The sequence below is a fragment of the Camellia sinensis genome, chromosome 3 (assembly GCF_055761805.1).
Source record: "Camellia sinensis isolate YWXY chromosome 3, ASM5576180v1, whole genome shotgun sequence".
Taxonomy (NCBI): Eukaryota; Viridiplantae; Streptophyta; class Magnoliopsida; order Ericales; family Theaceae; genus Camellia; species Camellia sinensis.
The window spans coordinates 200,941,026-201,013,114 of NC_138963.1; the positions used below are offsets into that span (position 1 = coordinate 200,941,026).

The window sequence follows — 72,089 nt, forward strand, 5'->3', positions numbered from 1 at the left end:
TCTGCGTCTGCCTAGAACCAGACGCTTCCAAAGTGGCACTCAACTGCGGGCAAAACCTCTTCAGGTGCCCGGGCTGACCACACTGATAACAAGACAAGGACTGGCCCCTGCCCTGACTATGGGCTTGAGGTCTAGCTGATGAAGAAACAGCTCGCTGACCCCCTCCCTTCTGTGGGCAAACCGAAACCTTGTGACCCAGCTGGCCACACTTGTAACAGGTGAAATCCCCCTGACTACCTCTCCCGGAGCCTGCAATCGGCACTGGAAAGGTCGACCTAGCCAAACCACCCTGAGACTACTGATGGTTAGGACCCCTCTGTCTCTTGCCGTCACCCTGACCATCTTGGCTCCTCTTGGAGCCTCTCTGCCCCTCATCCTCCTCCTGTATCATGAGCTCCATATGAGCTGCAGCATCCACCAACCGTCTATACTCTCGGATGAAAGATCCACCAACCCTCATCTTGAGGCCTCGCCTCAACTTCCGCTCAAATTCGAAGCAACGGCGTTCCTCGGACGCCACCAGTTCAGGTGCAAACCTGGACAGACTAGTAAAAGTAGCCTCAAACTCGGCCACTGACAAGCCCTGTTGTTTAAGCTGGCAAAACTGTTCCCTCAACTTCTCCCTTGCAGCTGAAGATAAAAATTTCTCCTGGAAAGCATTCACAAACGCCTCCCATGCACCACCAACGTTGCCCTTCTCGTACTTCCACCATTGACCCGCATCTCCCTTCAGTTGGAAGGATGCCAAGGTCACCTTTAAAGTCCCGTCCTCGATGCCAAGCATCTCGAACGTCTTCTCCATTTGTTCCAACCACTCGTCAGCCTTAAGTGGCTCTTTCGAATCCCCAAAAAACTCGTCCGGGTTAGACCGGAAGAATTCCCTCTTCAAGAAAGAAGGCCCTGCCTCAACAACTTGTTTCTCGGCTTTGAGAATACCCAAGGCCCCCGCTATCTCTCGGGCCAAGGCGTCCATAGCCTGCTGACCTGCTGGCTCGGCCACGTTGGCCTGACCAACTCCCTCTTGCACTGTCGGAATGTCATCCGGTAAAGGTACCTCCTGCCTACCATGCCTGCCACGCCTACTACGCCCTCGTCCTGACATCCTAATAAAGGTAACCAAGACTATTAGCACATTCACAAATGTGCCGAAGTTATAACACTCGCATCCTAATGCATGGACAACTGTAATTCATTCCACGTAAGCACATAAACACATAAGCACTTACGAATTTCATTTCCAGATAATGATAGTCCCGAGGCGTTACTAGAGTTTCGGTTAGAAACAGCATTGATCAAGTGCCTTTCCAACAACACTCACAGAAACCCAAGGATCCAATCAACATCCTAGAAACTAAATCCCATACCCACATAGTCACATAAGCATGTTATCAATTAAGCACATAGCATATGACACTACATCTAAGTCTCTATCAAGCGAGACAAACCCATTGTGATCCTAATCACTTCCCATGTACCCAAGGTATTCGAACCCGGTATGCTCTGATACCAAGTTGTAACGCCCTCAAAGTAATGACATTGAACCCATCAATGTAAACATACATTTATATACAAACGATCCAAATTCTTCGATTCATCAGAGTACTTCATTACAAAAGTATTACATGTTAACAACAAAAGCAAATGCCCTACGGGCTTACAGCTTTCCAAGTTAACACTTGGTTACAAAAGAAAGTACTAACTCGATTATACATTAAGCCCTTGGCTTGAATTTACATGTAATACATCAAAAGGAAATAAGACAACAAAAGTCTGTCCGTCTCTAGCCTCCCAAGCTATGTCCTTGGAGGTGGCATGCTACCTGTACCTGAAAATGATGTTCCCATATAGGGTGAGCCACAGCCCAGCAGAGATATACTAAACCAACTATGAACAATGACTAAAAGATTAGCAATTGATAGATGGCCAACACTGATACATCCACATATATCACATCACAATTTCATAACATACGAGTCTGTGTCACTTTTCATTCTCCATCTTTATTTAATAGATAAGCATATTAGCCATACCAACATATCAACAGATAAGCATATTACACATCAACAGATAAGCATATTAGCTGTATCCACACTTCACTAGACAAGCATATGAGCTGTATCTACACTTCTCAAAGATAAGCCTATGAGCTGTATCTTCACTTCTCTAGACAAGCATATGTGCTGTATCTACGGAGTTCATCCCCCATCTCCTCCCAACCCTATCCGGTTTAGAGGTACATTCCCCATCTTTCCCTAAACCGCGGAGTACATCCCCCATCTCCTCCTCTACACACAATGCATATAAATACAAAGGTTCTATACACAATCAATCAATACATAAAATTAATGTATTCTATCCGCCGTCATACTCTATGACACATTCAATCGATTAGTTTTAATTTGCCTAATCATTATGCATTGTCTACAACAATTAAGACTATCCTCCACCGATAGCCCAAAGCAGTTATTTCTAAACAAAAAATAAATGCACAAAATGGATATTAAATCAACATTTCAATTGGGTGAGCGATAAATGATCCAATTGCACCCTCTAATTCCTTCCCTTTCCAATTTCCACATTCTCAATTCAATCCCTCATTTCCAACAATTAATTGTACAAATTAATCAATCAATGTAATTAGGGCATTTTCCATAATTAACATTTCAACCCTTCATGGTTTCATTTTCATCAATGTTTCAACATTTACTTCATTCCTTCGTGCCAAACATGCATTTAGGTTTTATATGACTAAAACCCTAACTTTTGTAAAATTACACAAAGGCTCAAACTCTCTCAAAATTACCCAACAACCCCCAATGTATCGAAATGCCAAAATTTAAAGACAAAACTCATAAAGAGGAGTAGGATATCCCTACCTCGAAGTTAGAGCTCGGATGGAGAAGAGACCAAAACCAAAGTGCTCCAAAAGCTAAGATTTTCGGATCAAAATGACGCCCTCGACGATCAACACAACTTTTGTGAAGACCAAAGGTGAGGAAAATACCCTAGCTAGATCAAACCCTAGAGAGAAGGGAGTTTCTAGAGAGAGGGGCTCTCAAAAATGGGTTTTAGAAAAAGTAGGAGAGAGAAAGGAAAGTAAAAAGTGATTTAAAATCACCCAGCGGATGACTCATATACGCATGACCCGCTCGAGTGTAGAACACATCGCTCGAGCGCCAAGAACAAAATCTGGACACGCTCGAGTGCAATAAGTCCCGCTCGAGCTCCAAGACACAAGAATAAAGCACTTTCGCTCGAGCGCGAAAACCAGTCCGTTCGAGCGTAGATTTCCCCCTCCCAGAACTTATACCCAGAAAGTACTATCCGCTCGAGCGCCAACAAACCCGCTCGAGCGCTACCGCTCGAGCGTAAACAAACCCGCTTGAGCGTAAAAATCACATCTGTAGAAGTTTTGCAGGAACACGAAATACTGGAGGTGTGCAATCCCCGCTCGAGCGCAAGAAGACCCGCTCGAGTGAACCGCCTAAAAACTGGGCAACAAGGAATTGAAACCAAGACCTAACCAACCTGTAACAACCCCGCCCAAAACATCCTAAAACTCAATCAAGTGGAATTAAAGGACGACAACAAGATAGATACAACTACCAACTTCACGGAACCGAGTCCGGAATACAACAGGACAGTAAAGGGGCAACCGGGATCGCTATAGGAACCGTGCTTTTATTCAAACTCAAAGGATAAGGAACATGATGACTCTAAGATAAAATACAAATACTGCACTTAAACTCAGAGTCCTTGACATCTTGAAATGATGAAGGGAGTAACTTGCGTAAATAACCAAAAGACACATGACCAAGATGACGATGCCACAACTAAATTTTTTTCGTCTTCTTAGTCTTTGTCCTACGCACTTGATGAACCCGACCTGTTGCAATATCATCAACGTAATATAATCCCCCTCTCTTAGGACCATCCTCAATGGATATCTTGGAGCAAGCAAAAACGAGGAAACATTAATACTATACAATCCAATTGTTCTGTAACGTGATTAACAGAGAGTAAATTATTAGATAAAGTAGAAACAAGCAAGGTATGATGTATGGACAATGAAGGAGTAAGAGTAATAGAACCATCCCCTGTGACAAGGTTAGTTTCACCATTGGCTGTAACTACTTGATCTCGGCGAGGAGAAGTTTCATATTGAAATAGAGATTTATCGTAAGGCATGTGATTTGTAGCACCCGAGTCGATTATCCAACCTGTGTCACGACCCTTGGATGAGATTAGAGCTTTTCCAGCAGCATCTTTTGGGGAGTTTGAGAAATAAGGGACAAACCCAATGCTGGATAACCAGAATGTTGCACAGTAGTGATGGTTGGTCTTGTGGTCGCAACTGCCGCAGCCCGACCACAGTGTCGGTAACTTTAGCATGACTTGGATATCTAGTCGTGTGCTCAGCTTTGAGTTGCTTTCAACGCTCCAAATACCATTCGGGAAACCCCTTAAAGCAAGTATTGGCAGTATGTCAAGTACCATTGAAAAAAACGCAATGCACATCATCTTTACTTTCAACATCAGAAAAACAAGGAGTACGGGGTGTTGGGATGCCAGGGCCTTTGGATACCATGGCAATAGACGGAGTACCAATGGGACCTCCAGAGCCGAGCATGATAGTTTGTCGTTGAGCCTCATGACGGATATGTGCAAAGGATTCCTCTAAGCCAAGAAGCAGCTTGATCCGCAAAAAATCACTACGAATTTATCAAATCCATCATCTAATCCTACAAGAAAATGATAGATACGATCTTTCACAATTTCATTTCAACGAACTTTTATATCCATAGCACAAGTCATTTTAATAGGACGACTCTTGTCAAGCTCTTGCCATATGGTCTTGAGCTCGGCAAAATACAAGGGAATCAGACGTCCACTCTATTTTATATGAGTGGCTTTGCAGTGTAGTTCGTAAATCTGTGATTCATCTGATCCATCAAAGTACATTTGAGAAACACCTTCCCAAACTTCTGCCGCAGTCGGTAGGCCAAGAAAGAGACCAAGTAAATCAGGCTCCGTGGTTTTCACCAACTATCCTTTGATAATGGTGTCCTCCTTACTTCATTTTGCATAACCATGATCAGATTTTTCCACCCGAGGAGTCTCATCTGTCAAATAGCCGAACTTGCCTTGCCCAGAAGCATGCAATTCCATCATCTGAAACCAAATAGTGTAGTTGGAACCATTCAATTTGATTCCAAATGGAATGGTAGAGGAATCGCTCTGGATAGTTACCACGGGATTGGGGTTTCCACCAGTTGTCACAATAACTTGCTGAGAACTATCGTCTGTCATGTTGATCGGGGTATGTATGAGGGAGAGTTTGTTTGGAGATTAGGGTTAGGGCAAGTGAACCAAGACCTAAACTTGGTTAGGAATCGCTCTGATACCAAGACAAAATAAATGAAGTGATAAATTGGGGATTTTAATGTATATGAATTAATTACCAAGAGTGAAGATACAGGAAGCCTTATATAGGTATAAGAGGACTTGGGGTAGACTCAAAGTCAATACAAATATGGACATGATTTAGACAATAAAGCTACGTGAGGAAAAACCTATACATAGAAATAATACAACTCACGCCAACAATTGATAATTGTAATGCGCATGAATTATTTAATAAAAATTCTTTTCAAGTACTATCACAAATTACATGCAATGACCTATAAATCTAGAGCAATTGCATGAAAAAGTTTATAGACCCAAGTAGATTTTATGTAAAACTATATCGACTGTATGTAAATTTATATGAATTTGAACATATTGCTTAAAAAGATCTATCATTGAAATATTCAATAGAGAAAAAAAAATTGCATGGCATTTTATGGTTTCAAATAAATTTCAATTAAAAAAATGATTGATCTTGAGGGATTGCTTGTAAAGCTTTATGTATATTACAGTCTTTTCTAGAGCGGAAAAATAAATAAACTATTGGAGTTAGGAGATATAAAATATCAATATTTTAAAGAAATATTTACGATCATGACTGCATTAAGTGGGAGAAAAAAAAAAGGATGTTGTTGGGGGTTTGTTTCAAATGGAATTTGTTAGTGGATGTTCAAATTTATATGAAAACTTAATTTAAAGATAACGCATTTTAGGTTTAATGTTTAAATTCAAATTTAATTTTTGGATAGGGATAATGAGCTAAAGATATTCTAGAAAATTTAAATTTAAAATTTTAACATCACGTTTTTAAATAGAAATGAATTATTATTATTTTTTTAAAAGCAAACATTTATTTGATAAATGTTAACACTTATCTGGTTGTTTATTTATTATTTTTGACCTTTTTATCCTCCTTTAAAAAAAAATGAAATATGATCCAATAGAAATTGAGTATGGCATTTTCTACTTTTTTTTTAAATGTAAAAATTCAAAAACTTTGGATTAAGATTTTAGATAGACACCTACAAAGATATTATCTCATTTTTTATTTTTTATAAATAACCGGTTGTAATATCTTATTACTAATAAGAGTTGTGGGATTTGTGGGGGTTTTTTTTTTTTGTTTTTTTTTTAAATTTAAATTTACGTGATATTAGACATGTGAGTTTCTATATACATATCTATAACTAAAATTCTAATGAAAGATATTATTTATTTTTTATTTTTTATTTTTTATATAACAATTGGGAAAGGAAGTAAGAAGACTTGAATAGTAAGAACGGAGGTGAAGGGAGGTGCCACATATTTACTTATTTATTCCAAAATTATGAAAATTTAAGAATAAATATTTGGAGACTTTTGACATAATAATTACATTTGCTTATATATATATAGTAAGTATAGATATAGATAGATGATTAAAATATAATTTTTCCATTAGTTTTATTTAACAAAAATAAACACATGATTAAGATTAAAAATAAATCAAAGCATTAGGCATTTAAATTGACAAAATTAAAAATTAAAAATCTATTTTATTATAAGGGATATTTTTTTTTTGTATTTTTTTTTAAATTTATTACTTTTGGTCTTTTTGAGAGAAAAACAGCACTAGTGCAGTGTCTGGTATAAAACAAACAATAGTCGAACACCGCTAAATAACTTTCTCCATTTAATGACCTTTGCGTGTGCAAAACATTACATGGAGTTGATCTCTATATATACAACTACTTACAACTCCAAGAAGAATAGAATACTAAGCACTAGATGATGGGTATAACAATTTTGATCCTCTTCATTTTGTTGATCCTGTCACTCCCATCCTTACGTTATGTGGAGCTGATCTCTATATATACAACTACTTACAACCAAGAAGAATAGAATACTAAGCACTAGATGATGGGTATGCCAATTTTGATCCTCTTCATTTTGTTGATCCTGTCATTCCCATCCTTTTCATTTTCAACACCAAATACATATGGCTTAAGTAAAGGCTCATCGCTCTCCGTGGAGAAGCCAAGCCATGTTTTGATTTCACCCAGTGGTGTCTTCTCAGCTGGCTTTAACTCTGTTGACGACAATGCTTTTTGCTTTGCGATATGGTTTAGTGAACCAATGTGTGATAGGAGTCACACCATAGTTTGGATGGCCAACCGAGACCAACTTATTATTGGAACAATCTTCTATGTAAAATAAATAACTTGAAACAAATCAAACAAATAAAAATAAATTACTTACAGAATTTACTTTACCGAATCAAATAAATATTTAAAAGATCAAGTCGAGTGTGTGATACTCTGTTCTTAAGACAGATTCGCCTCGCTACGGTGCTTACGGATAAACGGCGTCTATTTCCCAAGATACAATGATCTTCATAGATTGTAGAAGCACTCCAAACAATCTGTACGATGAACCAAACCTGTGTTCTGTACTCTCAAATATTTCTCCTAAAAATAATATGAAGAATAGATAATACAAAAGAGCAAAAGAGCAAAAACAGGAAGAAAGACAAATTTTCTAGATGGCAAACTGCTGGAAGATGATATCTATTTATAGGCAACCAGGTGGTTGATGGAAAGAGCCGAACATGTACAAAAGGAATGACCAGATCTATTTTCAAACTAGAACAGGTGCAAAACAGTTTTAGATCTGTTGGAAACTGTTGGGCAGTTTTAAACTTGTCCGAAACTGCTGGGCAGTTTTCAAACTGTTAAGAGCAGTTTTAATTTATTGGAAATTGGACCGGAAAGGCACTGTATGGACAGGAAAAATTGAATTCAAATTTGGTACAAAATTTGAAGTAATTTCGTTAAGAATTTGAAAAAAATCAAATAAATTTTGTCCAACAAATTAATATTAGAACCGACCCGACTCACAACCCACACCCGTGCCCGACACAGCCGTTAAGACGGACGGACGGACGGCGGCAGCGGTGCGTGCGCGTGTGTGGTGGTTTGAGGCAAAGGTCATATTGTCCATAACTCATTCTTTCTACAAACTTGGGGTGCCCATTGGGGCCCAACCCAAGTGTTGCCACCTAGAACTTATATACACACATAAGTTTTCTTAAGTTTCCAATATGGGACAACCATTACAAGGAAACCTACATTTTACTTCTTTAATTGTCCATTCCACGAACTCGAAAACGACGTCAACTTCCTATTCACTCATAAATAGTTTTGATTAACCATCTTTACCGTGTGACTTGCCATGCAGCAAGGAACACATCACCTCTTTGGACCTACCTCAAAAGACGAGTGGCATCCACTCAAATTTGGATTCAAAGTTGGCCCAAAGTAAGCCTATAAAATCATAATGAATTTGACAGAGAGAAAATGCAACAACATGATCTAATTATAGAGAGTACAGAAATTGGAAATATTCTGCAAAGGATATGTAGCTTTTGGCTTTAAACCTTCTCTTGTGAGACACTATCGGATTTACTAGCTAACCAGTGAACATGATGTCATGAACTGTTCAACCATTTGTATAAACCAAAATGATAGAACTCACATAGCATATTACTAGACATAGTTTAGTTCTCACTATTGTGTTGATTGTGGCCCTGAACAACCTGGTCTTTTCTGAGTGCTCTAGAGAATTATAGCCCTTCACAAATCTCATAGAACAGCCCAGCTCACACTCATATAGGTGATTCTTATAAAGAGTATCTTGCCATACTCCACTAAGTATTCTTAGATATAAGAATCATTAAAATTATTTACTTAATCTAAAACACTACAGACATCACTATTTCATCATAGAAATGGGTAGGAGTTTGATTCTCTAGTGATCCTTATGAGTCATACAGTTGTCCCTTTGAACATAGATCTTGGGATTCCCAGTCAACTAGGTTGGGTTTCTGTTGTGGTAACTCTTATTTAATAGGCTTAAGTCCCATTCCCCTCGATGAATTCTCAACTAACTCTCTTGCTAACCTTTTGGTTAGTGGATCTGCTATATTGTCTTTAGACTTCATATATTCAATGGAAATAATTCCATTAGAGAGTAGTTGTCTCATAGTGTTATGTTGACGACGAATGTGTCGTGACTTATCGTTAGACATATGACTCTGTGCTCTACCTATTGCTGATTGACTATCACAATGTATGCATATAGAAGGCACTGCTTTTGGCTGCATTAGAATATCTTCAAGGAAATGACGAAGCCATTTTGCTTCTTTCCTAGCTTTATCTAAAGCAATAAATTTTGATTCCATAGTAGACCCAGCAATGCAAGTCTGTTTGGAAGATTTCCAAGATACAGCTGCCCCGCCAAAAGTAAAGACATACCCACTGGTGGATTTTGAGTCTCTGCCATCCGATATCCAGTTTGCATCACAGTATCCTTCAAGTAATGCTGGATATCTAGTATAATTTAGCCCAATGTTACGAGTAAATCGAAGATATCTAAGAACCCTTATAATAGCTTTCCAGTGTTCTACTCCCGGATTATTTGTATATCTACTTAATTTACTTACTGCATAAGCTATATCCGGGCGAGTGCAGTTCATTAAGTACATTAAGCTTCTAATAATTTGGGTATACTCTAATTGAGAAATACTTTCCTTTACATTTTTAAAAAGAAACAAATTAACATCCACATGTGTTCCAGAAAGATGATCATCATCTTTGCTGAATTTGTCAAGTATTTTCTCAATGTAATGTGATTGTGACAAAGTATAACCTTTTGATATTTTGGTAATTTTCATACCAAGTATTACATCAACAATTCCCATGTCCTTCATGTCAAAATGTTTATTCAACATTTTCTTGGTAGTTTTAATCATGTCATTATTACTACCTATGATGAGCATATCATCCACATAAAGACATACTATCACATAACCATTGTTTGTGCTTTTAATATAAACACATTTGTCTCATTCATTAATTTTAAATCTATCTGACATCATTGCCTTGTCAAATTTCTCATGCTATTGCTTTGACGCTTGTTTTAAACCATAAAACGATTCAACCAATTTACACACTTTCTTTTTTTTTTTTCCTGGAACAGAAAATCCTTCTGGTTGTTCCATGTAAATTTCATCAGCTAACTCACAATTTAAGAAAGCTGTTTTAAAATCCATTTGATGAATTTCTAGATTGTACAAAGATGTAATGGCAATTAGTATTCTAATGGATGTTATTCTAGTAACTGGTGAGTATGCGTCAAAGTAATCAAGACCTTCTTTTTGTCTATATCCTTTAACCACAAGTCTTGCCTTGTATTTGTCAATTGATCTATCTGCTTTCATTTTTTTCTTGAAAATCCACATGTACCCAAAAGGTTTACAACCTGGTGGCAAATTCACTAATTCCCAAGTGTGATTTTGTAAGATGGATTCAACTTCACTATTGACAGCCTCTTTCCATAAAGGAGCTTTAAGACTGGACATAGCTTTTTTGAAAGTTGAAGGCTCATTTTCTAACAAAAATGTTAGAAAATCTGGATCAAAAGATTTGGAGGTTCTAGCACGTTTACTACACCTAGGTACCTTTTCCTCATTTTGATCTATCTCTTGTTTTTGTTCTTGATCATGACTAGTAATAGCATCATAAGATTTTTTATTAGTACTACTCTCTTGTCCAGTCTTATTTGGAAATATATTTTCAAACAATGATGCATTTTGAGATTCAATAATAGTATTTACTTGCATTTTGAAATGTTCTGACTTATGAATCAAAAATCGATATGCATTACTATTCTTGGCATAACCAATGAAAATGCAATCAATAGTTTTAGGACCTATCTTAGTCTTTTTAGGATTAGGAATAACTAATTTAGCCAAACACCTCCACACTTTTAAGTATTTGTAGGATGGTATTCTCCCATGCCACATTTTATAAGGTGTTTGATTCACTTTCTTTCGGGGTACTTTGTTAAGTATATAATTAGTAGAAAGTATTATGTCCCCCCCACAAGTTCTGAGGTAATCCAGAACTTATTAACATTGCATTCATCATTTCTTTTAAAGTTCTATTTTTCCTTTCAACAATTCCATTTTGCTGAGGTAAGTAAGGAGCGGTGGTTTGATGAATTATTTCATAGTCTTTACAAAACTCACCAAAAGGTGATTCATAGTCACCACCTCTATCACTTTTTAGTTTTTTTTAATTTTATTACCAAGTTAATTGTCAACTTCATTGTTAAATTGAATGAAAGTTTCCAAAGTTTCATCCTTGGTTTGAATTAAATAAACATAACTATATCTAGTATAGTCATCTATGAAAGTGATAAAATATTTTTTCTAACCTCTAGTTTGTATTGATTTAAAATCACAAATGTTACTATGAATTAATTCAAGTGCTCCGTACTTCGTTCAATTGAATGAAAAAGAGTTTTAGTTAATTTTGTCTCAACGCAAATTTCACATTTATGATTTAAATCAATGTCAAATTTAGATAAACATTTTATATTAATTAATCTACACAAAGATCCATAATTAACATGTCCTAGTCTACCATGCCACAAATTTGAAGACTCAAGCAAGTAAGAAGAATATGTATTTTTATTAATAACAAAGGGTACAATAGTCATTACATTTAGTTTGAAAAGGCCTTTAGACATGTAAGCTTTCCCTACATACATCCTGTTTTTGGTAAGTACAAATTTGCCACTTTCAAAAACTAGCCTAAACCCATTTTTTTACTCAACAGAGATTCGGAGACTAGATTCTTGCGAATGTCCGGTACCTGCATCACATTGTTGAGAGTGAGTTCCTTTCCAAATGTCATCTTTAGAATAATTTTTCCTTGTCTTTCAACTTTAGAAGTCGAGGAACTGCTGTAGACCGCCCCGAACTCCGCTTCGCGAGCCCCTCTTTCGGAGAAGGCGCGAATTGCGTTCTAGCTATTATAGTTCGGACTCCTGTCACAGTTCTGAATCTAATCTCACAAAGTGCAATGTAAGACTAATAAATCACCAAAGAGTCCAAATCCGACAAATCATTTTGGAAAATCAATTTTAATCAAAAAGTGCCAAACATGGATTGTTTTGCTAGATTTCAGAGTCGCCACCTAAATATTTTGTTTTTGGAAAATTTAAGAAACCCTGACTCGTGCCAAAGGCAACGTGTCCATCATCACCAAAGTTGCCTCGGCTCGGGAACTTGGGTACGAGAGGGGAAGGTCCTGAAATGAGCGCTCTCGCTTGCCCGATCAAAGATCGACCTCTACTAACATGATATGTTGTTTTTGAAAACACATGCGTTCTTATTCTAGTTATTAATCCAACCTGACTATGTGATGCGCACAGCATACAAGTATAGATTAAATCACTTAATTTGGAACAAAACATCTAATGTTTGTTTTTCAAAAATGGTTTGAAAGTGCTACTCGCAAGTAGGATAAAATGCGGATTTGCCACCAAACAAGGTGGACTTAAAACATGATGATTTTGCCACCTTCAAGTCGGCTTAAAACTCACAATTGATGAATTGTCCCAATTCAAGCAATGAAGCTTTCATCCACAGGCATTCATGCAGTTATAGCAATTAAGCAAATAGACTCATGGCAAGCATGCTATCATCGCAACACTTACATACATGCAAGTATGCTAAAGCATAAACACTTACAGTGTACTCCGAGCCAAAACAGAAAGCTAGTTAGAAATCATGTATGTTCCTAACTATGTTAAGATGCCTAACGCAACACATGCAAAATGCAGCTAAATAGGCTCGGCTATCTAATCATGACATATGATTCAATTTGATAACATGTTGTTGATCATGTATTCAAGAAAGCGTATTGAAATACGATGCAGTTTGAATGATGCGCCGAGCCCGGTGCATGCAATACGAATGAATGATGCACGCATGCAAAGCATAAGTATGCTAATTTAAACATGCCCTAAACTAACCATCAAAAGCTGATAAGTAAAAAGGAGAAAGAAATGGGGGTTGAAAAACATGCACACATGCACGCACCCTTATTACAACATTTGTGCCCTCTCAACGGAGGGTTTGAATAAAATAAGCTAAGCTAGCTACGCTAAGCTACTTATTACAAACCAATTAATTAATTAACTTAGCTAATTAATTACAACACAATTGAATAACTAACTAATCTAAACTAATTAGTTACAAACTGAATTAATTAATTAAACACTTAACTAATTAATTACAAAAAAAGTCTAAGCTAACTAGCTGATTAGCTAAGCAATTTAAATGAACGGCCTCGGGAAGCAAGGGATGCATGCATGCTTGGTTTGCCTCGCCCGGGAAATGCCTTGCCTTGCCATAAGTTGTCTCTTTTTGCACTCACGGTGACCTCAGAACATCGAACGCACTTTCAGGTTGCATCTGCCTCAAAACAAGAGCATTCTAGAAAATTTTGCTGCAAGTGGCCGGCCGGCCACTTGCCACTTCCTTTTCCAGAACCTCAACTTTGCTGCAACAGAGATCAACAAAGGCACAACAATGCATTTACAAAGAAATGTGCATGCAATTACTCTCCTTATCATTTCTCAAGCTCAAAGGAGCGTAGCACTCGACTCTCAAGCCACCAATCATGTATCTCAATGCATGATGGCCAAAGAGTCAAGCCCGCACAATATTGATGAATGCACAAACAACACATAAGAGCCGCCGCCTCTATCATGCATGATCAAGAGGGTTGACAACCAAGAAATAAGGCACGCTTCATCACTTTGAGTATGAAATGCCCCTCTTTTCTCGTGTTTGGATTAATGTCCGATCTAAACACATGCAATGCAACACAAACATGTTATCTTGGCATGTTTTACTTTAATTCATTTTGTTTACTCATTTTAGATTACCGATAAGTCTTTTAACCGGTTAAGTCCAAAAGTGAGAGTCCTCTAATTTTGAAAGAGAATCTAAGCCACAAGCACCTTGAGCATGGAAGAAGCTTCATGCCGTTTGTTAGTAGAAACCCTCAAGAGAAGGCTAGAACCATTAGGCATGAACCTCAATTCCATGTTCAAGCCGACAAGGGGCTTAAGATTACTTTCAAAGCGAATAAGAGAGTGGAATAATGGGATGTAATGACACATATTTCAGCATTGAAATAGCATGCTAAATGACATCAAAGCATGAAAATGATGCATGTAAAGCATACTCGGAGTCGAAAGCATTGAAGCTAACAAAGAACATAACACTATAGGCATACAATACTAAGCCTAAATGACCACACTAACCCCGGACAGAGGTTAAACATGCCAAAATAGTGGCCTAAACATGCTGAAATGGAAGCTCAAAAAGCAAGAGAAGCATGCACACATGTTGGCCTATAAGCACGGCATAATACACAACCCTCAAAAGCTATGAAGAAGCGAAGTATATGAGAGTGTGATTACACTATATACACTGAAATTACATGCCAAATGGTGCCATACCATGCAAACATCACATGCACAACATGTTAAAGGCCCCAAAACTCAAAGCTAGTCAAGGCCCTTTACACTACAACCATACTAAGAAATGCTCAAATGACCCTAACCATTCAAAACAGATATAAGGCAGGTCAAAATAGTGGCAAAAACATGCTAGACTTGTAGCATAGGTGGCAAGAAAAATAAGCTCATGTATTGGCTCACAAACAAGGCACGATGCTCAACTTCTCAAAAGCATTGAAAAAGTGATTTAAGTGGAAGTATGGCAAAGATATAAGCTCTGAATTTACCTACCAATGATGCCATATCATGCACACATCACAAATAAGGCATGCTAGGGGTCTCAAAATACAAGACTAGTGAAGCCATTTGCACTATAGCTATACAAAACAAAGCTCATATGACCAAGAAGACTCAAAATAGTCTTAAAACATGTCAAAAAATTATCAAAAATGTGCTGGAATGGAGCTAATACATGCTAAAATAATAGGCTACAACATCAAGCATGTTAAGCTAATAAGCATGATTTGCACTACAAGTACAAAATGCAAGCAAGAAGTGGCCAAGCCAGCCAAAAATAGAGTTTAAGCATGCTAAAACAAGAGTAAAAGCATGTGGGAGCATAGCCAAAATAAGCTAGAATGATGAGCCAAAGTACCAAGCATGTAAGGCTAAATGGCAAGATTACACTACAGGTGTAAAAAGCATGTAAGAGGTGACTCAACCAAGTCAAAACAGAGTTATGCCATGCTGAAATAAGCCCAAAAATAAGCTAAGAACAGGCCAACAGATGCTAGAAAAACAAGCTAGAAAAACATGCTCACTAATTAGGCCAACAAGGCATGGAAACAAGACAAAAGGAGGGGGGACTACCCCCTCCCATTTTGGACCTCAAAACCACCTTTCCACCATTGAAATTCCTCAGGAATTTAGTGGTTTAAAGGCCAAGAAAAGATGGTTTCAAAAGCCTAGAAAGTTGGCTTAAAAGGCTTTACAAGCCAAAGAGCGAAGGGAGAGACAATCCCCTAACACAAAATATGCCTAAACCATCATTTTTAGGACTGAAAAACAGAGTTTTCTTCAGTTCAAAACCAAGCCAAAAATAGTTTACAAAGGTGGTAAAACAAGCATGCAAAACAAAGGTTTAAAGGGACAAGTGCTTACCCTTGAAGCATAGTAGCAAAACAGGTGCAAATCTGAGCCAGAACCACCTTTTGGAGCTCAAACAAGGCTCCAAAGAATCTCAACCCAATGGTGATCAAGTATGATCAAGGATGCCTAGGCAAAGGAGAGGTATATCTCCAAGTATATCTCTTGCATGCACACAAGGGCAAGAGGGAGAGCAAACTAGAGAGAAAAGTTGAAATTTAGCTCTAAAATTCATAAAGAGAGAGAGAGATTTTAGTGTGAGAAGCTCTCCCAATTGCTCAAAATGTTATCCTCTTGCAAAATGAGTGATATGGCTTTATATATAGCAAGAATAGAGCTTTGGTCGAAATATCTAAGTTTGGAAATATCTGGAGCAATGCACAATAGCTGGAGGAAAAAGATTTGCAAAAAAAATGAATTTTTTGAAAAAGTGGCCGGCAGGCTACTTTAACTGGCCGGCTGGCTACTTTTCTGGCCAACAGCAAAAATCTACTCTACAGGTCAAACTTCAAATAGGCATATATCCTTCATTTGAACTCCTTTTCAGGTCATTCTTGTGTCCAAATTGAAGTCCCGGAAGTAAGCGTTCCAATGGCCGAATCCTCATATCAAAATTCTAACTGTGCAAAAAGTTATGCCTGTTTTGGTGAAGCCGCTCAGTTTCGATCCTTCTCGGATTCATGCCGAACTTCTCTCAAACTAGTTTTTTTCTCTCCTCTCCTCTTTTATTCAACTCCAAACCCCTAAACAAGGTGTTTTGAAATTTTTTTCAAAGATTTCATTTCTCTTTCATTCATTTCCACTTTGCCCTTGCTCGGTTTACCGAAAAGCGCGGCATTTAACAAAATGCGAGCGTCGGAACATCGTAGGAACATTTTCAAAAACTATTTTGAAAGAGAGGGTTTCAAGGTCTAAAATCTTTTGATCAAGATCGTTTTGGTCCAAAAGGGGCTATGAAATTGGGATTTGACTCTCTTCCTGCTGAAGAAATTAACCCTTTGGCACTGCACAACTTTCATCACCAAGTAAACAATCAGTAGCACCCAAGTCTTAAGGGCGGTAAAAAATGGGGTGTCTATAATTGCCCATAAAAAGTTGTTCACCATTGTCCACTACAGAATAAGATGTGAACATCTTTTTGTCGGCACAAATGTGGCGAGTAACACCAATGTCCACCTACTAATCTTTAGGATTTTTGACAAGGTTTACCTCGGAAACAATTACAGAAAAATTTATGTCATCTACACCATTGAATTTTTTTTTCACTTCGGTCATATTGGCTTGAGCAAGCTTCTTGCTTGATCTTCTTTTGCCTTTGCGTTTGCTACGGCAATCTTTGGCCCGATGTCCCTCTTTGTCACAGATGTAACATTTTCCATTAAACTTATACTTCTTATTTTCCTTTCCTTTAGAGCTTTGTGCGGAACTTTCTCCAGAATACTTTCGTTTCTTTGCTTTGGAAGCATGTTCCACCATATTTGCCTTAGACTCCATTGGATGCTTACCAGCTCGTTTCTCTGAATTGCGATTATCATCCTTAATCCTCAAACACACAATCAATTCTTCCAACGTCATTTCTTTGCGCTTGTGTTTGAGGTAGTTCTTGAATTCTTTCCAGCTTTGTGGTAATTTTTCAATTAAGGCAGCAACTTGGAAGGATTCACTGAGGGATATGCCTTTTGCATGAATGTCATATGTAATGAGTTGGAGATCTTGAACTTGGCTGATCACAGCCTTAGAAATCAACCATTACAAAGTTCAAAAATTTGCCTACCACGAATTTCTTCGAGCTAGCATCTTCCGTTTTGTACTTTTTCTCCAAAGACTCTTAAAGTTCTTTTGCCGTCTTGATAGGACTATAGACATTGTATAATGTGTTGTCCAGTCCATTCAAGATGTAATTCTGGCAAAGGAAATCAGCTTATTTCCAAGCATTGACAGCAGCAATTACTTGTTGGTCGGTTTCATCCTCTTTTAGAGTAGGAGCATTTTCACGGAGAAAATGTGTCAGGTTGAGAGTAGTAAGATAAAACAACATTTTCTGCTACCATCTTTTAAAATTAGTTCCTAAGAACTTCTCTGGCTTTTTACTGTGATTCACTGGTACAGTCATAACACGAGGAGGGATAGGAGCAATTGTAGTCACCATACCAGTACTTGTTTGAGCATTAATTTCAGTAGCCATGAATTCTAAATTATAAAACAAAATTATAATTAGAATTTTATACTACATAGAAAATTAAACCAAAAACACAGAATTTAATTCTATAAAAATAAAAAAATAAAAATTGTAACTTTTATTTCCAATTAATTTGAAAATAAAATATTTATTTAAACAAATTAATTCCATACAGAAAAATATTTCTATAACACTTCAAATATTAAAATACTGAAAACAAAATTTTAATTAACGAAAACTCATAAATTATTTCTGAAAATTAAAATTAATTTTTGACCAACTTTACAAATAAATATTCTGAATTGTTAATGACTATAAGTATATTACTACTAGTTGTCAAAGAAAATAAACAGTATATTACTACTATTTTTCAAACAGTATATTACTACTATTTATTTTTCCAATCAGAATATTATTTTGTAAATCCACAAAAAATAATTTCTGTAAGAAGAAGAAAAGAAGAAAATGAAACAAACGAAAAATTCTGTTAAAACAGAATAATTCGAATCTGTCTTAAGATTGTTGGAACAATCTTCTACATAAAATAAATAACTTGAAACAAATCAAACAAATAAAAATAAATTACTTACAAAATTTATTTTACCGAACCGAATAAATATTTAAATGATCAAGTCGAGTGTGTGACACTCTGTCCTTAAGGCAGATTTGCCTCGCTACGGTGCTTACGGATAAATTGCGTCTATTTCCCAGGATACAATGATCTTCACAGATTGTAGAAGCACTCCAAACAATTTGTGTTCTATACTCTAAAATATTTCTCCTAAAAATAATATGAAGAATAGATAATGCAAAAGAGTAAGAACGGGAAACAAGATAAATTTTCTGGATGGCAAACTATTGGAAAATGATCTCTATTTATAGGCAATAGGTGGCTGATAGGAAGAGCCGAACAGGTACAAAAGAAATGAACAGATCTGTTTTCAAACTAGAACAGGTGAAAAATAGTTTTAGATCTGTTGGAAATTGCTAGGCAATTTTAAACCTGTCCAAAATTGCTAGGCAGTTTTTAAACTGTTAAAAGCAGTTTTAATCTGTTAGAAATTGGACCGAAAAGTCACTGTATGGACAGAAAAAAATGAATTCAAAGTTGGTACAAAATTTGAATTAATTTCATTAAGAATTTGAAAAAATTCAAATAAATTTTGCCAAAAAAATTAATATTAGAACTGACCCGACCCATAACCCACACTTGCGCCCAGCATAGCTTGTCTTGGCTGGTCGGATGGACGGACGGCGGCGGCGCGCGTGCGTGTGTGGTGGTTGAGCCAAAGGTCACATTGTTCATAACTCTTTTCTTCTACAAACTTGGGGTGCCCCTTGGGGCTTAACTCAAGTGTTGCTATCTAGAACTTATATACACACATAAGTTCTTTTAAGTTTCTAATGTGGGACAACCATTAGAAGGAAACCCACATTTTACTTCTTTAATTGTTCATTCCACGAACCCAAAAATGACGTCAACTTTCCATTCACTCATAATGGTTTTGACGAACCGTCTTCACCGTGTGACTTGCCATGTAGCAAGGAACACGTCACCTCTTTGGACCCACCTCAAAAGATATGTGGACCCACTCAAATTTGGGCTCAAATTTGGCCCAAAATAAGTCTATAAAACCATAATTCCAACACCTATTAATGGAAGACTATCTAAGATCCCGCTCCTTAAAAATGTCAATGTCATCTTGACAGATGCTGGCTGACTCAATGTTTTTAGTTCAATTTCTACTAAACGACACTGGTAACCTTATTCTTCTTATTTCTGAGGGTTTAATTCTTTGGGAAATTTTCAGTCACCGACTGATACTCTTCTTCCCTACCAACCACTCACCAGAAATACAAAGCTTGTGTCGTCTCGAAGCCAAACTAATTATTCTTCTAGTTTCTACAAGCTCTTTTTCGATGACTGATGGGTCATTGAACACACCAAAATTAAACACTAAACTATACCAAATTCTTTTAGAATAATGGGAAGTCCATGTATCGGTCCACAAGGACAATTGTGAAATTAAACTAATTTAACTGTTAAATTCCTAAATTAATTTTGATGAAAAGATTGATTGATCATAACCTAATTTAATAACGAATAAATTAAACTAAATAATTAAATTATCACTTATAAATAAAATTGGATTTACTGAATTGGGGAAAAACCTAGGGCAAAGAGTCCACCACTAGTCACGTAAATAGGGTTTTCAAATTGAAAACAATTATGTTATGGTTCGAACAGAATAATGCTTCGTAACTACAAGTTCAAAGCATTTAACAAGAAAATCTTCACGTTCAATGTACGAGCGCGAACCATCTTAAGTAGTACGAATCGTTCACTCTAAACTAAGGTAGTGATACGACTCGTCTCTCGTTGTATGATTCGTCTCATACCTTGAATGTGAAAGAATAGAAAACTCTTGTATGGAAAACATTCAACAATCACAGAAAGCCGAATATTTGAAGAAATAATGGAAAAAATATATACGAAACTTCTAAAACTCCATACAAGTGTTCAAACCTTTACATAATTGAAAATCAAAAAGAAAAACCTATTACATGGCTAGGGTTTCATCAAAACCCTAGAAAAGGAGACTAGCCACTCATGGTGGAGTGGAACGAGATAGATGGAGAAGAAGCCACCATGGGAGACATGCTTGAAGCTTCAAGTTCCTTTTCTTTTCAAACCCTAGCCTCCCTTTCTTGACAAAACAACTTCAGAACCCTAATCCAACCTTTTTCTTGCCCTTTTATCCTTCTGGTCTCTTTCCAAATAGGTTTAAAACATCTGGCACGTTTTCCCAGAAAAAGTCAATGCACGTGCGAGAAAGTCAACTCTCTCCAAATTCTATCTTTTTGCCTATTTTATGCTCTGACTATGTACAATCTAATTAACATTCAACATACATAAAGTATATATTTTGACAAGCAAATGAAGTGAAGAGATCCTAATTAACAACCTCAATGACGTACAATTCGGCCTTAATCAACGACTTAAAAGTCCTCCGTCTTCTCTATGTTGGCCTGACCTATCTAACATGTATTGGTCGGACCCATCACTAAACAGTTGGGAGACTGGAAGGTCTAGTTACAACAGTAGGAGAATTGTTGTATTCAACTTCTCGGGCCATTTCAAATCAATCGATGGTTTTTGATTCACAATTGCATATTCTAGAATTAGAATTCAGAGACGATTAACCATGGATCACGATGGCAACATTCAAATGTACAGTCTAGATGAGAAAAGCAAAATTTGAAATATGACTTGGCAAGCCAAATCTTAGCTGTGCAAGATCCGTGGTATCTGCGGACCCAACAGTTTGTGTACTTCTGTTCCCCATGAGAAATCTGGTAGGAGATGCTCTTGTATACCAGGGTACAAGATTAAAAATGAGACAGACCAATCTCTCAGATGTGAGTGAAATTTCACTTTCTCTTGCAACGATAGTGAGGTTGGTTTCCTCCAGCTTCCTCATGTTGAATTCTGTGGCTATGATATTAGGTTCGATAGCAATTATACCTTCAAGAGGTATGAGAATGAATGCTTGCAAAGCTGCAGCTGCTATGGGTTTCAATACAAATTTAACCAAGGTATTGGTTTTTACAATTACTACTGCAAGACACTATTGTTTAATGGATATCGCTCACCAAGTTCTCCAGATTCCATATATATAAAATTGCTGAAAGCTTCACTCTCATCCTATGCAAAGCTTGTGAAAAAATTCAAGTTAGATTGCATGCGTCCAATTAGTTATAAGAAACCCAAAGAACATGGGATTTTGTTGTTCATGACTTGGTTTGCTGAGCAATTGGAGGGATTCAGATTTTTTGCATTTGTTTTGTAAAATACATATTGTATTGAACCCGTAAAGATTTGGGCACAACTACACAAAGTTACCTTCAAGCCGTGTCTAGATTTAGAAAATTCACATACGATGAGCTAAAGAAAGTAACACATCACTTTGGGGAAGAGATTGGAAGAGGAGATAGTGGTGTGGTATACAAGGGTGTATTATTTGATCATCAGGTGACTTAATGAAGCTAACCAAGGAGAATCAAAATTATTGGCAAAGGTAAGCATCATTGGGAGTGTTAACCACATCAACTTGATAAAGATCTGGGGATATTGCGTAGAAAGGAACCATTAGCTTTTGGTGTATGAGTACATGGAGCGTGGGTCTTTAGCAGAAAATCTTACTTCCAATACCTTTGATTGAGAGAAAATGTTTGATCTTGCGATTGGCTCTGCTAAAGGTTTGGCCTATTTACATGATAAGTGTTTGGAGTGGGTTCTCCACTGTGATGTAAAGCCTCAAAACATTCTTTTAGACTCTAATTACCAGCCAAAGGTTGCAGATTCCAGTCTCTCTAAGCTATTGAACAGAGGCGGTCGACAAAATGTTAGCTTCTCCAAAGTTAGAGGAACAAGAGGTTACATAGCTCTAGAGTGGATGTTCAATCTCCAAATCACATCCAAAGTTGATGTTTATAGCTACAGAGTTATGGTGTTGGAGATGGTTAATGGAAAGAGTCTGATGACAGATCCTTAGACCTTTGACAACTTAGTGGAGATGAAACAAAAAGGGTTGGTTAAATGGGTAAGAAAGAAAATGAATGAAAGTGATGCAAAGGAGTCCTAGCTTGAAAAGAACATAGACCCAATGATGAAAGGAAGATATGATGCAAGTGAGATGAAAATATTGGTTGAAGTGGCCTTGTAATGTGTAGAGGAAGAGAAAGATGCAAGACTAACCATGAGTCTGGTAGTAGAGAGGCTTCTACACTGTGAGCGAAGTGATTATTAGAAAAAGAAAAGGCCTTAAGAAAATAAATAAAGATTATTAACAAAGGCAATGGTGAATAAAACATTTCCAGGAAGTTGCAATGAATAAATTGAAGCATCTCTAAATGTAACAAACACCAATGTCTCTCCCAAGCATTTTAAAATTGGTGATGAGCTCTTGGGTTGAGAGGTTGCTTTTCACCTAAACTGTTGAATTATGGGAGTTTTGTTTTGTAGAGTCTAGCCCTTTTTGGTTTCCTCACTAGTTGCATCTTGGAGCTACATGCTTTTGGTGTTGGTGTCTATTGCCCATGTAGACCTTGCATTTAGCTCTTTGTATATCAATTCCTTTCCGTAACAAAATAAATAAATAAAAGGGGTAGGGGATAAAATAGTTGATTTATTAATAGTGCATTCAACAAAATAAATAAATAAATAAAAGGGGTAGGAGACAAAATAGTTCATTCATTAATATTGCATTCCCTTCTGAACAAATCGTTTTGCTTTTGACTTTTATCTAATTTTTAAAAGATGTTATCAATTGAATTAAATTAAAACGATATGAAAAATTAAAGGGTTAAAATACAATTCAAATTACAATAACTAAATTAACATGAGATAAATTACAGAAATTGAATAAATTGCAAATCTTCAACAATAACAATAAATGACCTGATTGGAAATTGATTATTTTAATTGACTTTTTAACTTTTTACAAAAAAAAAAGTACAAAAAATAGAGAGTGATGTGACAATTTGTAGTAACTTTTTGGCTACAAATCTAACTCCCTAAACAGGAACAACAAGAACTAATTTGAATATTCTCTCAAACAGTATTGAGTACAGACCACAAAGTGTCTATCAAAACTGGCCTTATGTTTGATAGCATAATAACTTTTATGTCTATTTTGAGTTTGATTATTTTTTTGAATCTGGAATGCCTGATCAATGGTTTTGTATTTATTTCAATAGACACCAAACTAAAAGGTACCTATTGGAATGTAAAGGCACCTATTGGAATGTTTGTATCTATTTGAATAGACACCAAACTAGAAGGTACCTATTGAAATATAAAGGCACCTATTTGAATGATTGTATCCATTTGAGCTGACACCTCTGTGTCTATAAAAACTCTAGCAGGTAACAACTTTTACTTACTTCGAAACCCTCAATATCTCTCTCAGAATAGAACTATTTAATTAGGATTTCATAGGAAATTCACCAACTTTGCTAGTTGTCAATTTTTATCCAAAAGGCTTGTTGTGTCCTGTAAACGACTTTGCTTGCAACCCACCAGCAAACTCAATTGACTGAGGGGCAAATTACATTCTAAAGAAAGTTTCTTTAGATACGCCTCAAGCCAACCAATTTTGTTCTTATTGTTTTTTCTATCCTAACAATTGTTGAGACATGTTTGATAGCATAATAGCTTTTGTGCTTATTTTGAGTTTGATTAATTTTTGAATCTGGAATGCCTGATCAATGGTCTAGATTAAAAAAAGTTTTAAATGGAGGGTCTAGATTAAAGTTGTCAATAGATGTGCTACTTACAAACTAAAAGGAACCTATTGGTATGTTTGTATTTGTTTGAATAAACACCAAATTAAAAGGTTCCTATTGGAATGTAAAGGCATCCATTGGAATGTTTGTATCTATTTGAATAGATACTAAACTAGAAGGTACCTATTGGAATATAAAGGCACCTATTGGAATGGTTGTATCCAACCGACACCTTTGTGTCTATATAAACTCTAGCAGGCAACAACTTTTACCTACTTCAAAACTCTCAACCTCTCTTTCAGAATAGAAGTATTTAATTTGGATTTCATAGGAAATCACTAACTTTGTTGGTTGTCTTTTTCATCCAAGGCTTGTTGTGTCCAGGGAACGCTTTTGCCTGCAACCCATCAACAAATTCAGTCAAGTGGAGGCAAATTACGTTCTAAAGAAACTCTCTTTAAATATGTTTCAAGCCAACAAATTTGTTCTTCTCGTTTTTTCTATCCCAACAATTTTAGAACATAATTTTGATCTGTACTAAACAATGGAGATCAAGAAGAATTCAATTTCAATCAAAATGATGGACGACGATTTAGTTAAACTTGATCAGTTCGATGGACGCAATTTCACCTGCTGAAAAGACAAGATGATTTTCCTCCTTACTGCAATGAAGGTATACTACATTCTGGATCCAAATCTTGAATCAATTCTAGAACCCAAAGATGGAGAGGTTGCAAGTCTTAAAAAGAGAAAGATGAAGCGCGCTGAAGATGATTTGTTCTATCGAGGACATATTATGAATGCATTTTTAGATTGTCTCTACAATTTTTATAAAGAAGTTAAGACTGCAAAAGAAATCTATGATGCGCTGGAATTTAAATTCAAGGTCCAGGAGGAAGGTACAAATAAATTTCTAGTTACATAATATTTTAATATGATCGATGGAAAAACTCATTTTAAATCAGATTCATGAATTACAAAGCATTGTTAATAAGATCTTTGCAATGAGCCTAAAGCTTTCAAAATCTTTTCAAGTTGGGGCAATTATTGCAAAACTTCCCTTATCTTGGAAAGATTACCAGAAAAACTTCTACATAAGGCATAGGACTTCTCCTTTGAGCAAATCCAAATCCACCTTTGAATTGAAGAAGAATATCACAATAGAGAGAAGAGGGGAGATGTTCAGTCTAATGTTCATAATGTTGAATCTAATAAGAATCGTGCCAACAACAATAAAAGAAGAAGAACTAAGAAGAATGGAAATTACTACAACTCGGGCAAAAAGGGACATTATGCCAAAGAGTGTCGTTCCAAAGAACATAAAACATCTGCCAATATGGTAGAAGAGGCACTGGTTGCAATGGTGACTAAAATCAACATGGCTGATACTTCTTCTGGATGGTGGTTTGATTCTGGTGCAACGGTTCATGTGTGTAAGGACAGGTTGCTGTTCAAGACATACGAAAAATTGGACAGGCAAGAGATTCAAATTGGAACCCATAATCGTGCGTAAGTTGCTGGAAAAGGTAGTGTTGATCTGAATTTCACTTCTAGAAAATTGCTGACTCTTCTTCATGTTCCTGATATGCAAAAGAATTTGGTTTCTGTTAATCTTGTATGCAAGAGAGGCTTTCAGGTTGTTTTTTAATCCAATAAGTTGATCTTGATTAAGAATGGAAAATTTGTTGGAAATGGTTGTAATGGGATGTTTAAGTTAAGTATTAATGAGAATAACACAACTTCTTATTATGTTGTTGAGTATTTTTCTTTATGGCATTGCACATTTAATTTTTAGATCCATTAAAAATTTGAGCAAATTTGGTTTGATTAATTACCATAATTCAAATTGTGATAAATGTGAAGTTTGTGCTAAGTTTAAAATAATTAAGAAATCTTTTCCAAGTGTTTCTAAAACTATTGAGATTTTAGACTTAATTCATTCTGACATTTGTGTATTGAATTGAGTTTTAACTCCAAAATGTACTTTGTCACTTTCATGGATGATTTTTCTGAATACACATATGTTTACCTTGTGAAAACAAATGATGAAGTTTTCAGTAAATTTCAAGTTTACAAAAGTGAAGTTGAAAACCAATTGAATAAGAAAATCAAATTCTTAAGAAGTGATAGAGGAATGGAATATTTTCCCCACAAGTTTGATCATTTCTTTGAATTACATGGTATTCTACATAAGAAATCTGCACCTTACACACCACAACAAAATTTGGCGGAAAGGAAAAATTGAATACTTATAGAAATGATAAATTGTATGATAGTAAATGCTCAATTACCTTTAAATTTGTAGGGAGAGACATTATATACTGCTCGTTATTTACATAACAAAATAATTTCTAGGAAGACAAATCAATGTCCTTGTGAATTTTGGAAAAGGACGAAAACTTAATTTTTCACATTTGAAAGTGTGGGGGTGTTTGGCTTATTATCGGGTACCGGATCCAAAAAGATCCAAATTGGGGCCTAGAGCAATGAAAAGTATTTTCTTTGGATACGCTGAACATAGTAAGGCCTACAGACTTCTTGATCTTCAGTGTAGCACAATTGTAGAATCTCATGATGTAGAATTTTTTGAAAATAAATTCCACACAGATTCCAAAGATGTAAGGACTGAGAACTGCTCCCAAGAGCTAGAACTACAGAATTTTGAACCTAATTCTTCTCTAGAATTGGAGCCACAAAATAATGTCAAAAGACATATAGTTCCCAGTGAAGAACCTAGAAAATGTCAGAGACCAAAAAAGGAAAAAGGCCTAGATCTTGATTTTATCTTGTCACAATCTATTATTTTTCTAGTAGAAGGAGATAGAGAAAATTTGACACAGTTAATGCCTATGGCATTATATATTGAGGATGATCCTAAAACTTTTAAAGTGGCCATTAGTTTTAGAGATTCAGCATTTTGAAAGGAAGCCATCAATGATGAAATGAATTCACTTATGTTGAATGGAACTTGGGCATTGATTGATTTACCTTTGGATTCTCAATCTATTCGCCTCAATCTATTCGCTGCAAATGAATTTTTAGAAGAAAGTACAGTACTGATAATTCAGTACATACTTTCAAAGCATGATTGGTAGCCAAATGTTTTAGACAGAAATAAAGTATAGCCATCTAGGTTGGCATAACCTACCTCGAATAATCAAAAAAATAATCAAGTAACATAATATAATTTTATTTATAATACCTACAAGTAGAGAAGAAGAAAAAAAAAAACAGAAAGACTAGCATTACACAAGGCTAGAAAATCCAACTAGGTTGGCATAACCTACCTTGAATTTGATCATGTTCTACCTCCCTCAAAAATCCCACAAGTTTAAATTAAGGGGGATGCACCAATAAATCCCAAATTAATAACTTATGCACTGTTTAGTCCTAAAAGTTTTCTTATAGACTGAAAGGTCCCATTACAATGTTAATAACATCAGATACAATGTTAATAACATCAGAGTCATGTTACAAACATTGGATTTCAAACATCTAATGTTCATCAAATTTCAATAATGTTTGAAAATATAGGATGAAAAACATCTAATGTTCATCAGATTTCAATAAATTTTGAAATTATAGAATGAAACATCAGATCATTTACATCATTCACATCATGTTGATGTAAAAATGGGACTAAATGGAGCATAAGAAAACTTTTAGGACTAAATGGTTCAACGTTTCAAAAACTAGGACTTATGGGTAAATTTTCCTTAATACATCAAAATAAAATTACAAACATTAACCCAAAAGTGCACTTTAAATATCATACATATATATATATATATATAGGCAATAATATAATTTGATGGATTAAATTTGAATTGGATAGGTTAATTTTGTCTTGGGTACATATCAAAAATAAATAATTAAATAAATAAATAAAAATTAGGCGAGATAGTTTGAGTTGGACTAATGGAATGATTGCGTTGAGTTTACCCATGCAAGCTCTTACGGAACAAGTTAATGGACGGGTTCAGATTATACCTCTTTTTTCAAATTCTTAAAGAAAAATACTTGAGAGCACTAGAAAGGGAGTACTATAGGGAGCACTAATGATGTGGCAGTGGGCCCCGCCCACTTTCTATGTCTTTTTTTTTTTTTTTTTTTTTTTTTTTTTTTTTTTATCATTCCTAATACATTAATATTATTAGTGGTGTATTTTTTACTACTCTAAATTATTGTTGATTCTCAAATCATCTTTTATGAATTTGAAATAGAATAAGCAGTCAACTGGACTAAGATGGACATAACCGAATGGACCGGGTTGGAGCCATTTGATGACCTCTAGCTCTAGGGGTAGGTGACAATAGCTTGGGTTGTAAAAAAAAAAAAAAAAAAAATTATACGCACACTTTCTGAAATTTATTTTACGTATAAATTGTCTCTTATAATTTAAAAAATTATAAATATCCGCTTATTAGAATTTTTTTATTTAACAAAATTAACTAAAAAAGTAAATTTTATAATTACTCTCTTATATAATAATAAAATTATCTAAATTATTAATTAAAATATATTTTTAACATAATTAAAAATTATTAATTAACTTGATAATTTATTAATAAAATAGACGATTTATTATGAAATTAAAAATCTTAAGGAGTGTATTTGTGATTTACTTTAAACAAAAAAAAAAAAGAAAAAAAAGAAAGAAGAGTAGTGCATGCTTTGGTTTAAAAAAAAATATAAAAAAGAAGCTTCTAGATGGGTTGGTTGCTGAATAGTCTATGGGTTTGGGTGTCAGAGCTTTGGCTTGCGTGGGTTGATTTCGGTTGCGTGGGTTGATTTTTTGGGTTGAAGTATTGAGCAAGGATCTTCTAGAGTGATTTTTCCCTAAAGTTTCCTAGAGTGCTACATTGTGTGGTTGAGATTTACTGGCAAGTCACATCAATTTTTCTGATGTGACTTGTCAGTAAATCTCAACCACACAATGTAACACTCTAGGAAACTTTAGGAAAATTTCACTCTAGAGGATCCTTGGTGTGAAGTATTTTGTTTTGAAGTTAAGTTCTATTTATTTATTTATTTATTTTATTTTTATTTTTTTAATTTTATCTTATTTTATTTTATTTTTTTTTGCCGTTTTGTTCTTGTTTTTTCTAATCTTTAAAAAAAATTATGAGACTAAGGGATTGATTGTATAAATGATAGTTCTAGTAATAAGAAAATTGGTATTTTTCAAATCTCTCTCGGTGTTTCTTATTTCTTGTACTTTTAATTTCATATTTTTAATAAAATTTTACTTTACCAATATAAAAAAATGAGATTCATTAAGTATATCATGCATTGAGAAATATATCTATAAAATTTTCATATATTATTTTTCATAACTCTCTGTACTTTTGATAGATTTTAACCATTTTAAATTGTTTAAATTCATAATTTGAAATCACACAGAATGACTTATTTTGTATTATACTTGTTTCAATCCAATTCTTATTTATGATTTTTTTAATATAATATTAATAATTATTGTAATTAAAATTTTAAATTTTAATCCAGTTAAAATTGTTTATAAATTTGATGTTTATATAAATGAAAATGATAAAATTAGAATAAGATATATCATTATGGAGTAATGAATCTTTTTAGAACATTTTATGAGAAATATGACTTAGTTGTCCAAAAGATTCAATAATAATTTTGAAAGAAAAAACCATTTGACTCGTTCAAAACCATCTGTTTGGATCAATAGTCCTTTCGAATAGATATTCAACGCACATTAACAAAATATTCATGGCACGGGGCCAGTTCACACACTGTTAAAGGGAAAAAATAAATTTTGCTAGACAAATACACTGTCCATATATATTCACCTCCACAACAACTACAATTCTTTAAGAAATTCATATGCAGAATCATCACTTCATGGCTACACCAATTTTGATCCTTATCATTCCATTGATCCTGTTATTCCCATCCCTTTCATTTTCAACACCATACATATATAGCATGAGTGAAGGTTCATCTCTCTCGGTGGAGAAGCCGGACAATGTTTTGATTTCACAAAACGGTGTATTCTCGGCAGGCTTCTACTCTGTTGGCGTCAATGCTTATTGCTTTGCTATTTGGTACAGTGAACCATTGTCTGATGGGAGTCACACCACAGTCTGGATGGCCAACCGAGACCAACCCATTAATGGAAGACTATCCAAGCTCTCCCTCCTTAAAAATGGCAATCTCATCTTGACAGATGCCGGCCAATTCAATGTTTGGGCCACCGAAACAAAGTCAATATCTTCAGTGCAATTGCAATTGAATGACACTGGTAATCTCGTTCTTCTTACTTCGGAGGGTTTAATTCTTTGGCAAAGTTTTCAGTCACCAACCGATACCCTTCTTCCCTACCAACCACTCACCAGAAACACAAAGCTTGTGTCATCTCGAAGCCAAACCAATTATTCTTCTGGTTTCTACAAGCTCTTTTTCGGCGACGAAAACATCCTCCGTCTTGTCTATGATGGCCCTGACCTGTTCAGCGTGTATTGGCCGGACCCATGGCTAAAAGGCTGGGAGGCTGGAAGGTCTAATTACAACAGTAGCAGAATTGCTGTATTAAACTCCTTGGGCCATTTCAAATCAAGCGATGATTTTCAATTCACAGCTGCAGATTTTGGAATTGGGATTCAGAGAAGATTAACAATGGATCACGATGGCAACATTCGACTGTACAGTCTAGACGAGAAAAGCAAAATTTGGAACGTGACTTGGCAAGCCAAATCTCAACCGTGCAGGATCCATGGTATCTGCGGACCCAACAGTTTGTGTACTTATGTTCCCCATGAGAAATCTGGTAGGAGATGCTCTTGTATACCAGGGTACAAGATTAAAAATGAAACAGACCAATCTCTCGGATGTGAGCCAAATTTCAGTCTCTTTTGCAATGATACTGAGGTTGGTTTCCTCCATCTTCCTCATGTTGCATTCTATAGCTATGATGGTATTAGGTTCAGTAGCAATTATACCTTCAAGATGTGTGAGAATGAATGCTTGCGAAGCTGCGACTGTTATGGGTTTCAATACAGATTTAACTGGGATAATGGTTTTTACGACTGCTATCCCAAGAAACTACTTTTCAATGGATATCGTGCACCAAATTTTCCAGATCCTACATACATAAAATTACCGAAAGCCTCAATCCCATTTTATCTGAAGCATGTTCAAGGATTCAACTCAAATTACTCTCACCCACATAGTTTGCAGCTCGACAGAAGTTACGAGAAACCCAAAGAAAATGGGACATTGCAGTTCATGGTTTGGTTTGCCAGTGCTATTGGAGGAGTTGAGATTATTTGTATTTGTTTGGTGATGTACTTATTGTATAGAAACCGTCAAAATTCAAGTGCAACTACACAAAGTTACCTTCAAGTCGTGACTGGATTTAGAAAATTCACCTACGATGAGCTAAAGAAAGCAACGCGTAACTTTGGTGAAGAGATTGGAAGAGGAAGCAGTGGCGTGGTATACAAGGGTGTGTTGTCTGATCGTCGAGTTGCAGCAATCAAGCAGCTCAATGAAGCTAAACAAGGAGAAGATGAATTCTTGGCCGAGGTGAGCACCATTGGAAGAGTTAACCACATGAACTTGATAGAGGTATGGGGATATTGCGTGGACGGAAAACACCGGCTTTTGGTGTACGAGTACATGGAGCGCGGGTCCTTAGCAGAAAATCTTACTTCCAATACCCTTGATTGGGAGAAAAGGTTTCATATCGTGGTAGGCTCTGCAAAAGGTTTGGCTTATTTGCACGATGAGTGTTTGGAGTGGGTTCTCCACTGTGATGTGAAGCCTCAGAATATTCTCTTGGACTCTAATTATGAGCCAAAGGTTGCAGATTTTGGTCTCTCAAAGCTATTGAACAGAGGTGATGGACATCACTCAGGCTTCTCTAGAGTAAGAGGAACAAGAGGTTACATGGCTCCTGAGTGGATTTTCAATTTTCGAATCACATCCAAAGTTGATGTTTACAGCTACGGAGTGGTGGTGTTGGAGATGGTCACCGGAAAAAGCCCGATGGTAGTTCCTCACACCTCTGACAATTCAGGGGAGATGGAACAAAGGGGCCTAGTTACGTGGGTGAGAGAGAAGATGAATGAAAATGTTTCGAAGGAATTGTGGCTCGAGGAGATCATAGATCCAATGATGAAGGATAGATATGACGCAAATAAGATGGAAATATTAGTTGAAGTGGCATTACAGTGTGTAGACGAAAACACAGATGCAAGACCAACTATGAGCCAAGTAGTAGAGAGGCTTCTGTGCCATGAGGCATGTAATTATCAGAAAAATAAAAGGCCTCATCAAAACAAGTAAATAATATAAAGATTATTAGCAAAGGCCAAATTGAAGTTTCTCTAAATGTAGCAAGCAACAATCATGCCTCCCCCCAACATGGCAAAGGAGAAAGCCACTTCAGTTGCCTACTTTTTAGGTTGTGTGTGGTTGTCCTATCGTCTTTCATGGTTTTGGGTCTTTTGTAACAAAAATTATATCATCCCATCCCAATCTATTTATAGCCTTTAAATCATACTCTTCTCAATTATCATGTTAAAAAGTTATTGATAAATGAGTGAATTTGTTGATTTAGGAATGTTAGAAAGTATAAACATTTCTACAAGACTCCTCAAAAGACCTCTTTGTATATAAGAAAAATGCTAAAAACAACTTTGAAGGCTATTGTTAGTGTTGAAAAATATATATAAAAAGTTTTAAAATGTGTCAAGAATGAATAAAAATAAGTAAAAGTGTTTGGAATATGTAAAATATGTTTTAGGATTACAAATATTGGTATTATATAATTCTTATTGCTATCATTAACAAGACCCTATATATATATATATATATATAGAATTTTCCAACACATTAAAATATACGTATTTTTCAATTTTAAAAAGTTAAAATTATCATCCAATAGCATAATTGAAGGAATATAAATATTAAGACCCTATATATACATAGAGAGAGAGAATTTTCCAACACATTAAAATGTACCTATTTTTCAATTTTAAAAAGTTAAAATTATCATCCAATAGCATAATTGAAGGAATATAAATATTAAAAACTTACAAATTCACTCACAATAATATATCATCAAAATTGACTTTATATGATTGAATATTATAAATTAAATTTAGAAAATTTCTTTTAAAGGTCTCAAATATTTTCCTTCAATCAAATATCTTACCATAATGGGCATTGTCTTGGCTATCCTCATTGCACAAAAGATTCTCCATTCTCTTATGTTTGTCTCCACTCATTGCGTACACACAGAATTTAATTTAATACAATAATGATGTGACAATTAGATAAAAGTCTCTCTATATATATGTTAAAGAAAATGAAATTTTTAATGAGAAAGTGTATCTGAAGCTAAAAATTTTTATGCTATTTTTTTTAGAATTTTATTTTTTAAATAATTTAAAAATATTTTATTGGCTAACTTTTATTGAATCATTTTTTAAAAAATAGTAATTAATCCATTTATATCCCTTAATTTATGACTTCAAATGAAAAATATATTAGAGATAAAAAAATCAGTTTGACTCTAATTCAAATTTCTTCATCTGATTTATATCTTACGCAAAGATATTTTACAAAAAATTAAACTTATAAATCTCAAAACCCAACTTCCATAACAACACGAAATTGGGCAAAAAGATTAGAGAAAAGTAGGAATTTTGCAGAGGAATTAAATAGGTGATTTGACCATGTAAGATTTTTAGCATCCTATATATATATATGAAAAGAAAAAAAACATGTTTGAAATCTCATATATATATATATATATATATATTTTACAGATTTATTTCTTTGTTTTAGTTTTAGTTTATTTGGTGTTTTTTTTTTTTTCATAATCTAAGTTAGTTGTTGAAATTATAATAATATAATAGATGCGATTGTGCCTGCAAAATCTATTGTTCATTTTTTAAAAAAAAATTACAAGTACAATGCATTGGAAAAAAATAACAGTGGCAACGACGGGCTAAAAGATCAAAACAGAGAGTGATGTTTTGCAATGCAATTGCAGTTCACACATATATTTTTTTTTTAATAGAAAATTTTACCAATTGAGAAGAGTATTTGGAATACATTGATGACTCTGAAGGAAGTTTTTGTTCAATCTCATTTATTTTTCATTATATTTTTTCTTCAATTATATTAATTTATATGTTCTATTTTGTTGTAATATATAAGGAGGACGTTGGATTCAAATCCAAATATAATTAAACTTAATTATATATATATATATATATATATATATATATATATATATATGTATGTAGTGAGTATACTAATTAAGTAGGTTTTTAAATAGTAGGCTTCTTTTTCTGCAGTAAAACATCCTCTGCACAAAGGAGTTTTTTAGGCAAATAGATCTCAAATTTCTTAATAAATATACAATCAACTACTTTATTTTAACCTCATAATAGTCGTTATATATATAATGAAAACCAATGGTAGATAGGGTCTTTTTGATCCATTTGAAAATCAAAAACTCAAGATACATATTTTTTACCTAATTATTGTTTAATAGTTAACTGCAATTACGTTGTTGAATGTCATGTAATTTTTAAACAGATTGAATTCAATATGTGAATGCTTCAATTAAAGTTTGATTAATTTGTTATAAACTATAGCGATCCTGGTTTTGACCCGTCTCTTTGTGGTGTTTCAGGCTCGGGTTGGTATGGTTTTGAATGGTGTTAGGTATCTTAGTTCCCTATATCCCCCTTATTTTGGTTATTAGGTTGTAGCGGTGTGTTTGGAACAGGTAATGTTTCATGTTTGTGTCGGGTTGTAGCATATCTTTCATGTTTTGCCACTTCGCTAACTAGGTCGGGGATCGAGCTTCTCGGTCAGCTCGCGGGGGTCCAAGGGGCAGCGCCCCTTGGGGGGTCCGAGGGCAGCACCCTGGCAAGGTCGAGGGGTAACGCCCCCAAAGCAAAAATGCAAAATGCAAAATGCATTCAAAGTTGCTTGTTTGCTCGAGCGGCCGTTTATGCTCTCGAGCGAAGAATGTTTTGTTCCAAAAGTTTGACTTGTCCGCAAAAGTACTGGGAAAGTGTATTCAACGCTCGAGCAGGGCTTTCCACGCTCGAGCAAACCATGTTATATCAGTTCATGAATATGCTATTTCAGATCACTTTTGTATATATCTCTCTCTAAAAACATTTCCTCTCCCTTCTCTCCACATTTCTCTACATAAACTATATCAAAAACCTTGATTTCTCAAGATCCATTTGAGTTTTGCCATTGCTTCTTCATCAAAATGGGTTATCATCTTGAGGCTTCGTTATGTGTGGTGAAGATCGGGTTTCGATACCGTTGATTTTGGGGGTTTCATCTCATTTCTTCTTCAAAACTTGAGGTAGGGATTTTCTTAGAGTTATATATATATATATATATATATATTTTTGCAAGATTTATATGATTTTCGAAATCATCTTTCGATAGCTTTGAAAATTGATTGTTGATTCAAGAAGTTGAGCGATTTTGAAAGTGGGTTTGTCTCTTGTTCTTTTAAAATGATCTTATGGGTTTTGATCTTCGTTGATTGAAGAAAAGATGATTTTGGAAAGTTTTCTTTCAAAAGATTTAAGTTGTATAGTTTTGGTGAGAAAACGTAGAATTTGGAGATTTTTTTTAGAAGACTGAAAATCCATGAATGATATTGTTATATTTATTTTGTGTGTCAAAATAAATAGATGTTTAGAAAATTTCTTATTTATATTTATATAAATGATGAATTTCAGGGAATATAAGAATTGTTATTCATTTTGGAAATTATTGTTCAAAACGTTGAAATAGTCATGAAATGGCTAATTGTCGAGGATGCTTGAGAAGAGGGAATTGTGTTATTCCTTAGATGATGTAACACCCTCAAAATAATACATAAAACCCCACATCCTTGACATGCATAGACATAAGAGAACAAGGCATAATTCCATTCATCAGAGTATTAAGTACAAAAGTGTTACATGTTGACATCAAAAGTAAATGCCCTACGGGCTTACAATTTTCCAAGTCAACACTTGGATACAATAAAAGAAGAGTTCTAACTCTTTATACAAAATAAGCCATTGGCTTGAATTTACATGTAATACCAAAAAGAGAATAACAAAAGATCCTCCAGCCTCTAAGCCTCTCAAGCTACGTCATTGGAGGTGGCATATCATCTGAACTTAAAAATGATGTCCCATATAGGGTGAGCCAATGCCTAGTAGAGATATACTAAACCAATTATGAGAAATAACTAAAATATTAGCATTCGATCGATGGTTAACACTTATAAATCAACTTACAACACTTTTCAATTCAACAATAGATACATTCATTTTTTCATTCCACTTTCCTTCACTTAAACAATTTTAATTCACAAACATAGCTCAGAACCTGGCCAAACAATTAAATGAGATTATAACTCATATTAAAACACTTCCATACTTCAATTACCAATGGAATCCATCCCCTATCTCCTCCCAAACAGGTTTGAGAGTCCATCCCCTATCTCCTCTCAAACCATGGAGTACATCCTCTATCTCCTCTCACACAACATACATATACAATGTATTTAACCACTTATCATATACAATGATCAATCAATACACATATTTGATGTATTATTCCAACCGTCATATTCAATGTGATTAGTTTCAGTTTTCCCTAATCAACATGCAATGTTTACAACAATCAAGACTATCCTCCACCGATAGCCCAAAGCAGTTATCTCTAAACAGATAATAAATTTATCAAACAGATAAATTACCAACATTTTCATAAGTGAGTGATTAATTTATCCAACTACACCATTCAATTTCACAACTTCTCCATTTCATGAATTCCCACTCAATTACACATTTTTCCCAAATTAATTATTCCACATAACTAGGGCATTTCACCCATTTTTCAAATATTAACCCTAAGGTTCAATTTTTTCAATTTAACCACAATAATACCATTTTCCAAGGTCTCACATACACATGGAGTTTTTAAAACACAAAACCCTTTTTTTTTAAAATTACACATCAAACTCCAACTTTTCCCAAAATTACTCAACAACACCAACTATTCAGAATGACTAAAATTTATGTCAAAACCCATAAGATGGAGTAGGGTATCCCTACCTCAAGAGAAGAGACTCAAAGGAGATGGAGGTGAAAACTCGAGATGCTCCAAACACCAACTTTTTCGGATTGAAACGAAGCCCACACCAAGCTCCACACTTCTTACAAAGGGATTAGGGTAGGAGACCACTAGAAGTAGATGAAATCTTAGAGAGAGAGAGAGAGTGTGTATAGAGAGAGGAGCATTCGGGGTTAGGGTTTGTACAAAAAAAGATGATGAAAAAGTGAAGTGTAACCCGCTGCTGCCAACTGATATATTCGAGGCTCGCTCGAGTGAAAGAATGGTCGCTCGAGCGACCAGACACAAAGAAACTTTGCTCGAGCGTAGAAAGCCTCGCTCGAGCCAACAATTCGAAGCTTCAGGTTTGCAACCCAGAAGCACGCTCGAGCGAAGAAAATCTCGCTCGAGCGAAGAAACCCAAAACATAGTCCTCGCTCGCTCGAGCCAAGAAATGCAACCTTCAGGTCCAGAACCAGACGCAGACGCAAGCTCGAGTGCAAGACTTCTCGCTCGAGCCACCAGACACAACACTCAACTCTCGCTCGAGCGAAGGAACCCTGGCTCAAGCGAATGAACTAAAACACAGAGCTCGCTCGAGCGACAAAAGCCTCGCTCGAGCGAAGACACCAAAATCTGGGTAGCAACCATTTGTTCCCAATCACAACCAACGTGTTACAAACCTGTCCAACACATCCTAAAACTCAAATATAAGGAATTGAAGGATGGAAACAAGATACATACAACAACCAACACCACGGAACCTAAGTCCGGAATACAGCAACCAAAGGAGGGAAAACCAGGATCGCTATAACCTCCTCCCCTTAAAGAATTTCGTCCCCGAAATTAGATACAAGTTTCAAAAACAAGATTTTTCAACTCCCAACAACAATACAATTCAATATTCAACATCTTGACCCTTTACCGGTTATCTCATCTCTATTCAAGAGGCAATTACAACATAATTCAATATGCATATCAACATACATTTCTTTGAAATTCAACAAATTCCAATATTATATTCCACCATTCCATAACATATTCAATGTTAATGACATATTTGCATTCCTATAACATATTTAAAATATACAATGCTAAATTAAACTTCCATTCTCAAGACATGCTCAACCATTAAAACATTTCCATAAACCAAAACATATACAATGTTTTAGCACTTAAGACATGTTCAGTGTTCTTAAAGTTTATCAATACAACAAGATTCCCAATACATGGTTAAACATTAACAAACAAGTCCGGATATTTCTCACGGACATCCAACTCATGTTCCCAAGTGGCTTCCTCAACCCCGTGATGTTTCCACAAAACTTTTACCAAGGGTATCGTCTTGCCTCGCAAGACTTGATCCCGCCTATCCAAGACCCTAACTGGTCTCTCCTCGTACGAGATATCCTCATCAACCTCTAAGTCGGTCCAATCCAATACATGAGACGGATCCGACTCGTACTTCCGAAGCATACTAACATGAAACACGTCATGCACTCCGGACAACTGCGACGGTAAAGCTAAACGGTAGGTAACCTTGCCAATCCTCTCATGGATCTCAAAAGGGCCAATAAACCGGGGGGACAACTTCCTACTCTTCCCAAACCTCATCAAACCCCGCCTTGGTGATATTTTCAGAAAGACATGATCACCCACCTTAAATGCCAAAGGCCTCCTCTTACGGTCGGCATAACTCTTTTGACGACTCTGGGCTGTAACAAGCCTCCTACGGATAAGCTCAACTTTCTCCGTCGTTTCCCGCACCAACTCTGGGCCCAACAAAGGTGCATCACCCACCTCAACCCAACAAACTGGAGACCTATACGGTCGGCCATACAAGGCCTCAAACGGTGCCATACCAATACTCGATTGGAAACTGTTGTTGTAGGCAAACTCCACTAAGGGCAAGTGCCTCTCCCATGACCCACTAAAGTCAAGGACATAACCTCGAAGCATATCCTCAAGGATCTGAATAGTACGCTCGGACTGCCCATCAGTCTGAGGATGATAAGTTATGCTAAAGGTCAATCTAGTACCTAAGGCACTCTGCAAACTCTGCCATAACCTAGCAGTAAAATGTGGATCTCTATCTGAGACGATCGACACTGGAACCCCGTGCAACCTCACTATGTCCCGAATATACAAGTCAGCAAGATGATGTACCGAATCTATCACGCGTATAGGGATAAAGTGCGCCGACTTAGTCAACCGGTCTACAACCACCCAAATAACATCACTACCCCGCTGAGTCCTCGAAAGACCTACAACGAAGTCCATCGTGACATGCTCCCACTTCCACTCGGCAATAGGCAAGGATTGTAACAAATCCGCTGGCCTCTGATGTTCGGCCTTCACTTGCTGACAAGTAAGACACTTAGACACAAAAACTGCCATATCTTTCTTCATACCCCGCCACCAAAACTGGTGACCCAAATCACGATACATCTTAGTGCCTCCTGGATGCACCGCAAGGCGTGAATGGTGAAACTCTCAGAGTACCTCCTCTCGGCAAGACTCCAGCACAAACAGACGGTCTCGGTATCTCACACTCAGGTCGAGATACACAGTCAAACCCTTCTCAACCTTCCCACTGGAGATTTTCCCCCGGAGGGATTCTGCCTTAAGGTCACTCCCTTGTGCTTCTAACACTCGACTCACAAGTGTAAGCTGCGCAACTACAGAAAACAAGGCCGCAGACTTAACAGATACGCCCAGAAGCAAATCAAACTCGCCAAGTGCACCCAACATTTCCCACTCCTGGATGGCTATACAAGCTACATCACTAATCGATTTCCTACTAAGGGCATCGGCCACAACATTGGCCTTCCCCGGATGGTAATGCAACTCGAAGTCGTAATCCTCAATAAACTCCATCCACCTCCTCTGCCTCAAATTCAAGTTTTTCTGTGTAAACAGATACTTCAGACTCTTATGATCCGAGAACACCTCGAATCTCTCACCATAAAGGTAGTGCCTCCAAATCTTCAAGGCAAAAATCACAGCTGTTAACTCTAGGTCGTGTGTAGGGTAATTCCTCTCGTATATTTTCAACTGCCGCGAACCATAGGCTACCACCTTCCCCTTTTACATCAACACACAACCCAAACCCTCTCGTGAAGCATCACAATAAACCGCATAACCCAAGCCTCTCTCCAGAATAATCAAAACTGGAGCGGTAGTAAGTCTAACTTTTAGCTCTTGGAATGACTTTTCACAAGTCTCACTCCATACAAATTTGACCCCTTTCTGTGTCAATCTAGTCAGAGGCGAAGCTAGCCTGGAGAAATCTTTCACAAATCGACGGTAATATCCAGCTAATCCCAGAAAACTGCGGATCTCAAAAACACTCTTAGGCTGTGCTCAATCCTGCACTGCCTCTATCTTGGATGTATCAACAAACACCCCTTCCCCGGAGTCTACATGGCCTAAGAACTTAACCTCTCTTAGCCAGAACTCACACTTCCCAAACTTAGCATACAATTTATGGGCTCTAAGCAACTCAAGCACCACTCTCAAGTGTTCCTCGTGCTCCTCCTCAGAAGGTGAATAAATCAAAATGTCGTCCACGAAAACGGCTACAAAACGATCTAAGAATTCCCGGAATATCCGGTTCATCAAATCCATAAACACTGCCGGTGCATTGGTGAGCCCGAAGGGCATCACCAGAAACTCATAATGGCATACCGCATACGGAATGTCGTCTTCGGGATATCCTCCTCCCTGACCCTTAACTGATGGTAACTCGATCTCAAGTCTATCTTAGAGAAACAACGGGATCCCTTCAACTGGTCAAACAAATCATCAATACGAGGCATAAGGTACTTGTTCTTAACCGTAGCCCGATTTAATTTTCGGTAATCGATACAAAGTCTCAAAGCCCCATCTTTCTTTTTAGCAAAGAGGGCTGGGGCTCCCCATAAGTACTAGGGCAAATAAAGCCCTTATTTAGCAATTCCTGGAGCTAAATCTTCAACTCACTCAACTCGGTTGGGGCAAAACGATATAGGGCCATGGAAATCGGCGCCGTGTTGGGCACTAAATCAATAGAAAACTCCGCTTCTCGATGGGGTGGCAAACTAACAAGATCCTCGGGAAATACGTCCGAGTACTCACAAACCACTCTAGATAACTAAATCTGAATCTCATCACACTCACCACTCATAAAGCTAGCGAGAAGACCACTAAGCTCACTCTGCTCTCGCGGATCATACACTGGTGGCAAAACACTACCAACCCGATCCCCCAAGAAGTGAAAACAATCCTCGCTCAAGGTATATACAGTGGCCCTCTGGCAGTAGCAATCAATAATAGCCCGGTATGACGATAACGAGTCCATACCCAAAATCACATCAAAACCCGACATAGCCATAACTGCAAAAGAGAATGGAAGCCGGCGGTCGGCGACCTTTATATCACAGTCCCGACACCTTTGTTTCAAAATCAACTCACCCCTAACAGGTGATACAACACAAATAGGAGAAGCTAACTGTGCCAACTCTAACCCCAAAACAGATGCAAATGCAGTAGATATAAAGGAATGGGATGCACCCGTATCAATCAACACATTGGCAACCGAGTTGCAAAACAAAAAGGTACCTCTCATAACAGATGGAGCCGGTACAAGATCTTGTGCGGTAACAACATACACGTGCCCTGAAGGTCTCTGGTCTACCCGCTCACCTCTAGGAGCATAAGACTGTTGTACAGACTGAGACGATGAGGCTCCCTGATTGGCCCTCAAGGCCTGAATTGACTGAGCTGACTGATGGCTCTGAGTCTGCCTCGAACCAGATACACCAGATGTGCCACTCAACTACGGGCAAAACCTCTTCAGGTGCCCTGCCTGACCACACTGGTAACAAGAGAGCGGCTGGCCTCTGCCCTAACTCTGGCTCTGAGGTCGAGCCGAAGATGAAGCTGCTCTTTGCCCTCCTCTCCTTTGCGGGCAAGCTGAAGACTTGTGGCCCAATTGACTACAATTGTAACAAGTAATGTCTCCCTGACTGTTCTTCCCTGAGCCTGAACTTGGCACTGGAAAGGTAGATCTCACAAATGCACCCTGGGACTGCTGAGGGTTAGAACCCCTCTGCCTCCTACCATCCCCCTGGCCATCCTAACTCCTCTTGGAGCCTCTCATCCTCTCATCCTCCCCATGCATCATAATCTCAAGATGCGCCGTAGTATCCACAAGGCGTCCATACTCCCGAGTCATGGACCCAACAACCCTAACTTTGAGCTCGTGTCTCAACTTCTTCTTGAACTCAAGACAACGACGTTCCTCAGACGCCACTAGCTCAGGTGCAAACCTAGATAAACTGGTAAATGCGGCCTCAAACTTGGCCACTGATGAACTCAGCAACTTGAGCTGACAGAACTGATCTCTTAACTTCTCCCTTACAGCGGGAGACAAAAACTTCTCCTGGAAAGCGCCAATGAAAGCCTCCCAAGTCCCACCAATAAAGCCCCGAACAAACTTCCACCACTGACCCGCGTCTCTCTTCAGCTGGAAGGATGCCAAGGTCACTTTCAAGGCCCCGTCTTCGATGCCAAGCATCTTAAATGTCTTCGTCATCTGCTCAAGCCACTCATCAGCCTTAAGTGGCTCTTTCAGATCCCCCAGAAACTCATCCGGATTGGACCAGAAAAACTCCCTCTTCAGAAAGGAAGGCCCTGCCTCAATAACATGGGCCTGGACTTGATTCTCAGCTCTGAGAATGTCCATGGATTCCCTCAATGCTCCTGCCATCTCGCGGGCTAAGGCGCTCATGGCCTACTGACCTACTGGCTCGGCCACATTGGCCTGACTAACACCCTCCTGCTGCGCCAAAATCTCATCCGGTATAGGCATCTTCTACCTCATAGGCCTACCTTGCCTACCATCACATCCTCATCCTAACATCCTAATAAAGGTAACTAAAACATTAGCACATTCACAAATGTGCCGAAGCTATTTCACTCGCGTCCTAAAGTAATGGACAACTGTAATTCATTCCACGTAAGCACATAATCACATAAGCACTTACGAATTTCGTTCCCAGATAATGACAGTCCCGAGGCGTTACTAGAGTTCTGGTTAGAAACATCATTGATCAAGTGCTTTTCCAACAAGACTCTCAAAATCCCAAGGATCCAATCAACATCCTAGAAACTACATTCCATACCCATATAGCCACATAAACATGTCATCACATAAGTACATAACATTACATTTAAGTTCTAACAAGCGAGACAAACCCATTATGGTACTAACCACTTCCCACGTACCCGGAGTATTCAAACCCGGTACGCTTTGATACCAAGTTGTAACACCCTCAAAATAATACATAAAACCCCACATCCTTGACATGCATAGACATAAGAGAACAAGGCATAATTCCATTCATCAGAGTATTAAGTACAAAAGTATTACATATTGACATCAAAAGTAAATGCCCTACGGGCTTACAACTTTCTAAGTCAACACTTGGGTACAACAAAAGAAGAGTTCTAATTCTTTATATAAAATAAGCCCTTGGCTTGAATTTACATGTAATACCAAAAAGAGAATAACAAAAGATCCCCCATCCTCTAAGCCTCTTAAGCTACGTCCTTGGAGGTGGCATATCACCTGAACCTGAAAATGATGTCCCATATAGGGTGAGCCAATGCCCAGTAGAGATGTACTAAACCAATTATGAGAAATAACTAAAATATTAGCATTCGATCGATGGTTAACACTTATAAATCAACTTACAACACTTTTCAATTCAACAATAGATACATTCATTTTTTCATTCCACTTTCCTTCGCTTAAACAATTTTTATTCATAAACATGGTTCAGAACCTGGCCGAACAATTAAATGAGATTATAACTCATATTAAAACACTTCCATACTTCAATTACCAATGGAGTCCATCCCCTATCTCCTCCCAAACAGGTTTGAGAGTCCATCCCCTATCTCCTCCCAAACCATGGAGTACATCCCCTATCTCCTCCCATGCAACATACATATACAATGTATTTAACCATTTATCATATACAATGATCAATCAATACACATATTCGATGTATTATTCCAACCGTCATATTCAATGTGATTAATTTCAGTTTTTCCTAATCAACATGCAATGTTTACAACAATCAAGACTATCCTCCACTGATAGCCCAAAGCAGTTTTCTCTAAACAGATAATAAATTTATCAAACAGATAAATTACCAACATTTTCATAAGTGAGTGACTAATTTATCCAACTACACCATTCAATTTCATAACTTCTCCATTTCATGAATTCTCACTCAATTATACATTTTCCCCAAATTAATTATTCCACATAACTAGGGCATTTCACCCATTTTTCAAATATTAACCCTAAGGTTCAATTTCTTCAATTTAACCACAATAATACCATTTTCCAAGGTCTCACATACACATGGAGTTTTTAAAACACAAAACCCTTCTTTTATAAATTACACATCAAACCCCAACTTTTTCCAAAATTACTCAACAACACCAACTATTTAAAATGACTAAAATTTATGTCAAAACCCATAAGATGGAGTAGGGTATCCCTACCTCAACAGAAAAGACTCAAAGGAGATGGAGGTGAAAACTCGAGATGCTCCAAACACCAACTTTTTCGGATTGAAACGAAGCCCACACCAAGCTCCACACTTCTTGCAAAGGGATTAGGGTACTAGAAAACTTGAAATAGATGAAATCTTAGAGAGAGAGAATGTATAGAGAGAGGAGCAGTTGGGGCTAGGGTTTGTGCAAAAGAAGATGATGAAAAAGTGAAGTGTAACCCGTTGCTTCCAACTGATATATTCGAGGCTCGCTCGAGCGAAGGAATGGTCACTCGAGCGACCAGACACAAAGAAACCTCGCTCGAGCCAACAATTCGAAGCTTCAAGTCTGCAACCCAGAAGCACACTCGAGCGAAGAAAATCTCGCTCGAGCAAAGAAATCCAAAACATAGTCCTCGCTCGCTCGAGCCAAGAAATGCAACCTTCAAGTCCAGAACCAGACGCAAACGCAAGCTTGAGCGCAAGACTTCTCGCTCGAGCCACCAGACACAACACTCAACTCTTGCTCGAGCGAAGGAACCCTGGCTCGAGCGAAGAAACTAAAACACAGAGCTTGCTCGAGTGACAAAAGCCTTGCTCGAGTGAAGACACCAAAATCTGGGCAGCAACCATTTATTCCCAATCACAACCAACCTATTACAAACCTGCCCAACACATCCTAAAACTCAAATATAAGGAATTGAAGGATGGAAACAAGATACAGACAACAACCAACACCACAGAACCTAAGTCCGGAATACAATAACCAAAGGAGAGAAAATCGAGATCGCTATAGACGATGAATTGGAATAAAAGTATTTATATTCATCTTGTGTTTTGGCATAACAATTCATTTGATTACATTAAACTTTGAAAGTTGATTTGAAAACTTACATTGAGAAAATAATGTTGAGAAATAAGTTTTCATAGAATGGTTTTGGGTTAAATACGTTGGTTAGTCTTGATAGGTGGTGTAGATGATATTGAATAAGTTGGCCTGAGAGTCCGGGGTGAAAGATCGAAAACCCGCGTGGATAAGTGTCGAGCCTTCTGGTTAATACCGGTAAAAATGATAATTTGGTAGTACTTGTATAGTCTACTTGCAGACCGACCTAGGGATTACCAGAGTCGTATTTACCGCCCTTGAAATAAATTGTTAAGTTTTGAACAACTGAAATTGCATGACATCATTGCGCATGATGGTTTTCAAAAGACGAAAATGTGATTTATCTTCAAAAATGGCATAGCATGGCATGTGCATTTCATCTCTTGCGACTTGTATAAAATGTATATATACTTTGTTAAGGATCTTCTACTGGGCTTTATGCTTACCCTACGGGATTTTTGTGTAGGAAAAAATGTGGTGTTGCTGCCTAATTAAAGGTGAGGAAATGTGTGTTGAGAGTACGAGACTTTCATTTTGCTGTGACTTTGTGTGTAAGCCAAGGGTTGTATGTGTGTGGGTTTGAATAATGATTTTGTGTAACTAGGCTCAAACCTTGGAAACTTGTAAACCCTTTGAGGTATTTATTTGTTTTTCTACTTGTGGTTAGATTAATGTATTGTTGCATGAAGAACGATTATATCATGTAATGTAAGTTTGGAGATTTATATTCGGTTTTCCTTGAAAGAGCCATGATTGTTGTATTATCATTTGGGATAGAAATTTGGGGCGTTACAACTTGGTATCAGAGCTACCGGGTTTGAATACTTGGAGCACGTGGAAAGTGGTTGTTTAACCACAATGGGTTCATTTAGCATGCTTAGGAAGTGTTATGTATTTTGTGACTATGTGATAACATGCTTATGTGACTAAATCGGTATGGGATTGGACTTTTGGGATGTTGTTTGCGCCTGTTAAATTCCTTGAGGTCTTATTAGAAGGATACTTGATCAGTACTCATTCTACTAAAAATTATTGATTTTTCACGGGATGAGTCTCATCATAAGAGTATAATCTGTATGTGTTGACATGACTAAGTGCTTATGTGGGGTGAAATTTAACTGTTATATGGTAGAGGAATATATAGAATTATTGTGATCAAACGTGTAAGGCAAGTTGCGGGCACGTGTGGGTTAGTGTGCTAAATTAATTCTATTGTCATTTATAGGATGTCAGGAAGAGGTTAAACTCGTGGTGGTAGAGACGGGAGGCATGGTAGGGCTCGCTGAGGTGTGCATGAGGTACCTGTCCATGAGGTTCAGGTGCAAGAGGAAAAGTCTGGCCGAGCTAATGTGGCCGAACAAGTAGGGCAGGCAGGAATCCCCGAGACAAGCGGGTCAAATCGCAATGGGGGCCCTAGCTCGAGAAATGGCAGGGGCTTTAAGAGAGTCTATGAACTTGTTGAGGGTGGAAAATCAAGCCAAGGGCAAGTTTCCTTACTAAAGAGTTCTTGTGGGCCAAACCGGATGAGTTCCATGGTGACCTCGAGCCTAAGAAAGCGGATGAGTGGCTCGAACAAACTGTGAAGACATTTGAGATGCTTCACATCGAAGATAGTGAACAAAGAGTGACTCTAGCGAGTTACTACCTTAAGGGAGACGCGGGTCAATGGTGGAAATATGCCAAGGGTAGAGTGGAGCTGACATGGGAAGCCTTTGCGGTTGCTTTCCAAGATAAGTACATATCTCCCACTGCTAGGAAAAGATTGAGGCAAGAGATTAAAGACCTCAAACACCTCGACATGCCCATGGCAGAGTTTGAGGCAGTTTTCTCTAGTTTGTCCAGATTTGCACCAGAGTTGGTGGAAACGGAAGAGCGCTGTTGCATTGAATTTGAAAAGAATTTAAAAACAAAAATTATGTTCAAGCTTGTCGAAAATATCATTTGCGAATATGACCGTCTTGTGGAGACGGCGACACACGTAGAAATTTCCATACAAGCCGAGGAGGAGAGGCTTCGGAGTTTGAAGTCTAGGGGCTAAGAGTCCAAGAGTCTCAAGGAGACTATAGGCAGAACAAGAAGAGCAGGAACACATATCCACAGCAGTCTAGATCCATTTTCCTTTGCATAGTGCGGGTCTAGGAAAAAGTGCATCGAGTAGCTTCTCGTGTTTCAAGTGTGGCCAACTGGGTCACAAAACCTTCTCATTCCCACAGAAGGGAGGAGGGAAGTTAACATTACCACCACCTAACCGATCTCAAAGTCAGTCTCAATCTCAGAATAAAGGTCAAGGGTTTAATTGTTATCAGTGTGGTTAGCCGAGGCATATGAAAAGAACTTGCCCACAGTTGGGAGGTGCATCTAGCGCATCAGGGTCGAGGCAGACTCAGAGCCACCAGTAGGCTCAATCAGTCCAAGCTTCATGAGTTAATCAGGGAGTCGTTTCGGCTCAGTTAGTACAACAGGCCTATGCTTTGAGAGGGGAGCAAGTTAATCAGGGGCCACAGGGGCGCGTGTATGCTGTTACCGTGCCAGAGTAGTTGTTAGAATCCTCAGTTGTGAGAGGTATTTTTGTTGTGTGTAATTCTTTGGCTAATGTATTGATAGACACGGGTGCGTCTCATTCCTTTATATCTACTGCATTTGTTTCTACATTGGGGTTAGAGGTAGCACGGTTAGTGCCACCACTTAGAGTAGAGTCACTTGTTGGGGGTACAGTTGATTTAGACCGGGGTTGTCGTGATTGTGAAATAGAAGTTGCCGGGCGTCGACTTCCATTTGTTTTTGTGTTGCTAGATATGTCGAGTTTTGATGTCATTTTAGGCATGGACTGGTTGTGTTCTTATCAAGGTGTGATTAATTGTTACTGTCAAAGAGTTACGGTGTGCACTTCGGGTGGTGATCGTTTCTATTTTCTGGGGAATCGAGTTGATAGAGCCTTGTCGCTAGTTGTTGACCCTCACAATAAGAGCAAGCTTAGTGGCCTTGTTGCAACTCTCTTGGATGGTGAGAGTGACGGGGCTCGTGTTGAGTTACCAACGCTAGTTTGTGAATATCCGGATGTCTTTCCAGAAGATCTTACTAGTTTACCACCTCACCGGGAGATGGAGTTCTCCATTGAATTAGTGCCTGGCACGACACCGATTTCCATGTCACTGTATAGATTTGCACCCGCCAAATTGTATGAGTTGAAGATTCAACTCCAAGAACTTTTAGACAAGGGCTTTATTCGCCCTAGTACATCACCTTGGGGAGCGTCGGCTCTCTTTGCAAAGAAGAAGGATGGGTCATTGCAGTTGTGTATTGATTACTGCAAGTTGAATAGAGTTACAGTTAAGAACAAGTATCCTTTACCCAAAATAGATGATTTGTTTGACCAACTTAGAGGGTCTCGTAGCTTCTCAAAAATAGATTTGAGGTCGGGGTACCATCAGTTGATAGTCCAGGAGGAGGACATTCAGAAGAAGGTCTTTCGTACTTGTTATGGCCACTATGAATTCCTTGTAATGCCTTTTGGGTTGACCAATGCGTTGGTTTCCTTTATGGATTTGATGAATAGAAATTTTCGGGAATACTTGGGTTGTTTTGTGGTCGTCTTTGTGGACGACATCTTGATTTATTCAACCTCTATCACGCCCTAATTTTTATTACTCGAAATTATAACCAAAACCTTTAATACAAGTTCATTTAATTAACTACAATTATTATTACAAACACCCATTACATGGGGCAACAACAACAACATTGTTCTCTCTCGAATAATACAACAATAATACATGTACAAAATTCACATTGAAATGCACATGAATCTCTCATTTACAACAAGCATTTATCATTTACACTATGACCAAATAATTGACAATAAACTCTTCAATCCTCAATCCGGCGTTCCAAACTTTGTTCCTGAAAAATGGTTAAAATAATTGGGATGAACACAAAGTTCAGTAGGAATCTTCCTTGATTCTAAATAACAAGGTCCCTAGATACATGTGGTCATGAAATACTAAAGAGTGATATAAATATAAATTCATTTTACTCTTTTCATACTCAAAGTACAATATATATAGGTAATACCATTTTCATAAAGAAATTCATGAAAACTTTTCAAAGAAAAATCCTTTCATTTGTTTCTGTATTAGTCAAATATATTTTTCAAACAAAAGTCTTTTCAAGAATCCTTTGTTAACTTTACCTAAAAGTATAAACATGTCCACGAGTCATTTTCCTACATATCACAACACATCACAACCCATTTGTAGACTCGACTTTCTTCGCGCGCCCCCTTTTGGAGTGGCTCAAATTCGTCCTACAGTTCGGACTCCTGTCACGGTTTTGAATCTAATCTAAAAAAGTGCAATGTGAGACTAACATACACCAAAGAGTCCAAATCTGGCAAACATTTTGAAAAATTGATTTTCAATCAAATAATGCCAAAAAATGGACTACTTTACTAGATTACAGAGTTGCCACCTAAATATTTTATTTTTATGAAATTTAGGAAACCATGACTCGTGCCAAAGGCCACGTGTCCGTCATCACCAAAGTTGGCTCGGCTCGGGAAATTAGGTACGAGGGGAGAAGGTCATGAAATGAGCACCCCTGCTCGCCCGATCAAAGATCGACCTCTGCTAAACATGATATGTTGTTTTATAAACCTCATGTGTTCTTATTCCGGTTATTAGCTAATTTTACTACGTGATGCCCACAACATACAAGTATAGACTAAATCACAAGAATTGGAACAAAATAACTCATGTTTGTTTTCGAAAATGGTTTGAAATTGCCACCCTCAAGTGGGCTAAAACGCGGATTTGCCACCAAACATGATGGGCTTAAAACATGATTTGCCACTTCACAAAGTGGCCTTAAAACTCTCATTTGATGAATTGTTCCGATTCAAGTAGTAAAGCCTTCATCCATAGGCATTCAAGCAGTTTAATCAATTAAGCACATAGCCTCATGGCAAGCATGCTATCATGGCAATCACTTACACTCATGCAAGTATGCTAAAGCGTAAAAACTTACAGTATACTCCAAGCCAAAACAGAAAACTAGTTAGAAACAATGCATGATCCTAACTATACAAAATGCCTAATGCAACACATGCAATAATGCAACTAAGTAGGCTCGGCTACCTAAGATGGCATATGAATGTGACAATTTGATACATGTATTTAAAGAAGTATTGAAATATGATGGAGTTTGAATGATGCGCCGAGCCCGGTGCATGCAAGACAAATGAATGATGCAAACATGCAAGCATAAGGTATGCTAATCAAAACGTGCCCTAATCTAACCACCGAAAGTGGATAAAATAAAAAGGAGAAAGACATGGGGTTGGAAGACGTGCACACATACACGTGCACTTATTACAACATTGCGTCTTCTCGAAGGAGGGTCCGAATAAATAAGCTAAGCTACACTAAGCTAAGCTAATTATTACAGACCAACTAATTAACTATTCTAGCTAATTAATTATTACAACACAATTGAATAACTAGCTATGCTAAGCTAATAAAGTGGCCTCGTGGGCGAGAGAGACATGCATGCTCGGTTGGCTTCTTTCCGAAAATCCACCACCTTGCCTTTAGATGCCTCTGTTTGCATATCTTTGGACGTTTGAAAATTATGCCAACCCCCAAATTGCCACAGCTCCAAAACAGGAACACTTTTGCACAAAAACTCATTGGTGGCCGGTCGGCCAGAAAAGGTGGCTGCCGACCATAAACACTGACCGGTCGGCTAGTTTAATGGTCTGTCGGCTACCTCAAGTGGCCGGTCGGCCACCCCTTTTCCCAAAATTCTGTTTTTGCTGCAACAGAGAGCAACAGAGGCAAATCAATATATTTTTCAAGGAATGTGTGTACTGCCACCCTCATCATTTCTCAAGCTCAAAGGAAGTGTGGCACTTGTCTCTCAAGTCATCAACCAAGCATTTCCATGCATGATGGCCAAAGAACCAAGCTTGTACAAGCTTAATGAATGCACACATAAGACTCGAATGGCGAACACCCTATCATGCATGATCAAGGGTGATGGCGACCAAGAAACGTGACACGTTTCATCACTTTGAGTATGAAACGTCCCTCATTTCTCGTGTTTGGATTAACGCCCGATCCAAACACATGCAATGTAACACATATGTTTATCTTGGTCATGTTTTACTTGGTTCATTTTATTTACACATTTTACATTACCGATTAGTCCTTTAACCAGTTAAGTCCAAAGTGAGAATCCTCTAATGAGAGAGGGGTCAGCCAAAGGATGGTTTAAGACATAAGAGAGATCATACCTTTGGCTAGGAGGAACCCTCAAAAGAGGGTTAAAGCCATTGAGCACAAGCTCTATCTTAAGCTTAAATGCAATCATAAGGTTAGCCAACCCTCAAAACAAATGAAAAAATGAAGAAATGAGGGAGTTCCAGACTTTTTAGTGCTGAAATGGCATGCAAAAGACACTAAATCATGCAAGCCACACATGCACAACATGTTAAAAGCCAAAAGAATCAAAACTAGTGAAGAGCATTACACTAGAGCCATACAATATCAAGCTTAAATGACCAAACCAGCTCTGGACAAAGCTTAAACATGCCAAAACAGTGGCTAAAACATGCTGAAACTGAAGCATAAAAAGCAAGAAAAACATGCTCATTTGTTAGCTCACAAGTAAGACACAAAACACAACTCTCAAAAGCAATAAAAGAGTGATATAAGTGAGAGTGTGACAGAGATATAGGCACTGAAATCACATGTTAAATGATGCTATCGCATGCAATCACATGTTAGAGGCCTTAAAACACAAAGCTAGTGAAGGCATTTGCACTACAACTATACAATACAAAGCTCAAAGGGGACAAATAGTCCAAAACAGTCCTAAAACAACTTAAAAGAAGTCCTAAAACATGCTTTAAGTAGGCTAGAAAGAGTTAGAATGAGAGGCTAATACATAGCACAAACTAGACTAGCAAGCACAATTGCACTACAAGCATACAAAGCAAGCCCCAAGTGACTTAACCAGCCCCAAACAAAGGCAAAATAAGTCAAAAAAGTAGCAAAAACATGCTGAGATCAAGTCATAAAATGGTAGAAAAACATGTTCACATGTTAGGCTATCTACTCATAAAAATAAGATACAAGGAAGGGAGGCCAACCCCTCATATTTTGGACCTCAAAACATGGTTTCTGTCACTGAAAAACCTCTGAGTTTTAGTGGTAAAAAGACCCAAAAAGTTTGATTTGAAAGCCTTGAAAGATGGCACAAAAAGCTATACAAGCTAAGAAACAAAAGGGAGAGACAACCCTCTAACACAAAATAGGCTCAAACTACCATTTTTAAACCTCAAAAATAGAGGTTTTTGTAGTTGAAAACCAGGCCAAAAACAGCATGCAAAGGTGGCAAAACAAGTGTGCAAAATAAGCTTAAAGAAGGTAAGTGTTATACCTTTGAAGCAAAGCACAACTTAGGCACAAATCTGAGCTTAAAACACCTTCCAACAGCCGAAAATAGGTTCCAAGGGACCTCAACCCAAAGATATGCAACTTTGATGAAGGATGTCTAGGCAAAGGAGAAGTGTATCTCTACTTCTATGCACACTCTGTTCTTGTATACACAAAAGGGCAAGAGAGAAAGAACTCTAGAGAGAGAGGATTTTTAGAGAGAGAGGCTCCCAAAATTTGCTAACCTTGCAATATGAGAGATGTGGCTTCTATATATAGAAAAATACAAGCCTTGGTCAAAATATTTGAATACAGGACAGCTGGCATAGTGTAGAACAGCTGGAGGAGAAATATCTGCAAATTCAGAACTTTCTGGACATTTGTAGCAGACCGGCCACCATTGGTGGCCAACCAGCCACTAATGGTGGCCGATAAAGGTAACTTCTGGCCGACCTATGGCTGGCAAACTCCATTTGTGGCCGGCACACTCCCATAGTGGCCGACAATAAAAACTAGTTCCTGACCCTGACTTCAAACATGCATATCTCCTTCGTCTAGACTCATTTTCAGGTCATTATTGAGTCAAAATTGAAGCCCTAGAAATAAGCTTTCCAATGGTGGTAGCTTCACATCAAAATTCAAAGTTTGCTAAGAGATATGCTTCTTTTAGTGCAAACTGCTCAGTTTTGGTTCTCACAGATTGATGCCTAACTTCAACCAGCCATATCTCCCTCTCCCGGACTCGGCTTTAAGAGATTCTTGAGTGCAAAATGAAGCCCCGGAAGTCCACTTTCCAATGGTTTTGGCCTCATAGCTAAAATACAAGTGTGCAAATGGATAGGATTGATTTAGCGAGGACAGCTCGACTCTCTCTTAACGATTCATGCCTATCTTCTTCCCCCAACTAGGTTTCTTCCCTCTCCTCCCATTTTCTTCAACTCCAAACCCCTAAATAAGGTGTTTTGAAATATTTTTCAAAGATTTCACCTCTCTTTCATTCATTTCCACTTTGTCTTTTCTCGGTTTACCGAAAAACGCAACATTTAATGAAATGCGAGTCTCGAAACATCGTAGAAACTTCTTTCAAAAATGTTTTGAAAGAGAGGGTTTTAAGGTCTAAAAATCATTTTAGTCAAAATGGTTTTAGTCCAAAAATGGGGGTGTAAGGTTGGGATTTGACTCTCTCTCTCCTTGCCGAAGAAATCGAACCTTTGCATAGCATAGCCTGCACTATCGAATGATCCAATCAGTGGCGCCCAGGTCTTAAGGACGGTAAAAAATTGGGTTCCTACATATCATAACACATCACAACCCATTACAATCCACATAAAAAGAACCCATGCAATTCCATATATTCAACTTTATGCAATCAAGATTATTCACTTTCCATTATCTCAAACACAAGTACAAATCTCATTATAATCATTCCATACAATCCAAATTGGACACCAGCCCCATTACCAAGCCTTAACATCATACCACACGCTTTACCGGTCACAAGCCGGAAGGAATACGGAACCTCACGCTTTGCCGGTCACAAGCCGGAAGGAATGCGGAACCTTACGCTTTACCGGTCACAAGTCCGAAGGAATGCAGAACCTCACACTTTACCGGTCATAAGCCGGAATGAACGCGGAACCTTTACACATTTTATCAACCCACCCGCTTTACCGGGTGCTACTCCAGAAGGAAGGCGGAACCTTTATTAAGCGCTACGCTTTGTTGGCTCAAATACAGCGGGAAACAGACCCCAAGGCAACATTACAATCCATCAATTTCTTAAGTCATTGTTTATTATGAATTTTGGGCAAAGCCAACATATTCTTTCATCATTTCCATTACTTATTAGCTCAAGAATACATACTCATTATTTTCCACCATTCTCTAGTATTTATCAAGTCATTCGTCATTACAATCCCAACAAAACCAACAATAACATTCATTATTTTTATCACAAAATTCATCCAATAACACATCCACTAAGAGCATTTGGTGCATTTTTTTGAAGCATTCTCAATTCTTATATTTCAATGGTCTTTTAACTTTTCCACAAAATTATCAAATCTTCATACTCAATTTCATAACACAATAATCATCATAAATTATCCCTAATTAATTGATTTAATTACTCATCTTAATTTCTTCAAAATAACCTTTCTATACAATAGTTATTTTCCAACCATTATTCATCATTATCTATTCTCATCTCTACAAAATATAAACTTAATTTTATAAATCAAATGTCAATTGAAACTTTTTTCATTCCCAATATAGATTTCATAGCTAGGGTTAAACATAAATTAGGACTTTTTACTATTTGACACAAAACCACATTCTCATAACCTAAACATTTTATATTTCACTTAAATCATCAATTCAACTTCCATAAATTAAAAACCCTAGCTTCCTTCACATGTCTTTTATAAAAATCTCCTCAAAATGAGGGTTTTATGCAATAAAAATTATCACACATCCATCCACAAGATATTATTTAAGAGAAGTAAGGAAAATCCCTACCTTAAGCAAGGAGAGAGAGAAACTCAAAGTTTCGACTTCAACGAAAACATGATCCGCTTAGATGGATTGAAAGCCCTTGGTGTGCTCTACAACCTTCCTCAAGGGGCCTAGGTGAGAAAATGCTTCTAGATGAGTAGATCTAATAATCTAAGTAGGAAAAAGTTGGGTTTAGAGAGAGATGATAGAGGTTCACGATTTGAGAGAGAGGAAGGAGGAGAAAAGTGAAATGAACCATTCTTGGAGCCTATTTATACTAGTAGAGAAGTAGCCCTAAGGTCAACAAATAATAGGCCCAAAACCCCCTAAAGGTGGGCCCATTTGAACCCCAAAATCTGGAAAAAAAAAAAAAACACGCAGGGGTCGACCCTTTGGGCAAGGGGGTCGACCCTTTAGGTAGAAAAGACAATCTGGCACAAGTAAGGTGGGGTCGACCCTATTTTCTAGCAACCAACACAAAAATTCTGCAACATAAGAGGGTCGACCCTTTCCAGACTAGTGTCGACCCTATTTTCCAATAGAGGCTCTAAGAATTCAAACAGGTATAACTCTCTCATTTGGACTCGGTTTTAGGTCATTCCTGTGTCCAAATTGAAGCCCCGGAAACAAGTTTTCTAATGGTTTTAGCCTCACATCCAAATTCAAAGGATGGAAAAAGAAAAGGGCAAAAGAGTGAAGGCTGGTCAAAAATAAAAATTCAAATTTGGGGCTTTTGATCTAATCTTGCCTAAACACTTTGTTAAGGCTTCAATCAAGGTTCTAAACATCACCCAAGAATCCTAAATTATAAGATTTAGAGTTCACTTGCCAACCCATCAATACCAATCTAATATGAATTAAAATCTGAGTCATTACAACCTCTGAAGAGGAACACGAGACTCAATTGCGGGTAGTGCTGGGTTTACTTAGTGAGCACCAATTGTATGCCAAATATGAAAAATGCAAGTTTTGGTTAACATAGGTGAAGTTTTTGGGGCATGTAGTGTCTAGAGAGGGAGTGACTGTGGACTCCTCAAAGATAGATGCTGTATAGGATTGAGAACAACCCAAGAATGTTTTTGAAATCTGGAGTTTCTTAGGATTAGTGGGGTATTATCGACGTTTTGTAAAGGACTTATCTAGACTAGCTGCACCTTTGACTAGGTTGACTAGAAAGGGTATCAAATTTGTGTGGAGTGAGGCTTATGAAAAGTCATTCCAGGAGCTTAAGACTAGATTGATTACTGCACTGGTTTTGATAATTCCGGAAAGGGATTTGAGTTACACTGTCTATTGTGATGCGTCCGGGGATGGACTTGGTTGTGTCTTGATGCAAGAGGGAAAATTTGTGGCCAACGGTTTACGACAATTGAAAACTCATGAGAAAAATTACCCCACCCATGATCTAGAATTAGTAGCAATGATTTTTGCTTTGAAAATTTGGAGGCATTACTTGTACGATGAGAAGTTTGAAGTATTCTCCGATCATAAGAGTCTAAAGTATTTGTTTTATCAAAAAGACTTGAATTTACGACAACGGAGGTGGATGGAATTTATGGAGGATTATAACTTTGAGTTACACTATCATCCAGAGAAAGCTAATGTTGTGGCCAATTCTTTGAGTCGAAAATCTGTGAGTAGTTTGGCAAGTGTGGCTATTCGAGAATGAGATATGCTAGATGTTATTGGCAAGTTTGATTTGCACTTGGGTGAGTTTGGAGAGAGTGCTACCTTGTTTACTTTGAATGCTCAACCTACCTTGGTTAGTAAGGTCATAAAGGCACAACGAGGCGACTATGATGTGGAATCAATCCGTGTTAAGATTTCCAATGGGAAGGAAAGGAAAGTTTTGAACATTCACTCGGATCTGAGTGTACGTTACTTAGATCATTCATTTGTACCAGAATCTTGTAGAGAGGATGTACTTCAGGAGTTCCATCACTCACGTCTTGCGGTACACCTAGGAGGCACTAAAATGTATCATGATCTTAGTTGTCAGTTTTGGTTGGGGGGGGGGTATGAAACAAGATGTCGCTTTATTTGTATTGAAGTGCCTTATTTGTCAACAAGTGAAGACCAAACACCAAAAACCAGCGGGTTTGTTATAACCCTTACCGATAGCTGAATGGAATAGGAGCGTGTTACTATGGATTTTGTAGTTGGGCTTCTTAGAACACAACGAGGAAATGATGTCGTTTGGGTGATTGTTAATAGGTTGACTAAGTCTACCCATTTCATTCCAATGTGCACCAGCGACTCAGTTGAACGCTTGGCAGAGTTGTACATTAGAGAGATAGTTCGACTTCATGGAGTCCCTGTGACTGTTATATCGGATAGGGATCCTCGTTTTACTGCCCGATTATGGCAAAGCCTTCAAGAGGCGTTGGGAACTAAGTTGACTGTTAGCATCACTTATCATTCTCAAATCGATGGACAGTCTCAACATACCATTTAGATTTTGGAGGACATGCTTAGAGCTTGTGTTCTTGATTTTAAGGGGCCTTGGGAAAGGCACTTTCCATTGATTGAGTTTGCTTGCAACAATAGTTACCAAGCTAGTATTGGGATGGTACCATTTGAGACCTTGTATGGCCGACCTTATAGATCACCGGTTTGTTGGGTCGAAGTGGGTGATGCATTGTTATTGGGTCCAAAAATTGTTAGAGAGACAATCGAGAAAGTTGTTCTCATTCGAAAGAGGTTAGCTACGGGCTAAAGCTGACAAAAGAGTTATGTCGAGAAGAGGAGACGACCTTTATCTTTTGAAGTTGGTGACCATGTGTTTCTAAAAATCTCACCAAGGCAGGGTTTGATGAGATTTGGTAAGAGTGGCAAATTATCTCTACTATTCATTGGGCCTTTTGAGATCTTAGAGCAAATTGGAGAAGTGGCATACCGGTTAGCTTTACTGCCACAACTTTCGAGAGTTCACAATGTATTTCATATGGCTATGCTTAGGAAATATGAACCCGACCCTTCTCATGTGTTTGATTGGGTTGACTTGGAGGTAGATAAGGATGCCTCTTACGAAGAACGACCGGTTCAAATATTAGATACCCAGAAGCAAGTGCTATGCGGCAAAACTATACCATTGGTAAAGGTGTTATGGAGACACCATGGGGTTGAAGAAGCGACGTGGGAACGGGAGGCGGAAGTTCGCTCCAAATATCCAGATTTGTTTGAAAATGCTTAAGTTGCTTTTCTTTGTAATATTCCTTAGTATTGAGGGAAACATATTTAAAGTTGTTAACCACATGTTGATATGTGCGTTGTTGTTTTAAGCATAAGGTTGTTCAGAGTTGCCATTACTTTTTGAGAAATTTCATATTTATGCGTATTTGGGAGGTTGTTAATGAGATAACCATGGTGGAAATGGTGGAATTTGGTTGAGAGTTAGTATTATGATTTGAAAATGAAATAGCGTGGTTTTTGATCGTTAGAAATCCCTTTGTTTAGGTAATTTGATTTGAAATTTTGGGACAAAATTCTTTAAGGGGGGAATGTTGTAGCGATCCCAGTTTTGACCCGTCTCTTTGTGGTGTTCCGGGCTCGGGTTGGTATGGTTTTGAACTGTGTTACATATCTTAGTTCCCTATATTCCCCTTATTTTGGTTATCAGGTTGTAGCGGTGTGTTTGGAACAGGTAATGTCTCATGTTTGTATCGGGTTGTAACGTATCTTTCATGTTTTGCCACTTCGCTGACTAGGTCCAGGATTGAGTTGCCCGGTTAGCTAACGGGGGTCCAGGAGGCAGCGCCCCTTGGTGGATCCGAGGGTAGCGTCCCCGAAGTAAAAATGCAAAATGCATTCGAAGTTGCTTGGTCGCTCGAGTGGTCGTTTATGCGCTCGAGCGGAGAATGTTTGGTTTCAGAAGTTTGACCTGTCTGCAAAAGTACTGGGAAAGTGTATTCGACGCTCGAGCAGACCATGTTATATTAGTTTTTGAATCTGATATTTCAGATCACTTGTGTATATATCTCTCTCTCTCTCTCTCTCTAAAAACATTTCCTCTCCTTTCCCTCTACATTTCTCTACCCAAACTAGATCAAAAACCTTGATTTCTCAAGCTTCTTTATCAAAGTAGGTTATCATCTTGAGGGCTTTGTTGTGTGCGGTGAAGATCGAGTTTCGACACCGTTGATTTTGGGAGTTTCATCTCGTTTCTTCTTCAAAACTTGAGGTAGGGATTTTCTTAAATATATATATATATATATTTTTTTTTTTTGCAAGATCTTTATGATTTTTGAAATCATCTTTCAATAGCTTTGAAAATTGATTGTTGATTCAAGAAGTTGAGCAATTTTGAAAGTGGGTTTGTCTCTTGTTATTTTAAAATGATCTTATGGGTTTTGATCTTCGTTGATTAAAGAAAAGATGATTTCGAAAAGTTTTCTTTTAAAAGATTTGAGTTATATAGTTTTGATGAGAAAACCTAGAATTTGGAGATTTTTTTTAGAAGACTGAAAATCCATGAATGATATTGTTATATTTATTTTGCGTGTCAAAATAAGTGGATGTTTGGAAAATTTCTTATTTATATTTATATAAATGATGAATTTCAGGGAATATAAGAATTGTTGTTCATTTTGAAAATTATTGTTTAAAATGTTAAAATAGTCTTGAAATGACTAATTGTTGCGGATGCTTGAGAAGAGAGAATTATGTTATTCCTTGGATGATGAATTGGAATAAAAGTATTTATATTCATCTTGTGTTATTGGCATAGAAATTCATTTGATTACATTAACTTTGAATGTTGATTTGAAAATTTGCATTGAGAACAGAATGTTGAGAAACAAGTTTTCATGGAATGGTTTTGGGGTAAATACGTTGGTAAGTCTTGATAGGTGGTGTAGATGATATTGAATAAGTTGGCCTGAGAGTCTGGGATGAAAGACCAAAAATCAGCGCGGATAGATGTCGAGACTTCCAGTCAATACCGGTAAAAATGATAATTTGGTAGAACTTGTTTAGTCTACTTGCAGACACCGACCTAGGAATTACCAGAGTCGTATTTATCGCCCTTGAAATAAATTGTTAAGTTTTGAACAATTGTAATTGCATGATATCATTGAGCATGATGATTTTCAAAAGATGAAAATGTGATTTATCTTCAAAAAGGGCATAGCATGGTATGTGCATTTCATCTCTTGAGACTTGTATAAAATGCATATACTTTGTTAAGGATTTCCTATTGGGCTTTGTGCTCACCCTACGGGATTTTTTTGCAGGAAAAGATGTGGTGATGCCGCCTAACTAAAGGCGAGGAAATGTGTGTTGAGAGTACGAGACTCTCATTTTGCTGTGACTCTGTGTGTAAGCCAAGGGCTGTATGTGTGTGTGTTTGAATAACCGTTTTGTGTAACTAGGCTCAAGCATTGGAAACTTGTAAACCCTTGGGGGTATTTATTTGTTCATTTAGTTGTTGTTGGATTAATGTATTGTTGCATAAAGAACTATTATATCTTATAATGTAAGTTTGGAGATTTATATTCGATTTTTCTTAAAAGAGCCATGATTGTTGTATTATCATTTGGACTAGAAATTTGGGGCATTATATAAACAAAATTATTATTCAACTATGTTGTGTGGAAATGGTAAACACATTACATATTTATAATCAAAATTTTACAACTTAATTTAAATAAATATATTTTCTATATTTAGATAAAAATCATAGGTAATAATTTTTTTTTTCTATGATTGTTGATTTTTATATTCACATGTATAACACGTGTCATAGTTAGAGAAACATTTACGTCATGCACATTCTATGCTTAAAATCTTATTTAAAATGAATGATCATATAGCACAAAGTAAAAATAAAACTAATTAAGATTTAAAAAAGCAAAGTGTGATAGCCCAATTTTTTTTTTTTTTTTAACAGTCAGTGCATAAATTACTTGAGTAATATTTGGATTGGAGTGTTGTGAAAAGTTATGTGCGAAAATGGTTCAATTTTGTAATAATTTTTTTTTTTAAATATAATTTTCGATTTCAAAAATTATGAAATTTTTATCATATTGTTCTTATAAGAATCTAGTATGGTGGATAAAAATTTCAGAATTTAATGGTGAATATTTATTTATTTTTTTGAAAATTTGCAGACTGATTCAGTTTAATTTGTAGCAGAATTTGAAATTGAGTTTTAGGTGTTTGGACCATGATTTGAGATAAATTGTTGGGTCTATTTTGGTATATAATTGGACCATGTTGGGTTTATGAGTGGGACCCATAACTTCGATTTAATTTAAATTGAGTTTGTTTATTGACTCATGTTTAACTGTTTGGTTCTTTTTAATTAGGTGATTGGTAGTAACCACCTTGCAAGTTGTTATTATTTATTATATAAGATTGTAATAAATATTTGATAGTTGATTTTATGGTGTGTACCATTTGGTGAAAAAATTATACATTTTTATAGTAAATAAAATTGGTGTATATTTCGTAGTGAACAAAATATTATATTTTGTGGTGAAAAAAAAATTATGTCATTTTATAATTTATATTACAAAATTTTAAGATATTATTACAAAAATTATTTTTTTTAAGAAACCAAACTTTGGGGAAACGAACCCACATGAGGTTGTTCCCCCACGCCACTCTCCTTTCTTTTTCCTCCTTCATTTTGCCTTTCTTTTGTTTGAAACAGAGAGCCCATCCCCCCCCCCCTCTCTCCCTCCCTCTCTCTCTCTCTCTCTCTCCATGTTCATTATTGTTGTTCAATTTTTAAGCTTGAAATGGGAGTCTTTAGAGTGAGATTTTACAAAAGTGTCGTAAATGAAAGTCGAAGAGCTCGTCGTGATCTTAGCAATGGTGTTCTCAAATTCATGATCGGATTAAGTTTGCTTTTCGAATTTGCTTTTTTTCATATTATGAGGTAGGGACTTTCTTCATATTATTACATTAAAGCTATTTTAGGATTATTTTGAGAAAATATATATTCATAGGAGGCATTACATATATATATATATATATATATATATTCAGATTTTTGTTTGATAATTTTTGGAAGAAAAATTATGTTGATATGTTACGAAGATTAGTATTTTGAGATTGATTTGGGAAAATCACCTTGAGTTGATAATGTTTTCGCAAAAAATACAAAAATTTGATTTTTATAGTTGTATGGATTGTATCCACATCATATATTATGATCAGATGATTTATTTTGAGAAATATAAAGTTGAATCATTTTTCGTCTTTAATTTTTTTTTTTGGAATTTATTTTTAAGAAAAATAAATTTATATTGAGGAATATTGTGTAAATTATGAAGTTGGAATTATAGAGTGATTTTGAAATTAAAGACTCTAAAAGTGTTATATTCATGATGTTTTGGGAATGTTGATTTATTAATTTTAGAAAATTGTGAAATTGTTAATTGTAGAGATTTGGAAAAATTGGCTAGGCATGAAATGTGGGTGTAATTGAGTGATGAGCCATGTGAAGTTATGTTTGGTATTATTAATTTGGAAGATGGTAAACATATTGGACTTACTAAATTGATGAATTAAATTAGTTTGGTTAATATTTTAAATCCTTCGTAATTAAAGGGGTGTTATTGGGTTTTAATTCCTAACTTTAATATTATGAGATTAAAAGTGATGAAATTGACCAAGTATGAGATTTGGAGAAATAAGCGAGATTAAGTTAATATGGTATGACATTGGGTTACTAGTTTTACTAGTTGAGTAATGTTATAATAATAATAATTTCATATGTCAAATTTTTTATGAGATATTTAAATTGTTTGGCAATTTTTAACAAGAAAACAATAGAATGTGATTTTAGCTCATTTGAAGCAAATGAATGAATTGGGTTAAAACAAAAATGAGTTATCAAAATTTTTATTTATTTATTTATTTTTCTTGGTTTAATTTGATAGGGTGGATGTTGATAATTGGAAAGTGAACACTCGTGTTATATTTTATAATTATAGTCAAGAGAAGATTTTGGTATAATTGATTTAAGTGTTGGGATATTCACTTATGCTTATTGAGAATTATATGTGAACTTGAAGATTCCGAGATTTCACTTGCATGAGAAAATGGGAATTTTATGCTATTAAATGTTTAGGATGAGGATGGGTTTTGGAAAGATTGTAATTACTTTTCGTTGATAAAGTATGTGAGTTAGAAATTGATGAAACCTTGAACCCACCTTAGTGTTATACGTTATTGCTAATGATGAACCAATTGTTTAAAAGTTTTGATTTTGGTAACCGGTAAAGGATTTCCATGTTGATATTTAAATGAGATTCTTGGAAAGATAAGAAAATGTTTGATTTTGGAAGTTTGTTGTGTATAAAGAATATTGTTGAATTGTCTTGAAAAAACTAAGTTGGAAGTTGTTGATTTACATGTGGTAATACATGAACATTGATATTATTATATTATCTCTTGGGATTGTATTCTAATATTACATTGATAGAGATATGGAAATAGATCACAATGGAGTATTGTGTGGTGGAATTGAAATTGGAACTATCTTAATGCATTGTTACATATTGCATTGCCATTCCATTTCATGGTTATCATAGATTTTGAATTGCAATTGAAAACTATTGTTTTGAGAAAGGAATTGTTTTTGGTGAAATAAGATCATTTTATTTGTTTTGGGTAAATACGTTGGTAAGTCCGGATAGGAGATGTAGTTTGATGTTGGTTAAGTTGGCCTGAGTGTCTAGGGTGAAAGAACAAAAACACGCGCGGAGGAGGTACCACTGCCCTTTCGGTGAGAGACCGGTAAAGTGGGGATTTGGTAGTGCTTGATATGCTTACTTGCAGACACCAACCTAGGGATTACCAGAGTCGTATTTACCACCTTGGAATTTTATTAAAATTGTTGGATTAATGTGTTTTCTAATTAGCATTGTACATAAGATTTTCAAAAGATGAGAAAAATATTTTGAGCATGACATGTCATATGCATTCATCTCATAAGACTGTATAAAATTTATTTGATGTTTTGTTAGATGTCATTATGAATTGTTTTGTAGCGATCCTAGTTTTTCCACTTTGCTGAGTGTGTTGGGGATATAGTTTTCCGGTTAGCTCGCGGGGGTCTAGGGGGTAGCGCCCCTTGGCGGGTCCTAGGGCAACGCCCTAGTGAGGTTGAAGGGCAGCGCCCCCGAAGCAAAAATGAAAAATGCATTAGAAGTTGCTTGTCCGCTCAAGCGGCCGTTTATGCACTCGAGCGGAGAATGTTTAGTTCCAAAAGTTTGACCTGTCTGCAAAAGTACTGGGAAAGTGTATTTGACGCTCGAGCGGGACTTTCCAGACTCGAGCAGACCATGTATATTAGTCCGTGAATCTGATATTTCAGATCACTTTTGTATATCTCTCTCTCTCTAAAAACCCTTTTCTCTCCTTACTCTCTACATTTCCCTACGCCAAATTGGATCAAAACCTTGATTTCTCAAGATTCATTAGAGTTCTACCATAGGTTCTTCATCAAAGTTGGTTAACTTATCGAGGGCTTCGTTGTGTGCAGTGATGATCGAGTTTTGACACTGTTGATTTTGGGGGTTTCATTTGATTTCTTCTTCAAAACTTGATGTAGGGATTTTCTTAGAGTTATATATATATTTTTGCAAGATCTATATGCCTTTTGAAATCATTTTTCGATAACTTTGAAAATTGATTGTTGATTCGAGAAGTTGAGCGATTGTGAAAGTGGATTTGTCTCTTGTTCTTTTAAAATGATCTTATGGGTTTTGATCTTCGTTGATTGAAGAAAAGATGATTTTGAAAAATTTTCTTTCAAAAGATTTGAGTTGTATAGTTTTGGTGAGAAAACCTAGAATTTGGGAATTTTTTTTAGAGACTGAAAATCCATGAATGATATTGGTATATTTATTTTGTGTGTCAAAATAAATGGATGTTTGGAAAATTTCTTATTTTTATTTATATAAATGATGAATTTCAGGGAATATGATGATTGTTGTTCATTTTGAAAATTATTGTTCAAAACGTTAAATAGTCTTGAAATGACTAATTGTTGAGGATACTTAAGAAGAGGGAATTGTGTTATTCCTTGAATGATGAATTGAAATAAAAGTATTTATATTCATCTTGTAAAATTAGTATATCAATTCATTTGATTACATTAAATTTTGAAAGTTGATTTGAAAATTTGCATTGAGAAAAGAATGTTGAGAAATAAGTTTTCATGGAATGGTTTTGGGGTAAATACATTGGTAAGTCTTGATAGGTGGTGTAGATGATATTGAATAAGTTGGCCTGAGAGTCCGGGGTGAAAGACCGAAAACCCGCGCGGATAGGTGTCGAGCCTTCCGGTCAATACTGGTAAAAATGATATTTTGGTAGTACTTGTATAGTTTACTTGCAGATACCGACCTAGGGATTACCAAAGTCGTATTTACCACCCTTGAAATAAATTGTTAAGTTTTGAACAATTGAAATTGCATGACATCATTGAACATGATGGTTTTCAAAAGATAAAAATGTGATTTATCTTCAAAAAGGGCATAGCATGACATGTGTATTTCATCTCTTGAGACTTGTATAAAATGTATATGCTTTGTTAAGGATTTCTTACTGGGCTTTATGCTCACCCTACGAGATTTTTGTGCAGGAAAAGATGTGGTGATGCCGCCTAACTAAAGGCGAGGAAATGTGTGTTGAGAGTACGAGACTCTCATTTTGCTGTGACTCTGTGTGTAAGCGAAGGGCTGTATGTGTGTGTGTTTGAATAACTGTTTTGTGTAACTAGGCTCAAGCCTTGGAAACTTGTAAACCCTTGGGGGTATTTATTTGTTTATTTACTTGTTGTTGGATTAATGTATTGTTGCATGAAAAACTATTGTATCATGTAATGTAAGTTTGGAGATTTATATTCGGTTTTCCTTGAAAGAGCCATGATTGTTGTATTATTATTTGGGATAGAAATTTGGGGTGTTACAACTTGGTATCAGAGCTACCGGGTTTGTATACTTGGAGCTCGTGGGAAGTGGTTGTTTAACCCCAATGGGATCATTTAGCATGCTTAGGAAGTGTTATGCATTTTGTGACTATGTGATAACATGCTTATGTGACTAAAGGGGTATGGGATTGGACTTCTGGGATGTTGTTTGTGGCTGTTAAATTCCTTGAGGTCTCATTAAAGGGGTACTTGATCAATACTTGTTCGACTAGGAATTCTTGGTTTTTCGTGGGACGGATTTCATCGTAAAAGAATAGTCTGTATGTGTTTACATGACTAAGTGCTTATGTGCGGTGATATTGAATTGTGTATATGGTTTAGAAACATATAGAATTGTTGTAGTCGAACGTGTGAGTCAAGTTACGAGCATATATGAGTTGATGTGCTAAATTATTTCGCTTGTGTCCTTTATTAGGATGTCAGGAAGGGGTTAAGTCCGTGGTGGTAGAGGCGGGAGGCGTGGTAGGGCTCGCCAAGGTGTGCATGAGGTATCGGTCCATAGGGTTTCGGTGCAAGAAGAAGGGATCGACCAAGCTAATATGGCCGAGCAAGCAGGCCAAGCTAATGTGGCCGAGCAGGTGGGACAAGCGGGTCAAATCACAATGGGGGCCCTAGCTCGAGAAATGATAGGGGCTCTAAGAGAGTCTATGAACTTGTTGAGGGTGGAGAATCAAGCCCGAGAGAACACCGCGGAGTCAATGGTGAGTTTCCTTAATAGAGAGTTCTTACGGGCCAAACCGGAAGAGTTTCATGGTGGCCCTGAGCCCAAGAAAGCGGATGAGTGGCTCGAACAAACTGTGACGACATTTGAGATGCTTCACATCGAAGATAGTGAACTAAGAGTGACTCTAGCAAGTTACTACCTTAAGGGAGATGCAGGTCAATGGTGGAAATATGTCAAGGGTAGAGTGGAGCCGACATGAGAAGCCTTTGCGGTTGCTTTCCAAGATAAGTACATACCTCCCACTGTTAGGATGGGATTGAGGCAAGAGTTTAAAGACCTCAAACAACTCAACATGCCCGTGGCAGAGTTTGAGGCGGTCTTCTCTAGTTTGTCCAAATTTGCACCAGAGTTGGTGGCAATGGAAGAGCGCCGTTGCATCGAATTTGAAAAGAAATTGAAAACAAAAATTATGTTCAAGCTTGTCAGAAATATGATTCGGGAATATGGCCGTCTTGTGGAGACGGTGACACATGTAGAAATTTCCATACAAGTCGAGGATGAGAGACTTCGGAGTTCGAGGTCTAGGGGCCAAGAGTCTCAAGGAGAGTATAGGCAGAACAAGAAGAGCAGGAACACATATCCATCCCAGTCCCAACCACAGCAGTTTAGATCCACTTTTCCTTTGCCTAGTGCGGGTCCAGGAAAAAGTGCATCGAGTAGCTTCTCGTGTTTCAAGTGTGGCCAACCGGGTCACAAAGCCTTCTCATGCCCATAGAAGGGAGGAGGGCAGTTAATATTAGCACCAACTAACTAATCTCAAAGTCAGTCTTAGTCTCAGAATAAAGGTCAAGGGTATAATTATTACCAGTGTGGTTACCCGAGGCATATGAAGAGAACTTGCCTATGGTTGGGAGGCGCATCAGGGTCAACGCAGACTTAGAGCCACCAGCAGGCTCAATCAATCCAAGCTTCGCGAGTTAATCAGGGAGCTACTTCGGCTCAGTCAGTACAACAGGCCTATGCTCTGAGAGGGGAGCAAGTTAATCAGGGGCCACAGGGGCGCGCGTATGCTGTTACTGTGCCAGAGCAGTTACCAGAATCCTAAGTTGTGAGAGGTATTTTTGTTGTGTGTAATTCTTTGGCTAATGTATTGATAGACACGGGTGCGTCTCATTCATTTATATCTACTGCATTTGCTTCTACATTGGGGTTAGAGGTAGCACGGTTAGTGCCTCCACTCAGAGTAGAGTCACCTGTTAGGGGTACAGTTGATTTAGACCGAGGTTGTCATGATTGTGAAATAGAAGTTGCCGGGTGTCGACTTCCGTTTGCTTTTGTGTTGCTAGATATGTCGAGTTTTGATGTCATTTTAGGCATGGATTGGTTATGTTCTTATCAAGTTGTGATTAATTGTTACTGTCAAAGAGTTACGGTGTGCACTTCGGGTGGTGATCGTTTCTATTTTCTGGGGAACCGAGTTGATAAAGCCTTGTCACCAGTTGCTGATTGTGAAATAGAAGTTGCCAAGCGTCGACTTCCGTTCGCTTTTGTGTTGCTAGATATGTCGAGTTTTGATGTCATTTTAGGCATGGACTGGTTGTGTTCTTATCAAGCTGTGATTGATTGTTACCATTAGAGATTTACAATGTGCACTTTGGGTGGTGATTGTTTCCATTTTCTGGGGATTCGAGTTGATAGAGCCTTGTCGCCAGTTGCTGACCCTCGTAATAGGAGCAAGCTTAGTGGCCTTCTTGCAACTCTTTTGGATAGTGAGAGTGACGGGCTCGTGTTGAGTTACCAAGGGTAGTTTGTGAATACCTGGATGTCTTTCTAGAAGATCTTACTAGTTTACCACGTCACCGGGAGATCGAGTTCTCCATTGACTTAGTGCCTGGCATAGCACCGATTTCCATGTCACTTTATAGATTTGCACCCGCCGAATTGCATGAGTTGAAGATTTAACTCCAAGAACTTTTAGACAAGGGCTTCATTCGCCCTAGTACATCACCTTGGGGAGCACCGGCTCTCTTTGCGAAGAAGAATGATGGGTCATTGCGGTTGTATATTGATTACCGCAAGTTGAATAGAGTTACAATTAAGAACAAGTATCCTCTACCCAAAATAGATGATTTGGTTGACCAACTTAGAGGGTCTCGTTGCTTCTCAAAAATAGATTTGAGTTCGGGGTACCATCAGCTGAGAATCCGGGAGGAGGACATTCAAAAGAAGGCCTTTCGTACTCGTTATGGCCATTATGAATTCCTTGTAATGCCTTTTGGGTTGACCAATGCACCGGCTTCCTTTATGGATTTGATGAATAGAATTTTTCAGGAATACTTGGACCGTTTTGTAGTCGTCTTTGTGGACGACATCTTGATTTATTCAACCTTTGAAAAGGAACACGAGACTCACTTGCGGGTAGTGCCGAGTTTACTTAGTGAGCACCAATTGTATGCCAAATTTGAAAAATACGAGATTTGGTTAATAGAGGTGAAGTTTTTGGGGCATGCAGTGTCTAGAGAGGGAGTGGCTGTGGACTCCTTAAAGATAAATGTCGTACAGGATTGGGAACAACCCAAGAATGTTTTTGAAATTCGGAGTTTCTTGGGATTAGCAGGGTATTATCGACGTTTCATAAGGAACTTCTCTACACTAGTTGCACCTTTGACTAGGTTGACTAGAAAGGGTATCAAATTTGTGTGGAGTGAGGCTTGTGAAAAGTCAGTCAAAGAGTTTAAGGCTAGATTGACTACTGTACCGGTTTTGATAATTCCAGAAAGGGGTTTGAATTACACTGTCTATTGTGATTCGTCCGGGGATGGACTTAGTTGTGTCTTGATGCAAGAGGGAAAAGTTGTGGCCTACGGTTCACGATAATTGAAAACTCATGAGAAAAATTATCCCACCCATGATCAAGAATTAGCAGCGGTGATTTTTGCTTTGAAAATTTGGTGGCATTACTTGTACGGTGAGAAGTTTGAAGTATTCTCTGATCATAAAAGTCTAATGTATTTGTTTTCTCAAAAAAACTTGAATTTACGACAATGGAGGTGGATGGAATTTATGGAGGATTATGACTTTGAGTTACACTATCATCTAGGGAAGGCCAATGTGGTGGCCGATGCTTTGAGTCGAAAATCTGTGAGTAGTTTGGCAAGTGTGGCCATTCGGGAATTGGATATGCTAGATGTTATTGGCAAGTTTGATTTGCACTTGGGTAAGTCCGGAGAGAGTGCTACCTTGTTTACTTTGAATGCTCAACCTACCTTGGTTAGTAAGGTCATAGAGGCACAACGAAGAGACCTTGATGTGGAATCAATCTGTGTTATGATTTCTAATGGAAAGGAAGAGAAAGGTTTGAACGTTCACTAGGATCTGAGTGTACGTTACCTAGACCGTTTGTTTGTACCAGAATCTTGTAGAGAGAAAGTACTTTGGGAGTTCCATCACTCACGCCTTGCGGTGCACCCGAGAGACACTAAAATGTATAATGATCTTAGTCGTCAGTTTTGGTGGAGGGGTATGAAATGGGATGTCAGTTTATTTGTATCGAAGTGTCTTACTTGTTAACAAGTGAAGGTCGAACACCAAAGACCAACAGGTTTGTTACAACCCTTACTGATAGCCGAATGGAAATGGGAGCGTGTTACCATGGATTTTGTAGTTGGGCTTCTTAGAACACAACGAGGCAATGACTCCGTTTGAGTGATTGTTGATAGGTTGACTAAGTCTACCCATTTCATTCCAATGTGCACCAGCGACTCAGTTGAACGCTTGGCAGAGTTGTACATTATTCGACTTCATGGAGTCCCTGTGACAATTGTGTTGGATAGGAATCCTCGTTTTACTGCCCGGTTATGGCAAAGCCTTCAAGATGCGTCGGGAACTAAGTTGACTCTTAGAACTGCTTATCTTCCTCAAATCGTTGGACAGTCGGAACGTACCATTTAGATTTTGGAGGACATACTTAGATCTTGTGTCCTTGATTTTAAGAGGCTTTGGGAAATGCGCTTACCATTGATTGAGTTTGCTTACAACAATAGTTAACAAGCTAGTATTGGGATGGCACCATTTGAGGCCTTGTATGGCCGACCTTGTAGATCACCAATTTGTTGGGCCGAAGTGGGTGATGCACCGTTACTAGGTCCGGAAATTGTTAGAGAGACAACCAAGAAAGTTGTTCTCATTCGGAAGAGGTTAGCTACGGCCCAAAGCCGACAAAAGAGTTTTGCCGATAAAAGGAGACGACCTTTATCTTTTGTAGTTGGTGACCATGTGTTTCTAAAAATCTCACCAGGGCGGGGTTTGATGAGATTTGGTAAGAGTGGTAAATTATCTCCAAGGTTCATTGGGCCTTTTGAGATCTTAGAGTGAATTGGGGAAGTGGCATACCGATTAACTTTACCGCCACAACTTTCGGGAGTTCACAACGTATTTCATGTAGCTATGCTTAGGAAGAATGAACCCGACCCTTCTCATGTGCTTGATTAGGCTGACTTGGATAGATAAGGATGCCTCTTACAAAGAACGATCAGTTCAAATATTAGATACCCGGGAGCAAGTGCTACGGGGCAAAACTATACCGTTGGTAAAGGACTTGTGGAGGCCCCATGGGGT

The 72,089-nt window shown here is 37.3% G+C and overlaps 1 protein-coding gene and 2 pseudogenes across 1 annotated transcript; all 3 read left to right on the forward strand.

Moving 5' to 3' along the window:
- The first annotated feature begins 7,305 nt into the window (after nucleotides 1–7,305).
- Nucleotides 7,306–21,249, forward strand: LOC145822161 (putative receptor protein kinase ZmPK1; annotated as a pseudogene).
- A 184-nt stretch (nucleotides 21,250–21,433) lies between these two features.
- Nucleotides 21,434–22,899, forward strand: LOC114321161 (putative receptor protein kinase ZmPK1; annotated as a pseudogene).
- Nucleotides 22,900–30,206: 7,307 nt separating this feature from the next.
- LOC114321139 (putative receptor protein kinase ZmPK1) lies at nucleotides 30,207–32,909 on the forward strand. Its single transcript, XM_028268286.2, has one exon. It carries the CDS (start codon nucleotides 30,233–30,235, stop codon nucleotides 32,693–32,695), a length of 2,463 nt encoding a protein of 820 aa, XP_028124087.2. The 5' UTR covers nucleotides 30,207–30,232; the 3' UTR covers nucleotides 32,696–32,909.
- Nucleotides 32,910–72,089: the final 39,180 nt, after the last annotated feature.

Excerpts from the sequence above, each read along its gene's own strand:
- LOC114321139 (XM_028268286.2), top strand. The coding sequence starts at position 30,233 with ATGCAGAATCATCACTTCATGGCTACACCAATTTTGATCCTTATCATT.